This window comes from Esox lucius, chromosome 25, assembly GCF_011004845.1.
Source record: "Esox lucius isolate fEsoLuc1 chromosome 25, fEsoLuc1.pri, whole genome shotgun sequence".
Taxonomy (NCBI): domain Eukaryota; kingdom Metazoa; phylum Chordata; class Actinopteri; order Esociformes; family Esocidae; genus Esox; species Esox lucius.
The window spans coordinates 5,310,049-5,382,137 of record NC_047593.1 but is presented as its reverse complement, the minus strand read 5'-3'; the positions used below and the strand labels follow the sequence as shown (position 1 = coordinate 5,382,137).

Sequence of the window (72,089 nt, the reverse complement as noted above, 5' to 3'; positions counted from 1 at the left end):
ACCATCAGATAGCATACTCTCTAGCTCGACACCCTCAGAGTTCGGAGCTCTTAGAAATAACGGGTGCGAACAATACAAAATAATAAAGTAAGTCACAATGTAAACTCTTTCTTTACAGGATTCAAATGGATGAACATGATAAATAACTACTGTGTTTACACGTTTTACCGTTCCTCCGAAGATGCGTGAGCACCACATGTGAAGAGAGAGTACCAGGAAGTTTAGCATCACGAAAAACATCAGAAGAAAAACGGCGCCTTTCAAAATAAAAGCAGAACAGCCCACAAGGTGGCACTGTAGAACTACAATGTCTTGTTAACACATAAATATAATATTGAATCTAATAGTGGATTGTACAAGTATTAACAGCATTTTGCACATCCCACAAAAAATTGTGGTTTAAAAATGAGGCCTGATCTGCTGGTTTCCCAGGATGATTGAATCGCCCTGAGAATTTTTCAAATGATTTGTTTGATATATAAGTATTATTTTGGACACAGATACAAAAATAGAAATCATAACATACTTCCAAATGTGCAATTTGAGAGTATTAGATCAGTAGTAATAAGACACAGATCGTTCTGTAATTTGTCTGTATATTTTTAGCCTGCATCATTTACAGACAACACATTCAACATTGTATAAATAGATCACAGTGAACAAAAAAAATACTGTAATGTGAGAAATGTGTAGATATGGGCTGTAGCATCATCTTCAGTACTGCAAATATATGTACAAACATATTTCACAACCTTTGATCAGTCTGATGATCACAGGCTTAATCGTGACTGCCATCTAGTGGTGAAAAGGGCAAAAAACACTACAGTCTGAAACTCAAGGAGCAGGGATCTTTAGGGATTGCAGGGACATAAGGCAGTGATCCAAGACAAAGTCCCTGAATCCTGCATAATTCCAACACAGACTTTTTGCTAAATGTCTTGAATATTATTATTTTTTATTTGTTCTATATATAGTAACTGGAAATACCCACATTTTAAACACATACATTTTAATGTTTAGTTTGGGCTGTACTCGCTGACCTGAGTTAATGGATCTAACGGCCCTGTTCGGTTTATAATTTGAGTCAATAAGAACAATAAGATTATGCACTTAGTCCCTGTTTTTTAGGGCCCAAGAATCCAGCGCTTTACTAATACTAGTTCTTATTTTTGTTGCCAAACACAACAATCTCTGTTTTATCTTGGTTTAATTGAAGACAATTTTGGTTCATCCAGGTATTTATGTGCTCTATACAGTGACACAGTGAGTATATTGAGCTGTGTCAATGCTCAATGGCCATATACAGCTCTGGAAAAAATTAAGAGACCACTGCACCTTTTTCTTTCCTTTCCAAAAAAGTTGAAAAGGAAGGTTTTGAGTGAGAAACAGAAGGGTTAAAATTAAGAGACCACTGCAAATTAAAAGCTTCTGTTCCTTCCCTCAAAACTTTCCTTTTTTCAAATTTTTTGGAAAGGAAAGAAAAAGATGCAATGGTCTCTGAATTTTTTCTGGAGCTGTATATTTGAGTATCATCTGAATAGTTATGATAGTTAATGTTCATAAAACATTTTAGCATAGCAAAATTTTTGATGTAAACATATTCAGTAAGGTTATCCAAAGTGTTAAAGTCTGCAGCTGGCTATTGATCATCCTGATAGACTATTATTACACTTACAAATTATGAAATTTTGGCATTGATTTTGAAAATATGTTTTATTTAAGGATAGTGATCATATGAAGCCATTTATTATCACATAGTTGTTTGGCTCCTTTTTAAATCGTAATGATAACAGAAATCACCCAAATGGCCTTGATTAAAGGTTTACATACTGTTGAATTTGTGGCCTGTTTACAGAAACACAAGGTGACACACAGATGAACATGGCTATATATATATATATAAATATATATATATATATATATATATATAAATATATATGATACAATGTATATTTGTGTAAGAAAAGGGTTTGCAGGAAACGTTTGTGTTGGAAAAACGATTTGCCACAGTTGTGTTGTGTTCAGAATTCAATGATATATAGAAAATATCTGAATTTGCTTATGAAATTATTAGTTTATTGTGCATAATCACTCAAATACTACCTTTATAAGTACATTTTCATGCATGTTTATATTAGTTGAGGTTATTTAGCATGATTTGATGGTCCACAAACATTACACATAAATTCATGATGGTCCATAAACATTACATATTGTTTATCGACCAAATGTAAATTTCCCACACCTGGGTCTTTTTAAATTGCAATTAGTGTCTGTGTATAAACAGTCAATGAGTTTGTTAACTCTCACGTGGATGCACTGAGCAGGCTAGATACTGAGCCATGGGGAGCAGAATAGAACTGTCAAAAGATCTGCGTAACAAGATAATGGAACTTCATAAAGATGAAAAGGGATTTAGAAAAGATATCAAAAGCCTTGTAAATGCCAGTTAGTACTGTTCAATCGCTTATTAAGAGGAGGAAAATTCAGGGATCTCTTGATATCAAGCCAAGGTAAGGTAGACCAAGAAAGATTTCAGCCAAAACTGCCAGAAGAATTGTTCAGGATACAAAGAAAAGTTCACAGGTAACCTCAGGAGAAATACAGGCTGATCTGGAAAAAGAAGGTGTGGTTGTTCCAAGGAGCACAATACGATGATACTTGAACAAAAATGAGCTGCTTGGTCGGGTTGCCTGAAATAAGCCTTTCTTCTTGCACCAATGTCACAAAAAAACCTGTTTACAATATGCCCGATAACACCTTGACATGGCTTATTGCTTCTGGCACACTGTAAGTTAGAGTGACAAGACCAAAATGGTCACAACCATTGTCACAACCATGTTTGGAGAGGGGTCAACAAGGCCTATAGTGAACAGAATACCATCCCCACTGTGAAGCATGGTGGTGGCTCATTGATGTTTTGGGGGGGTGTGAGCTCTAAAGACACAGGGAATCTTGTGAAAATTGATGGCAAGATGAATGCAACATGATATCAGAAAATACTGGCAGACAATTTGCATTCTTCTGCACGAAAGCTGCACATGGGACACTTTTGGACTTTCCAGCACAACTATGACCCTAAGCACAAGGCCAAGTTGAAAGGAAAGAAAAAGGTGCAGTGGTCTCTTAAATATTTTTCAGAGCTTTATATTACCAATTATCCAAGTGTATGCAAACTTTTGAGCAACTGTTTATAGTAGTTGAAAAAAAAATAATCTCTGGCCAGTGTCTAATCATTCTAGAACATTCTCTGAGCTGGGGGTTTTGTTTTAATTAGAGGTGCCTCTAAACATATACAGTGGGGAGAACAAGTATTTGATACACTACCGATTTTCAGGTTTTCCTACTTACAAAGCATGTAGAGGTCTGTAATTGTTATCATAGATACTCTTCCACTGTGAGTGACAGAATCTAAAACAAAAATCCAGAAAATCATACTGTATGATTTTTAAGTAATTAATTGGCATTTTATTGCATGACATGAGTATTTGATACATCAGAAAAGCAGAACTTAATATTTGGTATAGAAACCTTTGTTTGCAATTACAGAGATCATACGTTTCCTGTAGTTCTTGACCAGGTTTGCACACACTGCAGCAGGGATTTTGGCCCACTCCTCCATACAGACCTTCTCCAGATCCTTCAGGTTTCGGGGCTGTCGCTGGTCAATACAGACTTTCAGCTCCCTCCAAAAATATTCTATTAGGTTCAGGTCTGGAGACTGGCTAGGCCACTCCAGGACCTTGAGATGCTTCTTACGGAGCCACTCCTTAGTTGCCCTGGCTTTGTGTTTTGGGTCGTTGTCATGCTGGAAGACCCAGCCACGACCCATCTTCAATGCTCTTACTGAGGGAAGGAGGTTGTTGGCCAAGATCTCGCGATACATGGCCCCATCCATCCTCCCCTCAATACGGTGCAGTTGTCCTGTCCCCTTTGCAGAAAAGCATCCCTAAAGAATGATTTTTCCACCTCCATGGTTCACGGTTGGGATGGTGTTCTTGGGGTTGTACTCATCCTTCTTCTTCCTCCGAACACGGCGAGTGGAGTTCAGACCAAAAGGCTCTTTTTGTCTCATCAGACCACATGACCTTCTCCCATTCCACTTCTGGATCATCCAGGTTGTCATTGGCAAACTTCAGACGGGCCTGGACATGCGCTGGCTTGAGCAGGGGGAACTTGCGTGCGCTGCAGGATTTTAATCCATGACAGCATAGTGTTTTACTAATGGTTTTCTTTGAGACTGTGGTCGCAGCTCTCTGGGTTATTGACCAGGTCCTGCCGTGTAGTTCTGGGCTGATCCCTCACCTTCCTTATGATCATTGATGCCCCACGAGGTGAGATCTTGCATGGAGCCCCAGAATGAGGGAGATTGACCGTCATCTTGAACTTCTTCCATTTTCTAATAATTGCGCTGACAGTTATTGCCTTCTCACCAAGCTGCTTGCCTATTGTCCTGTAGCCCATCCCAGCCTTGTGCAGGGATGGAACATTATCCCTGATGATCTTACACAGCTCTCTGGTCTTGGCCTTTGTGGATAGGTTGGAGTCTGTTTGATTGAGTGTGTGGACAGGTGTCTTTTATACAGGTAACAAGTTCAAACAGGTGCAGTTAATACAGGTAATGAGTGGAGAACAGGAGGGCTTCTTAAAGAAAAACTAACAGGTCTGTGAGAGCCGGAATTCTTACTGGTTGGTAGGTCATCAAATATTTATGTCATGCAATAAAATGCAAACTAATTATAAAAAAATCATTCAATGTGATTTTCTGGATTTTTGTTTTAGATTCCGTCTCTCACAGTTGAAGTGTACCTATGATAAAAATTAATGACCTCTACATGCTTTGTAAGTAGGAAAAGCTGCAAAATTGGCAGTGTATAAAATACTTGTTCTCCCCACTGTACAAGACTGAATTTTAAACAATGACAGCACTTGTCTCCTCCTCCACTTCCCCCATTATTCAAGGAGAATAGTATCATTTGTTAATCCAGGATGGTTCAGAGTATTATTTTCTGTGTAATCCACAACAACTTCCTGATTAGTGATAATCACAAAAAACCCATAATTAAATACATTTTTCTTTCATGTTTTCACATAATACCATTTAAAAATGGGGCAAATACTTTGGGAGCCACTGTATTGGTTATCAATTCTGGTCCTGATTATCCAAATTGATGCATATTTTGGATCTTGCCTAAGACTACATGTAAATGAGTTCATCAAAAGATTATATAAAAACCCTGAAAGAAATCGTTTTTTTTGTGTTTCACTGAAATGTAAAAATACTCGACAGCATAATTGGGAGTCCATAACTGGCATTCTAGGCTTCTCTCTCTTCTCTTTCTCTCCAGTCCATCCTCCCCCATCACCTTCATCATGGTTCTCTCATTCTCTGTTCTTCCTGTTAACCCCCCACCCCTGTTTCTCCCCTCTTTGAACAAAATGTGGCTCTGTTGTTTTCCACGGCACAGCTGACTGATGACTCAGAAGTCTCGACACCTCCTCGTCAAAACGAACAGCATGAGTGTTTTCTAATTTACTGTGTTGCTCCAGAAATATTACTGAGTGAGAGTGTGTTGGGAACAAACAGTGTGTGTGTGTGTGTGTGTAAGCTTTTAAACAAGCAAAGCACGAGTGTCTTAAATTAGAGTAAACAAAAGACGATTTCCAAACAGGCATTACTTTTAATTTCGTGTTGTGGGCGATTCAAGTCTGTCTCATGTTTAGAAATACTTTAGTGTGGAACAGCTTAGAGAACTAATGCACCAGTATGTGGGAGTCTTGCTACATAATACTTAAAGATGGGATTCAAATTCACAAGTGCAGTGTGAAAAGGTCTCTAGGGGCCTCAAAAGACTCAGTATAGTTATTCATGATAGTCAATTGTTCATTAACATAATGTTTAGTTACTTAGTAGAAGTTAATAAGTAGCCAAAGAACATACTAAGAAGGGTCTATGTTTGTAAAGTACAAACCCGATTCCAAAAAAGTTGGGACACTGTACAAATTGTGAGTAAAAAAGGAATGGAATAATTTACAAATCTCATAAACTTATATTTAATTCACAATAGAATATAGATAACATATCGAATGTTGAAAGTGAGACATTTTGTAATGTCATGCCATTTTTTGGCTCATTTTGGATTTCATGAGAGCTACACATTCCAAAAAAGTTGGGACAAGTAGCAATAAGAGGCCGGAAAAGTTAAATGTACAGACAAGGAACAGCTGGAGGACCAATTTGCATCTTATTATGTCAATTGGCAACATGATTGGGTATAAAAAGAACCTCTCAGAGTGGCAATGTCTCTCAGAAGTCAAGATGGGCAGAGGATCACCAATTCCCCCAATGCTGTGGTGAAAAATAGTGGAGCAATATCAGAAATGAGTTTCTCTGAGAAAAATTGCAAAGAGTTTGAAGTTATCATCATCTATAGTGCATAATATCATCCAAAGATTCAGAGAATCTGGAACAATCTCTGTGCGTAAGGGTCAAGTCCGGAAAACCATACTGGATGCCCGTGATCTTCGGGCCCTCAGACAGCACTGCATCACATACAGGAATGATACTGTAATGGAAATCACAACATGGGCTCAGGAATACTTCCAGAAAACATTGTCGGTGAACACAATCCACCGTTCGCCATTGCCGGCTAAAACTCTATAGGTCAAAAAAGAAGCCGTATCTAAACAGGATCCAGAAACGCAGGCGTTTTCTCTGAGCCAAGAATCATTTAAAATGGACTGTGGCAAAGTGGAAAAGTGTTCTGTGGTCAGACGAATCAAAAAAAGTTCATTTTGGAAAACTGGGATGCCATGTCATCCGGACTAAAGAGGACAAGGACAACCCAAGTTGTTATCAGCGCTCAGTTCAGAAGCCTGCATCTCTGATGGTATGGGGTTGCATGAATGCGTGTGGCATGGGCAGCCTACACATCTGGAAAGGCACCATCAATGCTGACAGTAATATCAAAGTTCTAGAACAACATATACTCCCATCCAGACGTCGTCTCTTTCAGGGAAGACCTTGCATTTTCCAACATGACAATGCCAGACCATATACTGCATCAATTACAATGTCATGGCTGCATAGAAGAAGGATCTGGGTACTGAAATGGCCAGCCTGCTGTCTTTCACCCATAGAAAACATTTGGCGCATCATAGAGAGGAAGGTGCGACAAAGAAGACTTAAGACAGTTGAGCAACTAGAAGGCTTTATTAGACAAGAATGGGACAACATTCCTATTCATAAACTTGAGCAACTTGTCTCCTCAGTCCCCAGATGTTTGCACTCTGTTATAAAAAGAAGAGGGGATGCCACACAATGGTAAACATGATCTTGTCCCAACTTTTTTGAGATGTGTTGGTGCCATGAAATTTAAAATCAACTTATTTTTCCCTTAAAGTGATACATTTTCTCAGTTTAAACATTTGATAGGTCATCTATGTTGTATTCTGAATAAAATACTGAAATTTGAAACTTCCACACCATTGCATTCTGTTTTTATTCACAATTGTACAGTGTCCCAACTTTTTTGGAATGGGGTTTGTATCTGAGAGCAATGTTTCTGATCTGCAATTTTAATCCTAAACTCAAATGTAATAAAAGGTATTCACATGGGGTTCTTAATTGAAAATGAATGTGACGTGTCCAGTGATGTAAATTCATTAGGGTGAGAGGTTATGGTTTACCAGGATGTTTTGATTTAAAATAAGGCAGCAGATAGTAGTTCCTGTGCCATAGACATGCAATTGCGTTGAAATGATTGACAGAATAAAGCATAGGCTGTATTTTACAATGTATGCCTAAATTAGTGCTCTGAAATGATACAATTAATTAATTGGGATTAATTGCATAATCTTCTGTTGTTAATGGCAACCACTCACTACATTGGCCCAAAATAAACACTTATCTGTTTAAAGCAGTGCATAGTGTTTGAACTGAAATGAATACAGTTATTAGCTGTGTCTATTTGAAACCCATATAGAAGCCCTGAATAAAAGGTTGCTAGTCTTTAATTACATAGCTCAACCATCTCATTTCATTGTGCTTTTGATCAAGGCACATAGGAGAATAACTGCTATGTTAGGCTACTGTATAAAACACACTCTATTTGGATTACTGCTGGGTGTGCAGACATTTCAAACCCTGAATCATACTGAAGCTTTTCAAGGTGTTGTCCTGTAGCGGATATTTAACCTACAATGTGATTTGAGTGGGGTTTGGAGTGGGGGGCAACACACAGTAGCTGTTCTGACGAAATGTTGGCCACCTTTGATAGATGCATCAGTAATACTATTGTCTTCATAAAATGATTGACAAATGTGTAAGCTAGGCTGCTCAAATAATAGGCAAATGAAAATGGTAGGCAAGTTGGATAGACTTTTTTACCCAAAACACTGAAATATCAGTGGAGATGTATAATAGATCCACAGCAAGTTGTTTGTTAATTTGTTTATCAGAACAGGTTTTGATGGAAACATGGTCTTTGTCTTTTTTATAGCAGTGCCCAAAACAATGAAACAATGTAAATCGCAAATATAAACGCAAAAAGGTAAGATAGAATTATGTTGAAGTGTTAAATGCATGTTTAAATAGGTTGCATCTTACCTGTCCTAATAATTAAATCACCTTTTGTTGTTTTTTCCTGACATTCCCCTGGTTGAAAAATACAGGTGGAACTATTTATTGTTTCTTCAGTGCGGATATGCAATCTTTAGTGAATTAAAGTATAACTTATCTGTGATAAATAGATAACACTAACTGGTGATGCCAGTGACTGGCCTGGAGTCCTCCCCCCAAAAATTTTTGCGGAGGGGCAATGGGGCCCTCCAAGTGAGCCCCACCACCATCAGACTGGTTTGGTGGGGGGGGCCCCGCTTCCCACCCACACCGGACTGGTTCGATGGGGGGCCCCCAGCTGGAGGGGTGTCACAACGAGCCCTAGCTGCTGATGTCTCCTCTTCTTGCTCCCGAGGCGGGGCCATTGCCTCTTCCTGCACCTTGTTTTTGCATTGTAATGAAGGGTGCCAATACCTCTTGTGTTGACTGCATGTACATATTGTATGTACTTAACTGCATTTCTAATGGAAGATGTCTGTTAACTACTAGTCAGATATAAGTGGCGCATCACGGCACACTTAGTTTGCTCCATTACCATGTCAGTACCTGTGGTATGCCACTGCCATATGCCACTGCCTTCAGGGATTCATCATCAAACAACCCACTTTATAATGATGAAGATCAAACTATCCCTTTATGGCAAAATACTTGAAAATTAACAACGACTGAAGAAGGCAGCAGTACAGGCCTGATTGAGGATCACCAGATAAGATAACCAGCGCTTGGTGGGATCTGTGGTTCACAGACTTTGAACAGGTATTGCATGCAAGGGATTGGGAAACAAATAGTAAATATGTGCTTGATATGGACATTACGTGCTTAATTTGGACATTACAATTCTTTCCCAATACATTTGGTGTAGTGAAAGAGACTTTGTACAAAATGTGGTGTCATTTTAAATGGCACACAATGTACACGAATTTCCTCAAATAAAAGCTGGGAATCTAAACTTTAACCATGTAATGTTTGATTTTAAACATTTTGATGAAATGTTTAACTATCCCAATATTTACTGTATTTCACTAGGCTAATAAACAATTAATGTTATTTTGATTATGTCATTAAATGTGTTATTTGCAACAATATCAAATAGCATTGTCTCATCTTTGGACATCAAACTGTTATGATTGCCAGCTAAGATAATCTTTTATCTCCTGATAATCTTTTTACTCCTGACCCAAACTTTGTCTAGTCCTAAAACTTACTCTGACCTTTGTTGTTCTAGTCTAAAAACTGTTTTAACAATTCTATAGGACCTTTTCTGAGATTCCTTGTGCGTATAGGCCAGGGCCCTGTCATACAGGTGCTGGTCATAAAATTAGAATATCATCAAAAAGTTGATTTATTTCAGTAATTCCATTCAAAAAGTGAAACTTGTATATTATATTCATTCATTACACACAGACTGATATATTTCAAATGTTTATTTCTTTTAATTGTGATGATTATAACTGACAACTAATGAAAATCCCAAATTCAGTATCTCCAAAAATTTGAATATTACTTAAGACCAATACAAAAAAAGATTTTTAGAAATGTTGGCCAACTGAAAAGTATGAACATGAAAAGTATGAGCATGTACAGCACTCAATAGTTGGGGCTTCTTTTGCCTGAATTACTGCAGCAATGCGGCGTGGCATGGAGTCGATCAGTCTGTGGCACTGCTCAGGTGTTATGAGAGCCCAGGTTGCTCTGATAGTAGCCTTCAGCTCTTCTGCATTGTTGGGTCTTGCATATCGCATCTTCCTCTTCACAATACCCCATAGATTTTCTATAGGGTTAAGGTCAGTCGAGTTTGCTGGCCAATTAAGAACAGGGATACCATTGTATTTAAACCAGGTACTGGTAGCTTTGGCACTGTGTGCATAAAGTTGGTCAGCAGCAGGAAGCATGAAGTGCTCTTAAACATCCTGGTAGACGGCTGCATTGACCTTGGACCTCAGAAAACACAGTGGACCAACACCAGCAGATGACATGGCACCCCAAACCATCAGTGACTGTGGAAACTTTACACTGGACTTCAAGCAACGTGGATTATGTGCCTCTCCTCTCTTCCTCCAGACTCTGGGACCTTGATTTCTAAAGGAAATGCAAAATGTACTTTCATCAGAGAACATAACTCAGCAGCAGTCCAGTCCTTTTTGTCTTTAGCACAGGCGAGACGCATCTGGCGCTGTGTCTTGTTCAAGAGTGGCTTGACACAAAGAATGAGACAGCTGAATCCCATGTCTTGCATACGTCTGTGCGTGGTGGTTCTTGAAGCACTGACTCCAGCTGCAATCCACTCTTTGTGAATCTCCACCACATTTTTGAATGGGTTTTGTTTCACAATCCTCTCCAGGGTGTGGTTATCCCTATTGCTTGTACACTTTTTTCTAGCACATCTTTTCCTTCCCTTCGCCTCTCTATTAATGTGCTTGGACACAGAGCTCTGTGAACAGCCAGCCTCTTTAGCTATGACCTTTTGTGTCTTGTCCTCCTTGAGCAAGGTGTCAATGGTCGTCTTTTGGACAGCTGTCAAGTCAGCAGTCTTCCCCATGATTGTGTTTCCTACAGAACTAGACTGAGAGACCATTTAAAGGCCTTTGCAGGTGTTGCGGGTTAATTAGCTGATTAGAGTGTGGCACCAGGTGTCTTCAATATTGAACCTTTTCACAATATTCAAATTTTCTGAGATACTTAATTTGGGGTTTTCCTTAGTTGTCAGTTATAATCATCAAAATGAAAAGAAATAAACACTTGAAATATATCAGTCTGTGTGGAATGAATGTATACATTATACAAGTTTCACTTTTTGAATGGAATTACTGAAATAAATCAACTTTTTGATGATATTTTAATTTTATGACCAGCACCTGTAGATACTCAGAATAGAAACACTTTACACCTACTCTTACAAGTAAAAACAAAAGCTATGTTTGAAGCATTTTTAGTCAAGAGTTCCACCTAGCTGAAATGGGGCTATGTTATCAGCGGTGCCTTTTCTGTTATGATAACAGAAAAGGTTAGGGAGTTGTACAATATGCATGTAAAATTGCTTTGAGGTTGCTGAAAGAATTGTTTGGTATTTTTAAAGGATCAATCCATAATATAGACGTGCAACAGGATGCAATCTCTTTTGTCTTTGACAATGATATCACCTTAACCCATGAGGCCTAAATACTGTAGTGATTAACTGCTGAGAAAAACTGTTAAGAATGTATTTTACTGCTGTTTTAGAGTTCGTTTGACAAGTAGCTGAACATCTCCTTTTAAAACCTTTCTAACCTAAGATTTTATTATTTTACAAGTAAAGTTCTTAAATCATCACTCCTAAACTGGAAGCTCGTACTCAACTGTTTAAAAATAGCTGTATTTAGTAATTAGACTTTTACATAGAATTTTACTCTCATTCAAAGCAATGACCAGGGAACAATGCGGGTTAATCACTGTGCTCGGGAACAGAATGACAGATTGTTCCCTGTGCCGGCTTATTTTTCCATCTAGCAACCTTTCAGTTAAAGGTCAGATGCCCTAAACGCTGGGCTTGAATACAACAGCCCCTGCCAGTAATTCAAACTTATTAAGTCACTTTGAACCCAGAGGTCTGTCTGTTTTTTTTTTTTTTTAACCAGCTTTGGACTGAAGCTGGACAACAGATAGGAACACTAAAAACCAGTGTAAACACTGGCAGATTTTGTCCTATTTCCAATAAAAAATCTCTTTCAATTGCATGACACCCTGTAGATGTTTAATCCTGTAGTCAAACTTTAATCCAAAACAAAAGCCAATTGCATGTTGAGAGGTAACATCACAGTCCGTCTGATGGATGAAGGTGTCCCATTTATCTCAGTTGATAGATGGTGCTTGCGACGTCAAAGGTTGCAGGTTCTATTCCTGTGGGGGACAAGCTGGGAATTATGTGCACTCATTACTGTAAGTCGCTCTGGGTAAGGGCCTCAGCTAAATGACAAAGACTGTAGAATGTGTTATTGCTGTGGATCCCAGAGGAAATATTAGTATGATTTTGGTCTTGGTTAATCATGATACAACCTTCAGTACATTTTGCTCAAAATCTTTTCAAAGGATTGGGATACCTTTGATGCAAAAAATCTGGATTTACCTGATCCCAGTAAAAGGGTGAATTCAGGGTGAACTGGGCCCTGGCAATCGTTCTGCCGATAACTCAACTAAACATCCCTTATTTTAATGTCTACTACACAGCTGCATTGTGAATGAAACTGAAGATTGAGTACCAGTGTATGCACACGTTGGAATTTCACTCACTCCTCACATTGTATTTGCTTGCCAAGTTTGGCACAACAAGCCCTAGCTGCTGATGTCTCCTCTTCTTGCTCCCGAGGCGGGGCCATTGCCTCTTCCTGCACCTTGTTTTTGCATTGTAATGAAGGATGCCAATACCTCTTGTGTTGACTGTATGTACATATTGTATGTACTTAACTGCATTTCTAATGGAAAATGTCTGTTAACTACTAGTCAGATATAAGTGGCGCATCAGGGCACACTTAGTTTGCTCCATTACCATGTCATTACCTGTGGTATGCCACTGCCATATGCCACTGCCTTCAGGGATTCATCATCAAACAACCCAGTTTATAATGATGAAGATCAAACTATCCCTTTATGGCAAAATACTTGAAAAATAACAACGACTGAAGAAGGCAGCAGTACAGGCCTGATTGAGGATCACCAGACAAGATAACCAGCGCTTGGTGGGATCTGTGGTTCACAGACTTTGAACAGGTATTGCATGCAAGGGATTGGGAAACAAATAGTAAATATGTGCTTGCTATGGACATTACATGCTTAATTTGGACATTAAAATTCTTTCCCAATACATTTGGTGTAGTGAAAGAGACTTTGTACAAAATGTGGTGTCATTTTAAATGGCACACAATGTACACGAATTTCCTCAAATAAAAGCTGGGAATCTAGCGTTTTGAATGGAATTACTGAAATACATCAACTTCTGATGATATTAAAATGTTATGACCAGCACCTGTATATGGGCCAGGTCTGCATCTGTGACTTGACTTTATGCAATTGATGAAGTGGGCAATGTGAGCCAAGAATCAAAGCAACAGGCAGTTATTTCCAAAATGTGGTAATTTTATTTACAGTTCAAGTCAGTCACATGCAACAGTTGTTTTAAAATGAATAAAACATGAAATTAGCACAGAAAAAAATTCTTCTTATTTTTCCCTCAAAATAGCAATTAAATATACAAAAATAGAGCTTACAAATACTGTACAGCTAATGTCTCCAAAAATATTCTGCTGCAGAATTCTTAGTTTTAGAAACAATGTCTGTGAAAGATCCACAAACGTCAGTGTTATCATGAGGCTGGGTGTGTAGGGGGATGGTTTGAATTGAGGTGACCGATGGGCAAAAAGGGATGTACAGTGCCTTTGGAAAGAATTCAGACACTTTCACCACACTTTGCTGTGTTATCAAATTGATTTAGAATTGATTACAAAAAATCCAAGAATCTACACAGTAACCAGAAAAAAATAAAAACAACTCAAAAGGTGAGCCAAAGTACATAATTATTCCGGTCCTTTGACATGACACTCCTACTTGAGCTCAATGTCCTGTGCCCTTTCATCCTTGAGATGTCTCTAGAACTTGACTGGTGTCCACTTGTGGCAACTGATTGGACATGATTCAGAAAGGAAAACGTGTGTCTATATAAGGACCTACACTTCACAGTGCATGGCAGAGCAAAAAGAAACAACACATGCTATGAGGTCTAAGCAAATATCCATAGACATCAGATATAGATGTGTGTTGAGGCATAGACCTGGGGAAGGTTAGAAAATTGCTAAAGGATTGAACTGAGCTGAACAAGAACCCAGCGACTAAGGAACCTGCCAGAAAGAAAACCATCTCTGCAGCACTCCATCAATCAGGCCTTTATGGTAGATGGCCTAATGGCTAGATTAAAGCCATTCATATATAAAACACATAGGACATGCTACCCAAAAAACTCTGGTAAAATATACTCTGGTTGGCTGAGACCAAAATCGAATAATTAACTTGAATGCCAAACGCCTTGGCAAAAACAAGGTATTGCTCATAACCTGGCTAATACTACCCCTACAGCGAAGGTCAGTGAGAGCATCATGCTATGGGGATGGTTCTCTGCTGCTGTGAAAGGGATACTGGTCAGGACTGAAGGGAAGGAATAATGGAGCCAAATACAGAGTGGTTCTTGGAAAAAACCTGAGCGCATTAGACCTCAGACTGAAGTGATGATTTCATTTTCAGCACAACAATGATCCAAGCACACTACCAAGAAAAAGCTGGAGTGGCTTTGAGACAAATCTGTGAATTTCCTTGAGTGGCTCAGCCAAAGCCCAGATTTGAACCCCATTGAGCATCTGCATGGAGACCTGAAAATTCCAGTTCAAATATGCTCCCCATTTAATCTGACAGAGTTAGACATATCTACACAGAAGAATTGGAGAAAGTGCCCAAATTCAGCTGGTAGTCTCATACTCAAGAACACTTGATGCTGTAATCACTGCCAAAAGCACTTCTACAAAGTGCTGAACGAAGGATCCGAATACTGGGCACACATTTAGAAAAATGTGTTTTGTCTTAGAAATTATCGTTTGTAGTGATGGGAAAAAATGTATTGAATCAATTATAAATCCAGTCTATAACCAAATGTGGAAAAATGTAATGCCTCTGAAAACTTTCCGATGCCACTGTACTTGGAGGAATGAGAGAAGGGCGAGGGGCTTAACACAGACTAAATACACACAACCTTGAGTTTCCCGTGAGGGAGTGACCCGACAAGCTACTAGGGCCTGTGCAGCCAGGTCAGTAAAACTAAATGGCCCTTATTATTAATATCATCATCATCATCCCCATTGCAGTTGTTGTGTTCTCCCATACCATTGGAGATACCCTTAGAGAAAGGACGCACAGTCGATATAAAGGAGCCCGCTTTGACGTCATTTGGTTGATGTGACCACAAAAAACAAACGACAATACCTGTGATCCATGCTATGAAGCAAGTGCATCATCGTAGTACAGGTGTCTTTGTACAGCCCAATAGCCTAGCCTTTTCTGTTACTAATACTCCACAACATTGCGGACATCAGTGGATAATACGTGGGGATGTGGGTGGGGTGGGGAGGGTGCTGTCGCCAGTAAATTAATTAACTGTCCCAAGTTTTTTTCCATTCAAAATTGGCCTGGTACCTAGCGCAGTAATAATAACTAGTACATGATGGGTGATTATTCACTATGAATATACACATTCTTCCTCTTACGGAAGGGACTGTCTGCCTGCTGTCATGGCACTTGATCTCAGAGAGCACCGGTCACAATGGCGTCTTGGTCCGAGTGGATAAGGGTGTTATGCAGGAAGAAAGGATTGGATATAACAGGTAAGGGCTTTCTTCCAAACTTCATCTCTCATTTGAAGGAAAAATACAAAATGGCTGGCATTATTATAATTCTTGGATGGACACTTGGCAGTAACGAGTGCTCGGAAAGTAGTAATGATCCTCCATTGTTCGGTGCACAAAAAAACGCACACCCATTTGCAGTACAGTGCAGCGTTTCCAACCTCGCCTACCAATATTACGACTCTATGTACAGTTAAAATGGAGAACAATGGCTAGTGCAGTTGCAATTTTGGGCTTTCACATTATCGGTCTCCTTTCTCAGACCCATCTCCCTAAAAACACTACATTCAGGGACAAAATCACACCAAGCACAGGACAAACATTTAAGACCAGCTGTTTTCTTGTTGGCTACGTATAGCAGTATGGGAGTATTGCAAGAGCAAAGTGGTGGTGAAATTTGGGAGTACCCAACCAAGTTGATGTTTTCTGTTTGTACAAAGAGGTGTGTTATATACTTTTTCGGAGTACAGTTTGTTAATGTACTCAAATGGTTCCATGAGACACACCGAAGAACCAGTAGGAGGCCAATGGCGATTCAGTGTCCCAGGGCTAAAAACAATGTTAGACGCCAACATTTCTTTGTCATTACACATTCAACCACTGATAGTAGTGATTCTTCACAAATGGACAAAAAGAACACACAAACAATGTTAGTGAAGAGCAAGGTTTAAAAAAAAAAAGACACAATTGTCACCAATACCCACATCTAACAATTGATGAAACACTGTTTCAGACAACGTGTTCAAATCATTATACTCACCACCCACAGTGATGGAAAAAAGTATTTGTTCCACTGCTGATTTTGTGCATTTGCCCAAAGACAAAGAAATTATCAGTCTATCACTTTAATGGTAGGTTTATTTAAACAGTGAGAGACAGAATAACCAAACAAATTAAAGTCAGTTTGTTACCTAATTACAGCTCGTTACCTGTATAAAAGACACCTGGGAGCCAGAAATCTTTTTGATTGAGAGGGGATCAAATACTTATTTCACTCATTAAAATGCAAATCAATTTATAAATTTTTTGACATGCGCTTTTCTGGATTTTTTTCTGTCTCTCACTGTTCAAATAAACCTACCATAAAAATTATAGACTGATAATTTCTTTGTCAGTGGGCAAACGTACAAAAACAGCAGGGGATCAAATACTTATCCCCCTCACTGAATATACATTGGTTGACACAGTCTCCTTTTATTTTTGTTGTTCGAGAGCTAAGCCGGTGGATATATTTTAACGACTTGATGCTGTTTTGAACCCTTCAAACATAAATCAGTTCACAGAATTTATTAGATTGACTATAATTATTAGAATAGCATTGCCATAAGACTGCCTTAAGACTGAACTGAAAGAGCTGGGGGTCATAAAGCACACCAAAAACCTAGAGTGAAGAACCAAACTGACCCCATTAAGACCAGGCTCCTCTTATAATGCTGGGATCAAATTGAACGGCAGTGTTATGACCTAGAACTAGTCTTTGACCTTTGACACAGTGGTATGAGCTCACCCCTGACCTATGGGAGACAGTTTCTCTCCGTGCGGCCGTGAACAAAAACAGCAGCGTAGGAAATGAGAGGGATGGAGAGTGAAATAATGAGAGAGAGGGACAGATAGGGAGAGGAAAAAGCTAGAATGAGGCTGCTATTCTCAACAACTGCTGACCAGGCCCAATGCCAGCCCAACTGCAGTAGGGTATGTAATGGTGATGTGTGGGTTGACTGATATGCTGAGTGCTGCATGAATTTGCAACAGCTTTTGTTATCCATGGCCTTAAAATAGCTAGATTATAACAATGCTAAGCTAAAACTTAATAGCTGTTCATTCATTACTACTCACAGAAGTAGCTGCTATTCATTGACAATTGAGAATGGTCCTGATCGTTCAGTGCAACAAACCAAGCGTTTTTCTGCAAAGAAATTAGACACTTCGGCAGTAACGACCAGCAAGCAAGGCAGTGTTCCGTTTTCTGTGGTTTCAACTTGAGAACGGTTTTCATCTTGAGAAATTTTACCCTATTTTGCACACTCAGTCAGTAGGATTCAACACCATCATTTGGTGTCCAACTTTTGATGAAATTAAAATGAAAACATTCAAGCAAGTGTGTCCGTTTTCATACATTACTTCATAGCAGTGTAAATGCAACAAGGGTGGACCAATGTTTGATCTATAATTCAAAATAACCGTTGAGAATTGGGGCATGACATGAAGTACTACTTTTGGCATGATGTGAAGTACTACTATGTCTAGAATTAGTTTTGTGTTTTTTTTTTGTTCAGCACATCATGCTTAGATGTAATTTCCATAAAATAAAATGTATTTAACTGTATGAAACCAAAAGGGGAACTTTCTAACTGACAGCAACCCGTTGCCAAAGGCTGAATGACTAATGGTTATGAAGCACTGGCGGCTTGGAAATGGGGGGCGGGGGGGGGGTGGCTGGGTCTCATCTTATGTAACAACAGAGGGATCTTATTGGTTGTCAGCTGTAGTGGTGCCATGGGCTTTAGGTGTCGGGTTTCTCTTACTTCCTGCTCACCCGTTCATAGTATTGACTTGGGCCAGTATGACTCGACTATGTAGTGTCAGATGTGTGTGGCACTGCTGTTGCTGTACACAGCTTATATGGTGGACTACAGTTCATATATCCCCATGTCTGTGACAGTGGGCGCTTTCAAATTGCCATTTGGAATCACAGACACGCGCAGCAAATTAGACCGCTGTATACAAGAGGGGCGGAGACTTGGCACGCTGACAAATTGTCTCCAGGTGAAAACTCTACATTCGACACCATCCTCTCTTAATTCACATTTAGTTATTTTGGAAACAAAGTTCAGAGGTTGGGTGACCCAGTTCCATAGTCACAAACACTCTCCTCATATCCACTATTGTGTGTGTACATGAGAGAGATGGAGGATCTTGCCACGAAATGCTACTGTTCCTTCAGCAGCGCACGTGTATCCTGAAATCTATTATTTTGGAGGCTACTGTCCCTTTCAGATATGTCGTCTTAAAAAACTAAAAGAAAGTCCACTCAACTAAAAAATATAAACCCCCTGTTGGCTGTCTGTAAAAAAGTTAATAATAATAATAATAATAAAATATAAAATATGACCTTGTTGCTACTATAAGCTCTTCGCAAGCAATGAAAGTTTGAGTACATTTTTAAAGTGCTTGTAAAAAAAGGGTTTGTCGTTAAAAGCGAAAATGAAACAATGCAGTCATATCCATTTTAACGAGTTGTAGTTGTCGGTTTTCCTGTCTCATAAGTCGCGCTGGTGTCCCCAGAAAAGTGCTTTGGTTGTGAAACGGTCAAAATAGTGGCCGTGACTGTTTGGCCACAACTGTTTGGCCGCGGGTAGGCAAACACTTTTTCATCGTCCCCCAAAAAAAGGAAAAAAAAGGAAAGAACCATTATTATAAAAAAAAAAAAATCCTTATGTGAATCCACCAAGGCAGAGATGAACGGGACTTGGATGTTGTGAGTCTGAGTGCAGTAACACCACCGTGTTCCTCCATTGGCAGTCCTGTTGTCATATACATGTGTGCCTGTACAGGTGAGTGTGTGAGTGTGTGCCTTCGTGTGCGCGATGAGATCGAGATGCCTGTCCGCGCTACACCAGGTTTTCCACTCCTGGAAGGGGCTGCTGTACGGGCACGGCGACGTCGATGGTTATGCCCGCCTGTTGGGCGAGCTGCAGGACGGGCATGTTGCACAGCGGGCACACCTTCCTCACCTCCAACCACTTAATGAGGCACCTGGCAGAGATGGAGAGAGAGAGATCGGACATTTGAACAGCAAAGACAATACCGACAAATCTGTCTTGGTGAGTGTCGCCACCTCTTTCTCAGCACTGCCGCGACTGACTTACCCAAACGACTAGCACTACAGGAGCAGACAGAAATAGCTTGGGAATTGTATTAATAGAACGAACCGGCTCACTGCTTAATGCGTTGAGTGAGCTCCATTTTTATCTGCAGTCCAAGAAAGTCGGACCCGTCTGACTGAGGCCGCTAACCCTAGTCAAAAGTAGGGGCCCTTTATAGGGAATAGCGTGCCAGTTAGGACGCACGGCAGTAAGCCTGACTGAACCGATGAGGAGGCTGCAGTGTGAGAGACGGCGCAGCCGGTGTCGAGTCCTAACTGGCACGCTATTCCCTATAAAGGGCCCTACTTTTGACTAGAGTTCTCCCCTGGTCAATCGCGGTGCACTGAAGAGGGTGCCAAAAATGCGTGTGCAAAACGAACGCACTAAAGAAGGAATTGGTTGGGAAAACAAGAACTGTGAATGGGGAAGGTTGGGCAGAAGTTAACGCACTACATAGGGAATATGGTGTAATTTGGGACGCTATGCTCGAGGCAAGCGAGCGGGGACGGCGTCGCGTGTTCGATGCCACTGAATTATTTATGACAGAGGCCGAGCGGTACTATTTTGGTACTCTGGTCCCACACGGTACAGATGAATAGGGATGAAGGGGCGAGCGATTGTGCTACTGCAGAACAGTGTGTAGGAGGGCGTCCTGGAGCCTACACAAAGAGCTCCACTAAACCTTGATCAATAAATCACCTGCTCTGTGCTGGCCTCAACATGAGCACACACACATTAACACACACAAACACAGTAATACACACCACGTATACGCAAAAGAATTGCAACTAAGAGTGCCCAAAAACGAAGAGTGCCTTCATAGTTGGTAATCACACAAACAACTACTAATCCCATAATGCATCCGTCCGCTAGTTCAAGTAGCATTATCACCGTTGTTGTGTTTTCATGTTGGTAATTCATGTAGCGTGGCTGCCATATGGTGTTTTCATGTGTTGTTCACATGTAATGGAGTGGGGAGGGTTGTTTGGGGAGTGTTGAACCTACTCCTGAAATGTAGAGCTGTAGCAAGAAGTAGGCCAAGACAGGGAACTCTAGACACAAACAGGCCAGTTTAAAATGTCAGGCTACGGGGGAGGGAAAGGACAAAGTTGTCCCCTGACCACTGGAGACTTCCAATCCATTCCTCCCACCCTCTCCCTCCCTCTCTCCCCCCTCCCTCCCTCTCCCTCCCTCCCAGTCAAAGCACACACTCTGTCTAACGGCTTCTCTCTCTCCGTCAGTGGCTCTTGTTCCGACTGTCTGAATGCGCACATGATTCGAGTTAGAGGTAGCCGTAATAATTCCATATAATCAAATGTGTAATTTTAATAATAAATATGAAAGCAGCATCTTGTTCACATCCCATGCACAGAGACGCAGCCCACCTCAATTACAGTGGGTCTCTTGTCCATCGTTTTAGTACACAAATTAAAATGCTAACTTAGATAAATGACTCCCGTCATCAAGCAAACCAGTTAATGTTATGGACTCACAGCGAAAATGGGCCTGGCTTTGCCCTCAGACTCTGTTTACAGTGTTTGGGTTTTAGACGAGGTTGTGTAACGCCGGTCAACAGCTCCACGCTACTGTTATTGTGACACTCGGGATGAGCCAGTCATTAACCACGGCAGAGGCCGAGACGGTCCTGGCCCCGTTCGTGTACAGCGTGCCGGCGTTAGACGGCGGACTCTGGGGTACTTACTTCCTGTGAAAGGCGTGTTTGCACGGGCAAATCCCCAGCTCGTCTTTCTGTTTGAACTCCTCCAAGCACACAGCGCATATCTGGGGAGGCAGACAGGGAGAGAGAACGGGGAGGGGGTTAACGAGGCAGCACAACAATCAGTGTGGTAGAAACACCCCGAGAGGCGGATGAAGACAGTGAGAGACAGAAAGAGAGAGACAGAGGAAGTGACAAACAGATAAAAAGTGAGATAAAGATGGGAAAAACATGTCTGTTAGCAGTAGCCGAGCTGAATAACAGAATAACTTCGAGTCATTCAGCTACTGGCCTGTAGTACAGGGTTTGCGAAAATATAAAGGCTACTTCCCAAATGGCACATTCACTAGTGTACCATCTACAGGAACCATGTTAAAACAAGCACACTACGTAGGGAACAGGATGTTGATTGGGATGCATTATGGCTTCATCAATATTATCTGTTGTTCTGTGTTACAAATAGACAAAGAAAAGTGATTAAGAGATACTGTTGTTCAGCATTACAAACGGGCTATACGAACACAGACTCAGGCGAGTCTGTTCATTGCGCTGTAGAAGTGTCATTCTCTAGCACACATTAACATCGGTTCGAGGCTGGCCTCTAGTTTCACAGGTTGACTCTAAACATCAACGCAGACCCAATGGTTGCATCAAACGGTTTTAAGCACAAAGGTCACCAATCACTGTACCTGTCGTCTGTGTCCTGGTCAACAACACTGCGCCCTTTGGGTAGATAATCGGTCACTGGCTGAGCTCTAGCTGACAACTCAAACGCTAACTGAACACTGACCTAAAACAAACAACCTTGGGCCCACTGAAGAGATATGTTCCTAGGCCCTTCTTAAAGCATGTGTTGTGTTTAGTCAAAACAGTAGACAATAACACCATTCCTCCAATCGACAGACTTGCCACACATAAATACAAAGCTCACCAGATGCGGAACGTAGCTCAGAGTGGGGGAAGGTTTCTAGGAGTCAAGAATGTCAGACTCAAAACATGTCTGTGCATTTCCGGACGAGGAGCACTGACACCTCGATTTAGGACTTCTATTCCTGGCCTATACACAGGACGTGTAACAGAGTATGACAGCTGATCTAGGGTAAAGTCAGTTATGACTTCTTATATCATACCGGAAACACGTTGGCTCGGAAATATTTAGGAATAACTTGAAAGGCTTTCATACATGCTCACTGATCTCTGTACACTTTTTGGAGAAAGGACATGGAGCCCAAGACTGACAATAATATAAGCAATCTCTAGGCTAAGGGGATCCATACAGCAACTTATCTGGATAGTGTCTTGAACAACTGTTACAACTGTTATCCTTCGGAAAAAATATATTGTAATATACTTTTTAGCATTCGTTGGCAGTACGTGTGCTATAACTCACAGGTTTTCCATTTATCACCACTCCCTGCTTTTTCGTTAAACAGGGAATTAACTGGTTGTCAGCACTCATCAAAGCAGAAAAAAAACAATGTTCCTAACATCAAATTGAAATAAATCGCCACCGCATTAAACAGCGAAACAACATAAATGGGGAGGTTTCTGGACATCCCTAGTCCCAGAAATCCCCATGATACCACCATGATACCATCATGATACCATGCCCAGAACACCCCCCAAACAGGTGTAGAAGGGTACGGCGGCACACCTTAACAGAAAACTCCTCCGACTACAAACCGAAGCCTCACCCCGAAAAACGTGTTTCCTTCAACGGCTTAACAGCAGGCCGGATACACCTTTCTCCCGTCGGATTATCAAACGCTGTGTCACGCAAGGACAAGTACACCCTTCATCACAGTCCCTCTAACTGAGTCCAGACATTACAGAGCACACACGGTTACTAACATTGCACATACAGTAGCTTACTCAAGAGACTCACGAAACCACCAACGGCGTTGGCTGTTCCCTCGCCTTAAGACTAACGCCTAAGCTATTAAACACCAGTTAAAAGCAGATCACCTCAGTCCAATCCAGTCTGGTCCTGCCCGGTTGCCTTGGTGTCTGAGCGCCTGTACACCTTCCCTGTTGGAGTGTGCCAGACACAGCTAGACTTACTGGACACAATGGAAGACAGTTAAAGTTGGTTTACAGGCCTAGCTTGCTCATGACGTCCAGACATTTCACAGAGCAGTAAGACAAGAGAACGTCACTCCAGGAGAAGGTGAGAAATGCAATTTGGAATTAGTTCTAATTGACTTATCCGGTGCATCTATTAATCACGCCCCACAAACACAAACGCTGTGTGCAAGTGTGTGATGACAGGCTGGCAGATAGCCTAGCGGGTTTCTACCCACATACATACATAAACATTCAAATAAATCAATAAGAATGAACGAATGCAGAAATTGTTTTAAAAGCAGACTCAACGCAGTTCACAAGGGAAGTGCAGGGTTGGCAGTGGCCTGCAATGTGCTGACAGGCAGCGGTCGATGTGTGTTGACATTGTCTGTCAGAGGCAGACTGCGACGTAGTGTCGGGCCGCGCTGTCACAACAGGACTCTGTGTGGGCCGGGAGACGGAGTGTGCGCCGCTGACAATGGAGTAGGTAGCGACAAGACAACCCGGCTGACTGCTGCAGTCTGGAGACAGGCAAACTGGATAGAGCTCATTCTCTAACTGACTTGTCATCGTTGCTCAGCGTCTCTGTGTGTGTGTGTGTGTGTGTGTCTCTCCCCGCTCCTCCCATTCACTGGCCTAACGGTGCCATTGTGTGCGCGAGTGTGTAGCGCCACAATGTGAAGAACTGTACCACGATGAAGAATCGCCCGGTGCTACCCGGACAAAGCAAGTCATTTTGTGCAGCACTGGAAACGGGACAAGGCCACGATTATCATTAACAGCCGGGGTAGTTTATATCCGAGGGGACACTGAACTCACGTCTGGCACGGGACATCGTCTTAGGACTGCAGTCTCAGGTAGCCTAGCAGTCTGAATATTGGAAATAACCGGAAGGTTGCAGAATCGTTCAGTTCCTGAGCAAGGCCGTTTTCAAGGCTAAATCCGCCCATTATTGTCAGTGGCCCCTTTCTGGGTAGGGAGATGTGTGCTGATCTCAGATCGGGGGTGTCTTTTCTTTTGCGATCATGCGCCATTTGGCTTCCTTCACCCAGACAGAGTGGTGTACGTAAAACAAGGGGGACTCATTGTAACCCCTTTAATCATCCCTCCCCACCTGTGAGTCAAGAAATGTCACAAACCGAAAAGTATTTAGCCTCACAATCACAGCGCATTCCCTCCAAACTATAAAACAGTGAATTGTACGATTCACAACGAGAACCTGACCCCAGATAAGCACTGTTCATGAATAAGGCCCTGTGGGGGAGTTTTCGGTCATTTTCCTTGTGACGATGTCTCACAACGACACGCATTAGGAGTTCACAAGAAAGGGGCAGGAGATTTTCCCTGCATTACTAGGAAATGTGTCAAAATGTCAAAGCCTGTGTGTTTTGCGTGTGTGAGAGAGTGAGTGTGTGTGTGTGTGTGTGTGTGTGTGAGAGAGAGTGAGTGAGTGAAAGAGTGTGAATATACAGTGGGGGGAACAAGTATTTGATAAACTGCCGAATTTGCAGGTTTTCCTACTTACAAAGCATGTAGAGGTCTGTAATTTTTATCAACTGTGAGAGACGGAATCTAAAACAAAAATTCAGAAAATCTCATTGTATGATTTTTAAATAATTAATCTGGATTTTATTGCATGACATAAGTATTTATTCACCTACCAACCAGTAAGAATTCCGGCTTTCACAGACCTGTTAGCTTTTCTTTAAGAAGCCCTCCTGTTCTCCACTCATTACCTGTATTAACTGCACCTGTTTGAACTAGTTACCTGTATAAAAGACACTTGTCCACACACTCAATCAAACAGACTCCAACCTCTCCACAATGGCCAAGACCAGAGAGCTGTGTAAGGACGGGCTACAGGACAATAGGCAAGCAGCTTGGTGAGAAGGCAACAACTGTTGGCACAATTATTAGAAAATGGAAGAAGTTCAAGATGATAGTCAATCTCCCGCGGTCTGGGGCTTCTGGGGCTCCATACAAGATCTCACCTCGTGGTGCATCAATGATCATGAGGAAGGTGAGGGATCAGCCCAGAACTACACGGCAGGACCTGGTCAATGACCTGAAGAGAGCTGGGACCAGAGCCTCAAAGAAAACCATTAGTAACACACTACGCCGTCATGGATTAAAATCCTGCAGCGCACGCAAGGTCCCCCTGCTCAAGCCAGCGCATGTCCATGCCTGTCTGAAGTTTGCCAACGACCACCTGGATGATCCAGAGGAGGAATGGGAGAAGGTCATGTGATCTGATGAGACAAAAATAAAGATTTTTGGTCTAAACTCCACTCGCCGTGTTTGGAGGAAGAAGAAGGATGAGTAGCCAAGTAACCCCAAGAACACCATCCCAACCGTGAAACATGGAGGTGGAAACATCATTCTTTGGGGATGATTTTCTGCAAAGGGGACAGGACGACTACACCGTATTGAGGGGAGGATGGATGGGGCCATGTATTGCGAGATCTTGGCCAACAATCTCCTTCCCTCAGTAAGAGCATTGAAGATGGGTCATGGCTTCCAGCATGACAACGACCCGAAACACACAGCCAGGGCAACTAAGGCGTGGCTCCGTAAGAAGCATCTCAAGGTCCTGGAGTGGCCTGGCCAGTCTCCAGACTTGAACCCATTAGAAAATCTTTGGAGGGAGCTGAAAGACCGTATTGCCCAGCGACAGCCCCGAAACCTGAAGGATCTGGAGAAGGTCTGTATGGAGGAGTGGGCCAAAATCCCTGCTGATGCGTGTGCAAACCTGGTCAAGAACTACAGGAAACATATGCTCTCTGTAATTGAAAACAAATGTTTCTGTACCAAATATTAAGTTCTGCTTCTCTGATGTATCAAATACATATGTCATGCAATAAAATGCTAATTAATTACTTAAAAATCATACAATGTGATTTTCTGGAATTTTGTTTTAGATTATGTCACTCACAGTGGAAGAGTACCTATGATAAAAAGTACAGACTTCTACATGCTTTGTAAGTAGGAAAACCTGCAAAATGGGCAGTGTATCAAATTCTTGTTCCCCCCACTGTAGGTAGATAGATATGGGCCAAACTGCACGTCCCAGCACCACCGCCTCCTGTGTGAGTAAGTGTGTGTGCGTGTCTCTGGGTGAGTAAGTGCTACGCGCAATACTGGTCGAACCTAACAAGCTAAGGTCTCACAGCGTGTGTGCTTGTCTACGTGTACAGACACATATGGCAATCCCTCGCTCAACTCTGGAAAGCACTGTCTTTGGGCGGAGAGAGGGTTACAATAGCATTTCTGGGGAAAGAAGTGAGAAAAAAACCTTCACTGACAATAGGCTGCAGTCCTACTGGCAGTGAAAGGGACAGATCAATTGTTTTCAATTCCTTAAGGATACCAACTATACGCTACCATATTCAATCTGAAGGAAGTTACTAATGAGCATTAACGCAGTCAACTACCAGACTAACAAAGGTCACTGAGCATTTGTTTTCCTGGTTGACAAGAAGTAGTTTGTATCATTTTCAGTGGGTGGCGTTAGTGCAATGACAGAGTCTATGGACCCGCTGGTATGTTGTTCCCCCCCTCATGTTACAAGGTAATTATGCTAAGATCATATTCCCATTTACAGCAACAACCTTGAGAAATTTGGGGATTGAAACCAGAAAAAGTTGGTTTACTGACCAGACACTCTTGACCATATGGCTTCCCATGCTGGATAGATAAAAAAAAGGGAGGGGGAAGGTACTAACAAGGATATAGGTAGATCTGTTACAGTCTGGCACGCTTTACTAAAAGAAACTGACTTACCGCATTAAAAGGTCTACCCTTTGGATACAATCATTTACAATGGAAGTTACTACACCAATTCATTTTGACTTGACCTTGGCCACCCATTGCTCATCGTGGTCCACATCACAACACACGTAAGACTTGTGGAGGTACAAACACAGAACAACCCAAAAGATTAACTTGTCCACAAAAATGGCATTTAAACAAAACCAGGATGCCTGTGTCTGATTGCAAAACCAAATTCAGCCAAAACTCTGTATTAACACTCTAACAGTGCCACTCCAGTATAAGGTGGCTTTACATTAGCCAAAAACAATCAAGTTCTCCTTGTACTGTTCTGCATAGTTCTAATCCCACGTAGCCACTTAAAACGCTGTAAACCCTGTAAAAATCCCTTGGCTTAATAAGCAGCCTTTCAAGTGGCTATTATTTCTGAGGTGTGCATATGATTTTTTGTATCAATCCACATGCAAATGTTTTTTGTCCAGGATAAGCTATGGGTTAGAGTGGGCAAATAGCTAAGCCATTTTGGAATATAACAGATCACAACTCAACCAGGCAAAAACTAGTAAAAATAACTAAAGACCTCAGTGAAAGTTATTTTGTAAGATATGACTGAAAAGCATTAGTGATTTGTATTTTCCATCAACTCTTGGAATAAGAAATGCAGGAGTGCGCCTATTTCTGTGTGTGTGGCTGTTTGTGTCAATGTGTCTCTGTGTATGTAAGTTTGCCTACCTATGTTTGCAGTTACAGCAGTGAGATAAGTGTCTTCTGGCAGATGAAGGCTTTCTCAAAAACCTTCTCAATGAAATGTTATTGAACAAAAACCTATGCCTACGATCACGATCCTCAGTCAAGCACTGACTTATTTAACAAACATTGCAATTCTGAGTGCTACGTGAACACAAATCCCTTGCTAGTTTGCACTTGAAATAAAGGATATGTACATGCAAGACTCCTTTCTTTTTCCCAGACCCCAAAAATTGTCTCCTGATTTCTTAAGAACTTTGAACATGCAATGTTGTTGTTAAAAAAGTGCGCATATGAGACTAAATCACATGGGAACTAGGGAAAATAAAATATACTGAATTAAACACTCCCATGACACTCTAAAGCAACTTATATTATCTCATAAGTTCCACATGAAATTCCAGAAAAGAAAATATTTTGTATATGATGTACAGCTCACATCATCATCTGGTAGAAAATGTTATACATTGTGATATTATTTCACAAGAGTGGCAGTCGTTCAAATTGTAAAAATAAAAGCCCTACCTTAATCAATCAGCAATTATTACCAAACAGGGAGAATTGCTGCTTCTTCCTCACTACACACTGCTAATTATATAATTAGTGGCACTATGAACAGGGCCCTAGGCTGTGTGCCAAATGGCCAATTACCAGAATAACATAATCAAACAGTAGGATTAGCCTATGTTCAATGTTCTTTCAGTGGAATACATTGTCCAGAACACATGGCGCCTATCTCTTACCGAGCTGTGCGCACATTGTGCGTACGTTGTCGCTCACTGTGATGGACGGCCCGGCGCGTTTAACAGACAGAGACCCACTGACCGAGCACCGGATAAAAGCTGCAACGGCAATCTTTTAAAGGCACCTGCGTCCCGGTTATAACGCAACGCCCTCAAGCTAGTACTCTATCTTATAGTGCTGTAATGGCCGCTGTCATACCAAACAACAGAAAAGTCCCCTGACTACTAAGTCAGCCAATTCTTTGTAAAAATGCAATGATTTTAATGGATGCTTAAGGTTGTGTATGGACTGTGCACATTCCTAGTGTAATTTGGGGTTGTATGTCACAATTTCTGCATTACTCACAGCTGACGCAGACATACTTTGGGTCAAATGGAGGTAAGACATATAGAGCTGCACATGAGCTCAATCAGTACCGTTTAACCTTGAACATTCCAGCCTCCACGACGTTGGTGAGTGTTACTATGTTCAGCAACTAATAACAAACGATACTGTTCTGTCAACAGCGCTAAACACATTGTGCCCAACCGTCGCACTCGCGTGGCACATACTGTGGTTCGCTCCCACTTTCAATTACACAGAATGACGCCCCCCCCCCAGAGTACAGTGTCCTGTGAAATTCCTGACGTTACGTAAGTTTGTCGGTAAGCAATGTGGCACTTTCCCTCCTCACACACGGGTGGCCTTTTCATTAGCGCGGGCATGCTAAAAAGAATGACGGGTGCTAGCGCGAGGCTAGCCGGGGGGTCAGTGGGACCCAGGTTTAACGGGGGCCAGGGTCGAGGCCGCTGAAAGGAATCTGTGCATGGTGGCAAATGTCGCTAGCCTGATTTAAAGCCAGGCTGATGTGACTGCTAAAGGATCTTCCCAAATGACTCAGCACTAGATGGGCAAGAACACGGCGTAGAGTAACAGACACGCATAAGGGTAGAGGACTCAAGCCCACAGATGCTGATTCTGATAGGAGAATATGGCCTAATGTTCAACAAGGACTTCAGCTTAACTGACTCCTCCGCTTTGAGTAACATGGTTCATCTATCTCTTCTCAACATACACTGGATCTTACGGGTAGGGAACAATCAGTTGACTTTTGAAGAGAGATTTGCTTCATCGATACCACATGGTTCGAAATAACCATCATGAATGGTGTGTAATGGGAATAATTAGTAATTAACCTTAAACAATTTTATAAAGACAAAATTACTTGAATAACTGCAGAACCGAGGGGAAAAAAGCTATGTCCCGCAGAGTTGTCCCAATATTCAGTAAGACAGGTTACAATGAAGTACAGCACGGAGTGTGCTTAGCTCGTCTGTCTTATTACCGAATGTCCCTGATAAATATATTTTCAAAACTGTCACAACCCTAAAGAAGAAATATAACTCATTGCAGGTACAATCATGAGACATGCAAATAGGAATGCAGAACACGACAAATTGCTTCCTTACCTCATGCAAGTTTAGCTCTTTGACTTTCTCCTTCTGTATAACCTGAGGGCAAAAAAAAAAAAAAGCATACAATTACAACCGGGAACAAATGCAATTGAATTATGTTCTCACTTCAAGGAACCAGCAGGAAAATACAATACTGGTGATGGTGATATGATTTAGGTCAGGGATATCTGGTCCTGTGGGGCTTGGTTGGCATGGCATTTGCCACACCAAAGGTCTGCTCACTGGCAGTGACGATCCTTCATTATATGGGCCTGTGTTATTAGTGGTAATGCCTTCCTTGAAGCGGAGTGCCACAATTTCTGGTCACTGTGGCATTTTATGCAACGGTGCAGCAGAATTTAAACGCCAGATCTCTTATTCAGAGGGAGTACAGACGCATCAGCTCCATCAATGCGAGTCAGTGCTTTCTGCTGCCATTTCTCACACAGCACTAAACCAGCTGAGAAGCTCCCATTACCACACCGACAGTGTCGCCACGCGAACTAGGCTGGCCAGAAAAGCCCTGCAAAAAACCTCCACAGCTGTTGTGGTACTGCTTGCGTGTGAAGTATTGTCGGAGTATATCGACCTATATAACGTGTACGTTCAAAGTCTAATGATTTACAGAATACAACGACGTCAATTGACCAACACCTTGAGCAGGACATTGCGTGTGTGTGCGCACGTGAGTGTGGATGATAGTCCTCTTACTTGTTTGTATGCATACAGCTCCTTGTGCGCCTGGTGCCGTAACCTGTGGGAAAATGTAGAGAAACACAACATTGCTTCATTTAGTAAATGAACTGCCATGGCTTGTCAGTTGCACTCACAGTACATTCAGATACAGTCCCTGAAAGAAGTCAGCAGCTGCATATAGACGTGAGTGTTTAGGTCACAGAAACATAGCTGATTAAACAGTGCCCATTAAAAGTCCCCAGACGGAAAATAGAAGCAAGTTAAATTCAACTGTTTGGACACTCCAGAAAGAGACATCGATGAAAGTTCAAGTGCTGCACCTTAGAAGCAATAGCCTACCCAACATGGTCTGTGTTGAATTCAAAATCATCCTAGTTTTCCTAATCTTAAGCATATTGCGATTACGGCAGTTTGAATTCTTAATATTCACTATTTCTATAAGGATTTGAAGTCACATATTAATCCAGATGAGTTTAGGCCTACCTGCTAAAATGGGAAAGCTACTGAGGTGTGACTGTAATATTGTTTTTGGTGATTGACTGTTGATCACATTTTTGTTTACTGAATTTTCTTGTTTTCTTCTTCCACTCTTACGCGTTTTCTCTGTTTTGTTTCTCAATTTGTGTGTTGGTGCTTTCTGCTATTTTTAATCCTTAAAGAAATGTTTTATTCTTAATGTATGGTTTCTACAAGGAACAAGACCGTAACTATTATGTTGTTAGTACATTGTTTCAGCAGAGATGAACTGACCATTGACACAAAAACAAATACAATTATTACTTTTTTTTTTACAGTACTGACAGTTATTTTGTTCTCATGGCAACTGTTGGTTGCATTAACGATACTGTCCTCCTAATAACAATTCTATTAAATCCAGGCCTTTCCCTGTAAAGTTTAAATTCTTTATACACACAGGAAACACTGTTTGTCATGTCTTAGTCATTTCATCTTCTTTCTCTTATGGTCTATGAAATGTAATGGCCTGAGGCTGGAAGGTCAACCCGTTCTACCTGTGGACCCAATTTTATTTTACAATATGATTTCACAACAGTCCCTCAGCTGAGACCCGTGACACCGAATGCCAGTGAGCCCAAGTTTGGCTGCTTCAAGCTCTGATGCCGCTGCTATTCACTCCGGCCCATCTGAAACATAACCCCGTTCTCATCCGTTTCACAGTACCAAATGCAAAAGTCACTCAAACCTCGCCCGGATGACCTTTTGGGCAGTCTGACATACACTGGTCAGTGGGCATGCTGTTGTACAGCTCCACCGCCACAACTAGACCATTTAAATGTCAGGTCAAGAAAATAACTGTACCCAGTCAAGGAGGGCGATTCAGCGGTCTCAGCCACTGCCAGTACCGCTATGGAATGGCTTCAATGCCGGCTCAACATTCAGCAAATGTTGAATTTTTTTTACCCAGGTCTTTATCCGGTAAAGCATAAAAAAAATTACAAAAAAGAGTACAAATATGATTCATTTTCATCCAACTGTCAGTTTGGCCCGGTTACAGCCTTGAAAACAAATCATCCCTGTTATGTGGTCAGTCTCGGCTCCTCGGTGGACATTTTCTGCTGCCTCGTCAGAATTTGGTTTTTCATCATCTCCCCTCGAATGAGAGCAGCGGGCTGTTATTCACGTGAGAGTTCCCAAATAACTATAGCTCCTGTCCGGACTGTCATAATGGCCTCGGTTATTGCTGACTAGTTAGGAAGGACTGACGGGCCATTTGCGTGAGGGAAGAGCTATGTTTTTCTACACGGTACATGCCTGAAAAACTGTCCAGCTTCCGTAATTATGTATCTCTGACATTCGCAAGGGGGGGGGGATGGGCTTGAATTTGGTGTCACTTTTAAATCATCTAAGAACAGTGATCAAGGGAAAGGGAATGATTGGGAACATTAAAACGTTTTCTAGTGAGGCAGGGCCTGATCATTCTAATGACTGGGTGGGGAGCTTTAAGATCAACAGAGAGAGGAAGCCAAGCAGCGGAGGAAAAGTTGCAGTTCACATTCTTGAGATGAAAAACCCTTTAATTTGTATTTTATTTTGTATTGTTAAATTTAAAAAAAAATGAATCACACTTAACCATTGCTTGAAGAATGCCAGGCACGAGATTGCTGACCCAAGCGCAAAACAAACAAAAATGAACAAAAACCACGAGCATCACAGTGTTAAAATGTTAACTATGAACAGTTAAAATACGGTACCAGTCAAAAGTTTAAACACACCCAATGGGTAAATAGTGCATTAACATTACTCTCATCATTACACTCCTATTCATTCAGACACTCAAACAAATGGCTGGTTTTGGTAACCCAGTGCGCATATTATAGCAGATTAGTTAAAAGGACAGTAGAATCATAGTTACAGACATTTGAGGTACGTTGGTGATGTCACACACTGACCATGCTCTAAAGCACAAATCAACAAAAAGCAACAAAAAAAAGAAAACTGTTGAAAAAAGGTATATTTAAACAGCAGAAGGAAGGAACAGATGTACTTAGAAAGAGAGAGACAGGTAATTATATTGAGAGACATGTGTTGAAGATTTACCTCAGTGACTAGTAACCTTAACCTCTCGGAGCAGAGCGAGAGGCTGAGGGATCTGTAACACACAGCAGCACAGTTCTAGGAGAGAGACTGACACCTTCTGAAAGAGAGCAGCAGGTAAAGACGCACAGTCTCCCATTGGCCAAGGGGCAGATGTCAGGGTGTCAAAGGTGGGGGGGGTGATGTGATGAGTTGATTTGTTAGCATGGTAGTGGGGGTGGCAAGGTTAAAGTACCGGTAACATTTATTAAAGGAGCCGGAGGAGTGCCTGAGAATGTGGTCATTCCACGGACTAACAGAACTGCGGAAAAGACAAAATCCTTCATCGGTGCGTGTGTGTATGCATGTCTGTCTGTCACAGACTCATTTCACGCCAATGTGTGGGGAATCAGGACTGGCAGAGAAAAGGGATTCGAGTCTAGCTGTGAAGACCCGCCTCACGTCAAGCTCTCAGGGCTTTGTTTGCTCGAGCCAAACCACGAGTTCTTATGCCGTATTGGTCCAGCTTTTAGAGCCTCAACTGTGGACTGGTGTGTCAAAAGTGGGCTGTGTCAGTATAAAGTTATGATTGGGCCGGGAGACCTGATCCTAGATCTGTACCTGGGGACGTAGCCTAAGTCTATACAATGCCACTTCATGGATCAGTGGTGTGTTTGGTTGGTAGGCGGTTATTGAGACTTGGGGAACCATTAGATGGGGAGACTGTATCGTTCACCTTGCCAAGTACAAACGTATTGTCTTGGTCCAAAATGGCCAGTAGTGCCCTATTCTTATAGTGCACTACACAGAAAAGAAGGTGCTATTTGGGACAATATGTTTTGTTCTGTTTTTTGCTCTTCTAGCAACGACTTGGTAATCTGCCCACCTGTTTTGTCTTTTTCTTCCCAGAATGGAATCATGACATTTCTTTTTGTCTTGACAGAGGAGGGGTTGGCAAAAAATAAAATAAAAGCAGAATCAGACTTACCATGCTCAAGGTGAATTTGGGTTGAGAGATGCAGCTTCACGCTCCTTTGGGCAAGACATGCTAAAGTGTTGCAACGTTATTGGTCATTGCCATGCCAACCATACTCCGGATTATCATAATTGGACCAGGGCGGGTAGTGTGGCCAATAAGATATCCAGTGGCTAATATATCCAAGATTTCCAGTAAAGCAGAACATAACTTTACTCTTCTATTGCAATATAATATGGGCCTGGAACTCTAAAATGCACTGAAGGGGCTGTTCTGAAAGGAGATAAAACTAATTGAGTTGACTCCGTCATGTTGAGTGCTAGGAAGCCACTCACTGCTAAGAGCTCTATGGACACTGTTCAAAAGAAGTGCAGTGTATAGTGAATAGGGAGCAATTTAGAACGTATGCATTTAAAGAGAAGGACAGAAAGAAATGTGAATAAAGTGGTGGTTGCTATAATTATGCAGCTAAGCAGCTTTAATAAAGGTCTCTATAAAATGTTTAAGCCAGGGAAAACTAGAAGGTATGACAGACTGTATATTTATTTTCTTTGTTCTAGTTGGATTACTACTTTTCTGTTAAGATTATCAAGTCAGCAGTAGTATTGCCTTCCCAAACCTGTGCTGTTGAATATGTTTTGAATCCTTTGTGAAACAAGAAACCAGGCAAGCCTAGTTCAGCCGGCCCGCAACAAAATGTGTTCATTGTGGATGCACTCTCGAGAATCAAACCCGGGTCGCCCACCTGAAAGGCATTATCGTTAACCAGTACGCCACCGAAATGCACACATGACGGGAATTAGTATAGCCTCTTCATATTATATTATTTTCACTCATTAACATCACGCCAAGTTTGAATATTTTGTTAGACACCATTAACTTGCGTTAAACTGAGTAACGTTTCTTATTAGGTTCCCTCCACCACAAATAGAATGACATAGATACAGTATCTATCAAAATAGGTGACAATAACTAGTGATGGCCATTCGAGGATTCATTAGCGTTATTTTAGTAGAAGGGTATTTTCTTTATCACAATAAAAGCCATAATTGAAATGTATACGGCAATATTGTTCACAATCTAGTCTGTGAAAAAGAACAGACAAGCATAACATTGGAACAGACATTAAACATAAAATGTACAGACAAAATTGTTTACTATATTAACTTATATATTTCAATGATGGCTTTGATTTTGAAAAAGAAATAGAGTTAGCACTGCTATCATAATATCCTGCAGCTAAAAGAATGGTAATGAAGCCTTTAATGGCCATCACTAATGATAACTAACTTTTTTGTCAAGTGAAAAGACGAGAGAATCGTAAGGCCAGCGAAGTGTTTGTCTATCCTGAACAAATCCTAATATCCACCAGAACCATTTTATATTAAGCTTCCTATTACGTAGCTACGTAAAGTATTTGTCTGTCCTGAACGTCAAAAAGCTTTGGGTCTAATAGTAGCAAATAATACTGTCCTGTCTTTTACAACATGCAATGGACGTTCCTTTGTAAAAGAGAAAAATAATTAGCCTCCAATAATTAGAACTTTTAACTAATTGTTGGAGTTACATTAGCCTCACTTCAGTTACGTAGGCCATTTTGTTAAGAGCACAAGCCTGGCTTCAGTCAATTAGGTCATTTCAAGACAAGCCCGGCAATTCTGTCCATCTGTGCACTCAAATACTTAAACGATAAAAAGCTGCAGTTTATTGGAGCATAAAATCCCACTGGTTAGCTGGAGCACCTTGGAAACTTTGGAGTCACAAGGGTCAGGCTAGGTCACGTTGTTGTTGGCTAGCGGAACTGAACATGTTTACAATTTTTTTTTAATTATTATGGAGTTGATTGCCTAACACTCCCACTGAGTGGTGCACAATGGGAGTTTGTAAGCACAATGATTGCAGTCTCGTCACATCTAAGGTTAGCAGGACGGCAACACATAAGCGACTAAACATTTTGCTTGTCTTTTATGCTAGCCTAAATATTGTTTGTTTCAGCGAAGTGAATTTCTATCACGTTTTCAAAGTAAGCTAGTGTCTCAAATAATAAAATACCTCTATATCCCCCTAAATTGTGTTCTTCTTTTGACAAGTACCCATAGAGCTCTGGTCAAATGGGAGTACACCATTTAGGGAGTCATTTGGAATGCATAGTCGCCCGGCCTTGTGGTGAAAAGGGATGATGGATAAGTTTCCATCTCTAAGGAGCTGTACCATCAGTCTCTGTTCCATTCCATTCTTCCAGTGCAGTTTATTCTTCAAGTTCTAATGTAAAACTGGTAAAACCATATTAAAAGAATCCCCCTCTTTGATATTGGAACTGTTACCTCTACCCCAGTATAAGAAGCGACAGCGTAGAGAAATGTGCCACGCTTGGAGACTGCAGTACAGAAATAGGCCTTGGGGTACACAGAATTATCTTTAAAAAGCGCGGCTACTTGTGTTTGGGAGAATGCCAGAGCCATCTTCAAATCAGGTTCAGACCACAAATTTTCTTTTGATTTTCTCTAGCACGTTTTTCATGGATACGGTAAAACTCTCATGGATAACGGCACCCAAAATGGCATCTTATTCCCATGCACATTGTGCACTGCGGAGGAAATAGGAAGCCATTAAGGACATGCTGTTGTTGTAAACAGAGTAGACTGTCACATGGTGGAACATGCCACCCGGGAGGGTGAGATGAGGGGCCTTGAGTACGATGCTGAGATGGCATCCAACTTCAGAAGGGAGCCAAAGTACTGGTAGAGAAATGATTCATGAGCAATGACTTTTTAACCTAGTAGTGTTATTGACGTGTAACTGATGTGGTTACATAAAAAAAATGCTTCATCTAATTTTGGATGATAAAAATAAGTAATTCACAAGACCACTGGGGTTAAATACTTCAAAATGCTAATTGGAGACGGTAAGACAATTGAGAAAAGGGATTTGGCCTACTTTAATCAGCTCAGACGTATCAGGGGTTCATTACATTTCCGGTGTGATAGTTTAACATAATGGCCACTACATGTACACATTGAAGCAAGGCTCTTTCAATATCAAGAACAGAGAGAACATTTTAAACCTTTAACTTTTATTTGAAATTTGACAGAAAAATCTGGTACCCAAACATGTAAAAATGCAGACTTTATGCTGTATGGCGTCCGTTGGGGAAATCTGAATGCTTAATCGACTGACCCCACACTTCAAGAATTTCAAAGGAGACTATTCAAAGTAGGACATGGCAGTGTGGATCATACCTTATCAAGTAGCAGCAGAAGAGAAGGCTGAGGATAAAGACGAAGATGGCAGTCCCAAATACCACAATGTAGATATTGAGGGGAAGGTTCTGGAACCCGATATTCGGCATCCTGAAACTGTAATGCTGGAAATCGGAGCTCATGGATATCCTGCAGTGGGACAGAGAGAAAATAATGTCAGAAGAGATTGAAAGAAAATAGGTTTGAGAGGAAAATCATCAAAAGGGAAAATTAGGGAATGTGATGAAGTAACAGACTGACCTAGGGCTGAGGGAGTTAGAAAGTGGACTTTAATGGAGTAATCCATCAAGAGGACAATTCCTCATAGCCAGCAAAAAGCGTTCATACGGCTACCAGCATACTGCACAAAAACTGGCAAGAAACAGGACAAATGGACAACAATAGGTCTCCATGATCATATCAACTTGATAGTCTGATTAACTGGTTGTTCGCATGACCAAACTCCATGCGCTGTGTTGTACCAATGGTACAATAATGAATAGTCTGGGAACATCGATCCTCTAGGGAAACAGTTCTGTTTTATTGTGTCTGTTCCTACGTGGCTAGACTCAAGGATGAAGGCCTAGATTTTTATAGTAGATTTTTAGGTTACCCTTGGGATCCAGCTGCAACATCACTTTGTTCTTAAACTAGGCCAAACATGCAATTATTTAAACCGACTTGACATCACAAATACATTTTTGTCATTAAGGGGATGCTCTTATTCAGAGCAACATACAATTAGTGCATTCTTTTGAAGGTAGCTAGGTAACCTAGGTAAGACAACGACAACTCAATAGTAGTACATTCCTCAGAGAAGTAGAGTACCTGTCAATCATTAGAACACATTTATTAATTCAAGGATATTTCTTTAGTTTTATTATTTTCCATATTGCAGAATAATACCATCATAAATATGACAAAACAATAGTAACTGGACACTGTATCACAAGCAGCTACCAGGACACACAGTACATATCGAAATCTCAAAAAAATATTGCAGAAGTTGTATTAATAATAATAATACATTTTATTTATATAGCGCTTTTCTTAGACTCAAAGTCCCTTTACAATGCAGGTAGATTATAAAAACAGAAAAAACAAAACAAGACAAGATTCAGACACGGGTGAGAAGGGAGGGGGGCGTAGGGCTACGGGTAGGCAGAGGTGAAGAGATGGGTTTTGAGGTGGGACAGGAAGATGGTGAGGGACTCAGAGGTGCGGATCTCTTGGGGGAGGGAGTTCCAGAGCCTGGGAGCTGCCCTGGAGAAGGCTCTGTCTCCAGACAGATTATTGCAACAGCAAAATAACTGACTTAAGTCACCAGTAAAACTTAGCTATAAGGTTTGACTTAAACTCTGTATAGACACACAAAACAACAAACACTGTTCCAGTTCAAGAACAAACGTGTATTCCTAGAGTCGTAACCAGAATATCAGCATCATAAAACAACAACCCCTCAAGGGATTTCCCACAATCGCCCCTATGGCAAGTCTAACAAAACACCAGAATACCTCTACAAATAAAGTCGGTCACACCAGTACCACAGAGCAGGAGAGATGATGTGTTCAAAAGTAGGCTTGTTTATGCAAAACACGCACAAATGGCCATAGTTTTGTATGCCAAGCTGGCGACACACATTGGCAGCTAGGGTGAAAAGGTAAGCAAGCGACCTTGAAGCACGCTAGCTTTACTCTGAGGCATGAGCTGGGTAGGTTAACAACACCATATATATATACACATCTCAATGACTAGGTTAGTGTGGGATTATTACAGAATACACAACTAGTTGGTGAAAAAAACCTTATTTCATCCAATTTACAAAAGGAATAGATAAGGGAGAGTGGTCAAAGCATTGGAAGCAAATTCAAATTAAGCCTGGCAAGTAGTAGGCAGCATTGATGAGAGTTTACGCTATTGGGAGTGCTGTACAGTCTCAAGAGCATGGAGGAGATACCAGGAGATGAGCCGTTACACGAGGAGAGCTGGATAGGGCCGTAGAAGGGCATCAACCCTGCAGCAGGACCGGTATCTGCTCTTTCATGCAAAGAGGAACTGGAGAAGCACTGCCAGAGCCCTACAAAATTACCTCCAGCGGGCCACTGGTGTGCATGTTTCCGACCAAATAGTCAGAAACAGACTCCATGAGGGTAGTATGAAGGCCCGACGTCCTCTAGTGGGACCTGTGCTCACAGCCCTGCACTGTGCAGTTCGATTGGCATTTGCCAGAGAACACCAGAATTGGCCGGTCCGCTACTGGCACCCTCATTCACAGATAAGAGCAGATTCACACTGAGCACATGTGACAGACGTGAAAGGATCCGGAGGCGCCGTGGTGAATGTTATGCTGCCAGAAACATCATCCAGCATGACTGGTTTAGCAGTGTGTCCGTGATGGTCTGGGAAGGCATATCCTTGTAGGGTGACAGACCTCCACGTGCTAGCCAACAGTACCCAATTGATGCCACTGACTGGCCCTCACGTTCCCCAGACCTAAATCCAACTGAGAACCTCTGGGACATTATGAATTGTTACATGCGACACCGCCAAGTAGCGCCACAGACATTCCAGGAGCTCCCTGATGCCCTGATCCAGGTTAGGGAGGAGATCCCCCAGGACCACATCCGCCATCTCATCAGGAGCATGCCCAGACCTTGTCATACACTACAGAGTCACTTTATGAGTTGCCGTGATAAAATTCACGTAAGTTGGAACAGCCTTTGATTTAAATTGTTTCCTTTGATTTTCGGTGCGAATTTGAATCCAGCCCTAAATCGTTTGGTGATTTTGGTTTCCATTGACCATTGTTACATCATCTTGTTCTCAACGAATTAAACAATGTACAGTAAAGATTTTTAATTATAATATATTTTGTTCATCGAGACCCAATGTTTGATTTAAGTGTTCCCTTAATTTTTTTGAACAGTGTAGATCATTTTTGTCAAATCTTCCTGACATTCTGAAGCAAAACTCTCCCAGATTCCAGAGGGCCAGATTCCATACACACACGCACACAAAAAAATTATCTAACTTGACCCTAATTTTAATCCCATTTGAAATTTGTACCCTCAATTAGGGCTGCACAATTATTCGAAATATAGCCTAATCGAAATTGCGATATTGACATAACAACAACAAAATCTGCACCTTACGTGATTTTCAGCTGTAGTTATTTTTGTAGATTACTTAAATACCCTGGACACATTTTGTTTAAATAAATGATGGTTTTTCAATGTTAGTTTGAGTTAACACTGCAACTGCTAGCGAAGATGTCTATTGTCCCACCTACACAACAGCTCGGTCATTAACTTTCTACGTCAATGTCGGTGCCTACAAACAAACGTCATGTGGGAGAAAATAAGGGTTGGAAGATTCTGCCTAATCAGCTATGGTAACGGCAAAATATGGCGAACACCATTGCATTCAATGAGCAGTTAAACAAATAGTGTAAAATAGAAAACACTGACCATTAACTTGGTTTTTATTCAGTTTAATAGCACATTATGTAGGCTATTTTCTCTATTTTTAAGTGAGTTAATCTAAGCCGTTTACACCCTTGTTTGAAAATCACAAATCAGAACCGTAATTGCAGTATTTGCCAAAGAAAATCGCTATTCAATATTTTATTCCACCTAAGCCAAAAATCTAAATGCTCTAATGGGTATCAGAGAAATGACCCCACAATAGGGCTGTCCCCAACAAAAACATATTCAAATCATGCAGTATAATAAGTACACACACCCTATGTAATAAAAGGCCATGGTCTGGATAAAGACAATTTGTCTGGGTAAGAGTTCACAAAAGATACTTTCTTTTACACTAATTTCTATGAGAAGTTGTTGCATTTTTGTCTTGCTCCTGCGCCAGTTTTTTTTTACGGACAAGAAAAAGTCTCAAATCACTCTTGGATAAACGTTGAATTCCAAAGTCCATTTGTGAGAGCTTGTTGGGCTCACAACATGTACCCTCCCAACACTGTTTTTGTATGGACAGAGCGAGTGGGTGGTTTGGAGAATTGCTGTTTTGGGTAATTACAGCTAGTCTGCTTTAATAAACAAATATGGAACTCGAAAAGGAATGCTATAGTCCTAGGCCTAGCATATTAGTTTTTTTTACTTTTTCAAGCGAAGCATTAGTTATGACAAATCCACTGAACAGTTGACTAAATTTGATCAGGCCTACCCCACAATGTAAACATTTCTTTGATTTATAATGCAGGGATTTTTATGGTCCTCATCAGTATAGTCAGTCAATCAAAATCTAATTTATTTATAAAGCCCTTTTTAAATCAGCAGTTGTCACTAAGTACTTTTACAAAACCACCCAGCCTTAATATATAGCAAATCTCTCTCATACACACATACACACACACAACCCGCCCAATATAGCCAACTCAATGACAAACCACCTCTCCGCGATACTCGCCTCTTACATTGACACAGTTTGCATCAAGGACACGCGCAGAAACCCAAACACACACTCACCCGCGTGGTGCCTTCATAGTGACGAGCGAGCGGAAAGCAATCTAAAACAATATATAGTTGGACTGCCTGTGGTGTATATTCCAAGGACAGAGGAGCTGTGGAGAGCCAGTGGTTGAAGAATGGGCTCCGTCTGTTTGTGTTCCTCTTCCTTTAACCCTTGTCTCACGCAGACTATAATAATAACAATTACAATAACAGCCTGCATTCTCCCTAAGCTGGTGAGTATGAAGTCCTAAAGAGTACCACCCTCTCTCATAGGTTGGGCCGGAATCTGCCCCACCTGCTCAGCGAGGTTGCAGTGGCTCCTCCTACTCGCCAGTCTCTCTCCGGATTTTTGAAACACAAAAAGCCCGGATATCTGGGAAAACCATGCATAATCCTTTGACACCCACATTCCAGGGAGACGCACAAAATGTAGGTTACACATACATTTGAAGTGTTCAATCTCTAAGGTTTCCACTGGATCATACACACAGCGAGATGTGTGAACACGTTGGCTTCGTTTCATCCCAGCCCTTCTCTACCTCTGGGGGGGAATTCAGCATTCTGACAGCTTAACAGGTACTTAACATAATACGTGTAAAAAATTAAATAAACACCTGAACACAGTCGCCACATCGGGTTTCAGGGTAGAAGGAAGTTCGACCTTGACAAAGAGGAGCTGCTCTTCAGCTGGTGGGAAGTATCTCAGCTCCAAAACCTCCATCGCTATTGAGAATTCCAGTGTCCCCCTCTAAGGTGCAAAGAGCTGTGACTCTGCACAATACCATACCTAATTCCATATCCTTCAGCGCAAACATCAAATTAGTGACTAGTTCCCACAGGTTAAACCGCTAGAAAATTGGGTATCAGGCGATTTTCTGCTCATGCATTCTCAAAACAACGACTGGCGTGCATGACCAAATCACTGGTTCCAATCAAAGAGCCACTGCTGTTTAGCAAATTGGTCTCTTTCGCCAAGCACAACAGTGGTCCTTCTGGTGGGGAAAATATCCCCAGAAGCCTACCTATTGTAAAACATATAGGTCATTGTCATTGAGCTTCTACTGGTCCAACGGCAATTGATAAGGTAAATGTAATTATGAATCTTTCCAAGGTTTTGACAAAACCTGGAATGTCTTGGCCAGGAGGATGAACCTGGTACACAAGTGGATGTTTCAGTCAATAAGCCCAATTCCATATCCAAAAAGAAATGGTTAACTGACCAAAAAAAATCTCTCTCAATCTCCGGACTCTAATCCCATTGAAGACACCCGGTTCGAATATTATCATTGGATTGAATGGGCGTTATCAATGGTTATCAGCCTCATATATATGGGTCAGAAGGGGCCTGCTACGCCTACTGGTAGGCTCAGAAGGCTGTTATCATCCATTCGCATGGTAAATCACAGATAAATACACGAGAACACTCCAGATCCAATCCCAGACGAATTCAGGTCGCTGCTACAGGTAAGACCATTAAAATGGGTTAAGGTTAGGATTAGGGTAAGTCTACAGGTAAGACCATTAAAATGGGTTAAGGTTAGGGTAAGTCTACAGGTAAGATCATTAAAATGGGTTAAGGTTAGGGTAAGTCTACAGGTATGACCATTAAAAGGGGTTAAGGTTAGGATTAGGGTAAATCTACAGGAAAGACCATTAAAATGAGAGCCTTTAAACTCTGATGATTTCGTCAATACTAAATTATCTAAATACTAAATTAACCATGCGAATGGATGATAACAGCCTTCTGAGCCTACCAGTAGGCTAGCAGGCCCCTTCTGACCCATATCTATGAGGCTGATAACCACTGATAACGCCCATTCAATCCAATGATAACATTCAAACCGCCTGTTGAAGACTAGTGGTTTGAATTGAAGGCAGTACTTAAGCACAGACAAAAGGATCTTAAAATATTTAATAGAAATTCTCTTCATAGAGCAACCTCAAAAAATTATAAAAAAGTCAGTGTGACCGTCATTGCAAGGGGAAGAACAAAGAATTGAAAGCAAGTCCGCTAATCATTTTGAGACTTCATTTTTGCTAAAAATAAATGTATCATTTAAGTTGTTGGATACCCGGAATCATTAATGAAGTACAATATATTCCAATGTTGGAAAATTGCAATACAATTCATCTAGGTTTACTATAAATCGCTCAAGGTCAGCAATAATGAGGTGAATGCATATTAGGAGACCAAAAACAGAGAAACTATGCCGGAGCTGGGAAATGCTTTCAATGGTACGGTCTAACTCCTAGACAACAGTACAGTGATTTTTTAGGTTGTACTTTTTTTTTTAGGTTGTACAATTGTCATTTTCAGACAATTGTGTACTTAGTAACCATGTCCAGTCAATTATTTTGAATGAACATTCCAACAGGGAAACATTAAACAGCTAGCCTACATCTTGTGAGGCCAACTGTTCATGTTAACTGCAATAATTAAACAGCTAATTACTTTGTTTTTCCTATGACAGATTACAGGCCCTTCAGAGAATATCAATCCAAAACAATTAGGCGTATACTGGCATGTTGTCCACTATATGACCAATGCTAAATAACCTACTAAATGGGTTACCCTTATTGGCACAATGCTTATAGTAATCGCTTGCCACTCCAGTGACCTGGCTTCTATTCCTCCCTTAAAAATCTCTAACTAAGGCTATTTTGTGATTTGAAAAATATGTTTAGGCTAGTAGTTTTCCTTTATCTTTTTTAAAAGCATTGTTATACTAGTTTTTCACTTAACATAAATAAATAATATACATAATTATATTAATATACAGATATATTATAATAAATAATACATCTATACACCTTAAGGGTGGCACAATACAAATCTGCCCTCTGATCCAGGATAGGTTTTACATATGACCTTCAGCATTTATAGCCACATAAGTTACCTAATTCGCTCTGAATCGAACAGAAACCAATTTGCCTCAGTAAGGCCCCACTTGTCTAACTAGCTTGATAGCTCCATAGCTAAGTGAGGCTTTAATATTCCACTAACAAATGTAGGATGCCTGAGGGGATCGGGGTAGTCTGGCAGTCCTTAAAGGTCCCATGACATGCTACTTTTTGTAGGCTTTAATATAGGCCATAGTGGTCCCTAGTACTGTATCTGAAATCTTTTTTAAAAAATTCAGCCTTGCTGCAGAATTATAGCCACTACAATACAGTCACAGAATGAGCTTCCTTCAAACGGCCCGTATTGGTGTCTGTGACTTTAAATTTTAATGAGGATGAAAAAGGCGGGGCAAGGTGGTGGGTGGGCGTGGCCTTTACTATCTTGCGGCAAAGGTAACGTGCATGTTTACCGGTATGTCTGGATCATATTGCAATGGCACGAAGACACATTGAAGCATTTCAGTTTGACCCAGAATCCGATCCAGATGGAGAAGCAACGGATGAAGAAGTTGCAACTCAGCGCCTCCAGAAGGATGTTTCCGAATGGTTAGTTAAAAATATTATGTCTATATGATACTTTGTTAGGATGTCTGATTATCATGTAAGTTAAAGCTAAAGCTAATCTGCTTTTGCCTTTTCATGTTTCTCTGATTTGTGATGATTTTAAAGCTGTGTTAGCATCTATATCAGTAAATATTCTAGTTTAGAGAAGAGGGTTTTTTTAAATGTAAAAATTCTCCCTTCATATCATGAAGTCACGTTACACAAGATATATAAAGCCTATATATTTATGTGCGCGCAGGAGTAAATAATTTTGTTGTGTAACATTATGTACATAGTTGTCGGTGAAATGTTTGCCACAGGCATGCAAAACTTTGGGAAGCTGTGTCGGCGCTTTTCCGGAGAAAATGAAATCATTCCACTGGTTCTTCTGTGGCATGTACGAAGGAAGTAAAAAAAGGCTTCGTTGCTCATCTCTACATCCTATTACTGAGCAATTATTGTGTTTCCTTCGCTCAAAAGCCATGATGCCCCTCCTCGTCGCGTAGACAAATTGAAGTCGCGCTCACACACATGTGTGCCTCACACCTGGCTCTATTTAAATTATTTCTCTGGGCGGGCAAAGCAGAAAAAGGGGAGTTACCATGGGAGTTAACAATTTCTCCTTGAGACGTCACAAAGAGACGGGTCCAGATCAGCCTGTTTGATTCTCCGTTTTCACCAAGTCAGAGAAAGATAGAAAATGCTCAATTTACACCGAATGGAATTTTTAGAAAATTTGGGACCATATATAGGCTAGGTGAACTCATATTAATGTTAAAAAACCTCACAAAATGAAAATTTCATGTCAGGGGACCTTTAAAGCCTAAATACTAGCTGCATTAACAAGAGTCATTGGGTACACTTTTCGATTCCAGTTTGCGAAAGGAACGGATCGGGCCAACAGAGCTAGGCAGCTGAAGGTTAGATTCTATTAAAAATGTATTACTTATCTTGCAGAAACTGTTGGAAAACAGCAGTGAAACTCTCAAAGTCTAGGCCTTAGGCGAAATTCTTTAATTCAGCCTAGGAACTCCTCAGCATTCTTCATTAGTCACTGGGAGTATTTCTCCTCCACCATGAAGAGATACTCTCTAATCTCCAAACCTAAACTTGGTGTTTCGAAGCCATGATGCATAAGCCCAGCTTTTGGAAGCCATGCACAGAAAACATCATATATACAGCTCCAGAAAAATATTGAGACTATTGCAACTTTTTGGAACAGAAAGAAAAAGCAGTGGTCTCTTAATTGTTTCCGGGAACTGTACACACACACACACACACACACACACACACACACACAAACACACTTTTAAGTTATGCAACAGGGTTTAGACTTCTGAAACACTAGCTCAACCTCTGAACTATGCCAGTCTGAGGACAAGTCGCCACTGATCTTGTAACCTAGGGTGGTCCATCGGTCTAAACCCATGGCGCCGGTGAACATATCAATTGCACAAATCAACTACTATTTCAGCACACACTCTCCACCATCTCGCCCACCTTCTGTTCTGTGTCAATAATGCATGAAATCCCTCAAAATATAAATTTTAAATGAGTACAGTAACAAAAAGCAGTGAATAACACTGAATTACAACACAAACAGTTCAGTGCCAGTGAAATGTCAATTTATAATATTTGGAGCCTGCTACTTTCCAGACAATTCTGGTCCAGCCAATCGCATTCTGTGAGGCAGGCTTTCCTCCTTGGCTTTTTCACGAACGCATATTTTACCTGGATGATAAATAACATAAGTTGGCTTACTCTAAGAATCTATAATGGCAGCCAGAGGATGTCAAACTGCCAATTCCTTCCTTGTCTACTACAAAGCAAACACTATAAAACTGTAAATAAGCAAAAGAAGACAGACTAGCTCTCAATATCTAGCAACCAGTAGCCCTAAGCTAACATTAGCAAGGATAACAATTACATTCAACTCTGCGTTGGTCCTTTTTTTGGAACAGGTAAATTAATTTTCCATATCATTATTCAGAACTTAATTTTATATTGGGTATTGGTGCGGAAGCACTTTCTGACCGGTGAGTAATTGCAAAATGCTGTAATAGTTTTTTTACTAAAAGAAATCACACCTTGTACAGCTTTAACTACAGTGGCAATAAATAAGCAAGGCCTTCCCTGAAAACAATGTAATCTGGCAATATTTTTTTGCTCCAAAACCTGTATATATTGCTCAGCATTAATGGTGCCTTCACAGATATGCAAGACAACTATGAACAACTGGGCACAAATGCACCCCCATACCATCACAGACAGGGTCCAATGCTAAAAAAAAATTCTGCCAATTGGTCTGAAATCAACGGAACCGGATTATATTTTTACTGGCCAACTGAATTAAATAATAATAATAATATAAAACTTTTTTACAGATATATAGTATGTATATAAAAATCATCTGAATATTGATCTTTAGTCCAGAGGAAGCACCGTCCATAATTCCTAAAATTAATTTCAAATGTTGATTTGAAATTAATTGATTTGTCAGACCACAGTTTTTCCATTTTGCCTCAGTCCATCTTAAAGGAGCTCAGTTCACAGACAGTGGTTTTCGGGAAGTGTTTCTGAGCCCATGCAGTGATGTCCACCACAGAATCGTGTGTATTTGTTATGCAGTGCCATCTGAGGGCCCGAAGATCCAATAGTGGTTTACGGCCTTGTCCCTTGCATAGAGATTTCTCCAGACTTTCTTTTAATTATATTATGTACCATAGATGATGAGATCCCCAAACAATTTGCATTTTGAATCACAATTCTTTTTTTTATATTGTTACACTATTTGCCTGCGCAGTCTTTCACATATTGTTGAAGCCCTCCCCCTCTTTATTTCTGAAAGACTCATCCTCTCTGGGATGCTCTTTTTATACCCAGTCATGTTCCTGACCTGTTGCCAATTAACTTAATTCGTTTTGTGATGTTTATTAATTTTTTTGCATAACATACATTTTCCAGTCTTTTGTTGTTATTTTAAAACGTGTTGCTGGCATGAAATTCGAAGTGGGCATATATTTTTCAAGAAACAATTTTTCTCAGCTTCAATATTTTATATGTTGTCAATGTACAATTTTTTATTGAATATAGGGTTTCAATGATTTGCACATAATTGCATTCTGTTTGTATTTACATTTTACGCACTGTCCCAACTCCTTTGGAAACAGGGTTGTACTTAAAATACTTTTGTCCTGGAAAATCCCCTTTATGATTGTAATTTGGTGCAACCAACATAAAATTACTATTTTTGCTTACATCACATGATGACAGCCATGGGCCAGGATATGACATCAAGGAGACACGCGAGAGGTCCTCTGTTTAAGAAAAATGGTTAGCAAGTATCTATTGAAATGTACACTGTACTAAAAGTCACTTTAGATAAGAGTCTGTTAAATGACTACAGTGTACAAGTGTAGGCCACTTGGACCCGGTGTAGAAACACAAAACAACGATTTTGACCGGACAGCCAACAATAACATCATGTTTAAACCAGACTTGGTCTAGTTCTGCTGAGGCTTTAGCAAATGCAAACACACGCAAGCGCACATGACACGCGCACATACCAGAGTCAATTTTGAGACACACATACACACGAGCCTGTGTAGGCTCCCTGATACAAAGGCTGTTTCTGTCCTGGTTGGCAGGGACACGCGTCATTACGCAACCCCCGCCGGGTTAATGCTCCTGGGTGGGTGCCAAAGCCTTGGGCAAGCAGGGCTCCGATATGATCACTCACTTCTTTATGAATGCACTGTTACAACTTATTGGGGCTGAGGATTGACTGCATGGGAGGGCTGCCATCAGCAGCAGTGTGTGTGTGTGTGTGTGTGTGTGTGTGGTTTCTTCTTAAGAATTGTTCTGCTGGTTATATACTGTGATAGATGGCTGATAATTGGGCAGTTTGCAATTTGTCTGTCCGGCTTTAACACTGATTATAAAGAAGCGATAACACGCCAGCTACAACAACACTCCAATTCTGCCCAACACTTCGGTCCAATACAAATTTCCCTTGCCCAAATATGAACTCAAAATGGTGGATTTCATACCACTATAACCACCCATATATTACTCAGGCTAGACATATGATTGAGGATAGGTTGATTCAAAATGGCTCACATATGCTTTGAAGCTGGAGACATTCAGGACAGGGCTTTGATGTCATTGATTTAAGTCCTTAGGGTGATGTTTAAATGTCAACAGAGCAGTTAAGTAGCCTAGCTGCTGTTGAGGTAGGATGGGTAGGAGTGAGATGGGTGATGGATTTTAAAAGGTTTCTCATGGGGATCTCATTGAAGGTATCACACCCTTCCAAGAATCCCAATCCCCCATTTCGCATCGCATGAGGCTGTCGACGCCCCCGCCCCCTCCGCTAATGGACAGTATCAGGATTCGCTTAGCTAGACGATCCCGGTCGTCTCAGTAACCTCACCCCCTGTGGCCATACACAAGTGCCATTCAAAAATGTGTTTATGGAGGAGTATACTAAGACTGAATAGGAAATACAAAAAAGACTCAAATATACTCTTGGGAGTTTATTTTATTTTATACTGACTGACTGACTCAAAAGTCTTCCTTGAATAGCTTCTTTTCTATCGCTGCAGTTTCTATTGAGGTCTATACAACAGGATGTCTTGCTGTCTCTAAGCACGTTGTAGGAGGTTGAGGAAGCAAAGACACAGATCCTAAGCCGGTGCCTCTCAGCGCTGACAGGCAAGGTAATTCACTGAAGGAGCTTGGAGAAGGCGCCCATTCACTCTCAAATGGGCGCTAAACCCAATGTACTGCTCATTCACTCTAACACAAACTCACTCACTCCAGTTGGTCTCGACCTCACAGCGTAGTCCTTTATTCAGATTTCCCTTATTTAAACTGAATCTGTCTAAATTGAGGGAGAATGGCCTAATCCAAAGTTCTCTTCAATATCATTGCGGCCTGAAAACATTGCGGGAAACAAAGCCAAGTGAGCTGACAGCCAGAGAAACCAAGTACATTTCAGAACTAACATCATACTGACCCTTGTACTGAAAAGGAAAACACCTAAAAGTTTAGATCCCTCTACAGAAAAGTACCTAAACTTTACAAAGAATAACACAATAGTAAAAACTGCAGTGGTTAAAAGAAAAGGACCTACAGAAAAGGATCTAAAAAGGCCTACCTGAAAATGTCCTAAATCCTAGTTCTTCTCCGCACTCGTTTACTCAAAGCTACCTACTCCTCAGACTGGTTCCATTTCAAAATGGCCCCTTATTAGAGCATCTAAAAATATCTCCCAACTAGCCTGTCCTTCCTTCAAACTGAAGTGCCTACTCAGCCTGTCCAGGACACAACAAACCCACAGTGCATGTATGGTTGACTGGAGACAGTTTTGTGGAGAAGGAACTGGGAACTTCCTTAGATTAGAGGGGCAACTTAATCTTATCTAATTGCAGGATGCGCCATTACAGTACCATCAATACAACAGAGAAGCTAAGTCTCTACATTCTGTGCTCGAGCTATACAGAGAACGTTTTGTAATATTATTTGTAATACTCCGAAACAAATGTCCACAGGGATTTGGAATCACTCCTGAGATGTACCCTCAATCTGTCCTTAGTCCCTCTCGTTTGGCACAGCAAGCTGCAGACACCAGGCAGATGTTATTGTGCCGTCCTACCTCACTTTGCCCCTCCCCACATCCATCCCTCCCTCCATTACATAACAGACTGCGGGGCTGCGACGCCACACATTCCTGGGAAATGAGATGGGGTCTGAGCGAGGCACTCGTGTTATGGGGGGCAGAGCCCATTGTTGGGTCTCGCCTACTTAGCCAGATTGTAAACAAAGACTGGAAAGGTGTTACGGAGAGGAAGAGGCTTGCTGAGAAGTGTTAGCCGCTTTCCATCCGGCCTTATTGAAAATGACTCTGTAGGAAAACCGGGTAAATACATAAGCTATCTGTGGGGGGGTGCAGGGAAACTGATTAATATATACCTACGCTGTGTATTCTAGCTAGCTAATCTACCCACATTTCAGTCCAGTATACAGCATTTTAAGGGATGGAAAAACAACACAGGGCTTTGCCTTCAGATCACTCTATAAAGTAAGAAATCCATCCATACAGTAGATCTACTGTAACCATACTGGTTTGCTAGCCTTGGGGTTGTTCGCGAGCTCGTCTTTCTCTCTCCCTCTCTCGCTCTCTGAGGAGATTTATATAAGGCTCACAGAGGGTAATAATGCAGTAAAAATAGACACGGAAAGCAGGCAGCAAGAGAATACGAGTCATTCTGCCATTTAAGAGGCAGAAAACTGATACTCAACTTGATTTGGCAGGGGGCTAATAGCTAGTATGTGTAAACGCCATCAAGCAGTATTTTCATAATCTCACATTGTGAGAATGGCAAGGGGTAATGGCTTTCAGTTGACTCTGTGTTTGGAGGGCTAGGCTAATCTTTTGTAACCTAAGAGGAGGCTATACATTTTCCTTGGGCAAGGTTCCCAACATTTGTCACCAAAAGAAACAACCTGAGACAGATATTTTCAGTCTTCATGGTTTGCAGTGTTTTTCATTGTTCATGGCATCTTAAATTAAATACATTTGCATTTCCCCTTTGCGTCTTCATAAAAACTAGCAGACACTGTATTCTTTGATAACAGGAACCCTGATGTAGACGGTTGGCTAGAGAAAGTTTCAGTTAAGGCATTTACTGTTGTTTTCCTAAACAATCTTTGAGTATAGCCACCGACCGTAATGGACAGTCATTATGACCGAGTGAAACAAAAAATATATTTTTGCTCAAAAAATTGCTCAATAGACTACCACGAAAGGGGCAACCTTGTTTTCCCTCTCATGTGATCCTGACTATAAGCGAGTGTTATTTATCATTAATCATGCTATGACCTAACATTTTTAAAACAAACGGTAATGAGTTGTGTTTATTCATGTGATTTGTTCTGCAATTAATGTATTTGGTACAACAACACTGTCTGAACTAAAGTAGTGACCAAACGTATATGGAAAAGCATCATACTACCAACCATGCTATACTGAGTTGAAGTGAGCACGGTTGAACTGGAATTGAAGCATGTCTTATACACACAAGGGCCTCTCAGCCATTGCCCAGCAGCCAAAGACCAGCAACCACTCCACAGAGCTGTTCACCAATCAGCCAAAAGGGAAACAGATGAGGTCCAACCACTTCTGCACTCTTAATGCAAACAATGTCTAGCTAATGCCGACACATACAGTAGCCTAAGCCGAGCTGATGCCAAATTGGTATTAAAAGAAAAATATGACCTTAGTTGATTTTATTTAGTTGGGCAAAACACTGGAGGATGTGACTATTATGACTGACATAAATAGCAGACAGATACACAGCCAAAGACTTTGTCACTGGCTGGTGAGGGAAATCCTGGTCAGAATCAATTCAGTCGCCCATCCGGCCACCCTCTGCCAGACTACCTGTATGCACTATAAGCTCAAACAAGGCTGGTAGTGAAACATAAGTGCAGCAAACGGTGGTGATGAGGGGTGAAAGGCTAAACCGCAAAACTATCAAGCTAACATACCAGCCATTTATCACAGGCATTTTGCTGATATCACTGACCATAGGTAGTTGGGAATAATGTGAAGTGTGTGAAGGCTGATGACTGATTTACAGGAGAACTGATGCATGCAGCCAACTGCAGTGATATTCAAATGTTTTCTATCAATTGTTATTGGATTGATTCAGGTAATTTATTACAGATTGGATTTTTGTCTGTGTTGCTGACCTCAATGGGTGACCCAGTCATACCTTTGCTTAGGGAAAGCACAGTACAGTTTATCAAAAATGTCTGTTGGAGCTATAAGACTGTCCCACATTCAATCTGTTCTGGTCGGCTTACACACCTAATCCAACTATATTGAACCTTTTAGACATTTAGCAAACGACTTCGGCAACATGAGCAACTAGGGTTACGCACCTTGTTCAAGCACACAATCATAAATATTTCTCCTTGTGGGAACTAGGACTCTAAACATGGATCTTTCAGCTATTGGCAATACACTCTAGCCACTAGGTTTTCTGAAACAAAGGGCCTTGGTGGTGAGGAATTGTTGACCAGATGAATGAGGTATCTCGTACTAGAATAGACTGAACATGGGAAACACCTGTGGTTCCCAAGATAAGAGCTGGCGCAAGGAACCATGGAGTCTGCCCAGGGATATGATTACCCTGGCGCAGATTGGGTGACCCCACAGTCAGGCGTCAATGCCTCCATGAGTCCGTCACATGGCTTGCTGGTTCCTGGACTGCACTGGCGTGGGCAGGCTGGGGGATTCTGGGAAAATGTAGTTCCCTTTTTCTGTGCCGGTAGTGGTGTTAAAGGCTAAACAGGGTTTACTGGCAAGCTGCACTAATTCATTGGTTTGTTACATCCACACTGCAGGTATTCTATTCCATAAAGGAGCTATCGAATGTATTCCTAGCTGCCGATCATCCTTCCCAGCCATGAGGGTAATTTAATTATTGAAATTGACTTGCGATAAAAAAGCTTGTTGTTGACCATAGTGCCATCAGACTCAAATCTATCCAGATACTCGGCAACCCAAGACACCCATTCAAAGACTCTGACCTAATGACCCTCCTGTTTTGCCCTTGCAGAACTTTTATCTCATATGAGCCAGCATGAGGGCGCAATCCTAGATTTGTCTGGAAGTACCTCCCACTAGACAGTCGGCCAAGAAGATAGTCAGAAGAAAAGTGAAAATGCAAAATAATTGTGTGTTATTTCCAGAAATTGAAGAGCCACTGACTAATTTAACCTACAGGCTTAATCATAAGAACAGCTGTGAACCTCCACCCACAGAGCATGTTTTCAGGAAAACAGTACTGGCCAGGATTGCAACAGCACTGGACAGGATTTTAGAGAAACTAAATGTCCCTACATGATGACTACGAACTGTAAGATTAGGATGCATTAAGGCAGAGATTTACCTGCATTGAAAACTCAAAGGCCTTCCCAAAATCCTGCACTACCTCCGTGTGTTGTCATGGTAAAACAAGATTTTGCCCTCATACAGAAAATTCAGGTGAAATACTGCAGCAAATGTGACGGTATGAGGAAACCTTCTCCATATTTATTGGTAGTGTTGCCAGACGGGGAGGTATCTCTCAGAATGCAGAATTTTTTCATGGACTTGGATGGGTCGATGGGAGACATGTGGTTTACTGTCAATGAGATCTGGCAACCTTGTATACAGGACCACACTGGTCCTGACATCACAGAGATGAGTAACATCGGAAAAACAAGAGGATCCTAGTTTTCTATTATTCCCAAGTCAAAATATTTCAATAAAACGTAACCCCTAAACTACATTCAATCCGCATAACATTTTAACATTTCAGTTTCTAGTAACTAAAGAGAGATCGTAAGACAGGCGAAGATGACTAGTGAAAAGACGATCAGATAAGCGTATGTGCTGTCACCAAAAACACTATATATGCAATATACAGTGTTAAAAATATACAATTAACATATTCAAGTCACTAACAATATAAATATATGAACGTGAAGATGCTGGATCAGTGCAAGCAGTAGAGCCCAGTACAGCTGAAGGAAGTTGAGAGAGGGAGATAAACAATGTGGAGTCAAGGCAAGGATGGAGAAGAAACAACACTACAAGTAGGGCCGTCACAATTATTGTCACAAATAATTGAGATTAAGGATTAAACTGTCTATATTGTTAATTTTATTCCACTATTATAGTGTAAACATAATATTATTGTAAGAGTACAACGTGGTGGGTTCGGAGATGGTTCTTCAGATGTGTGGTATTTGCACATATGGAAAATACATGTATTTTTGCAATGGAAAATGTTTGTAGAATATATGTTGAATACATTTATCTTTATTCAAAATACATTTCAGGTATCAAAATGTATTTCAACTTTTAATGTATTTGAATATATTATATATATCCACACACATCACACCACACACACTATACACACACACACACACACACACACACATACATACACATTTCAGCACAAATGTATTTCACCGTCAAAAATGCTCACATTGCAATAGAAAATAATATAGAAAATACATTACAAAATGTATTTTGAAGCCCATATTAAAATGTATTTTTCAGATCCTGTGAAAGTAAAAAGATGAAATGTATTTACCGACATATTGATTATATCACATTTAGGAGTTGAAACTAATTTTACAGAAATGCGTTACCAAAATACATTTCATCTTATGGTCACAAATATATTCTAACGTACTATAGCAAACTTGCTAAGCCCACCACTTGCCCTTGAAACAAATTAATCCTTTTTGGAGGAGTGGTTAGTGTGCCTCACTGTGGAACATAAGGTTGCAGGTTCGAAACACAGCCTGCCCATTGCTACAGTATATTTAGACATGCATTATAAAAATGTATTATATACATTTTTTATAAATATACTTAAGCGGCCAATTTCAAACATTTTGACATATATTTACCAAATGTATTAAGGAATATATTTTCCAATGTCTTCAAAAATAGAAATGTATTTTCCATATGGTACAGCCTTTCTGTACCATATGGAAAATGGTACAGAAAGATTCCGACAATTCAGCTCCTTCAAATAAGTGCATCACTTGGCTTACAACCAAAAGGCACCCAGAGCGATACAGCTGTATTTGGCTACCACTAAACACATGTTGGTAACGTTTGCATCGCAAAGCAATGACAATAGTCCTGCGCATCGTGACATTTCACCTCTTGCTCTGCTGCATATATTTTTCTAGGCTAGTTATTTGAAATAGCTCATTCAAAAAATATTATGTAAGCCTTCCTAACATGGCAAAACATGTTTCAACGCTCAGTTGGTTAATTTGGTTAAACATGTACAAGGACGATTCATTTTATCTTCAAACGTAGACCTAAACATGCAATGGGACTACAGGTATTTTATATGCATTTGAATGTGCATTATGTAATTAGAAAATATGGATGGAAATGACCAAATATTTTACACATGCTTGTGTGTGGTTTTCTTTTGTCTAGTTTACACAACAAATAGGCAACTGAAACGCATTTGTCAATTAATTAATAATGTTGCAAAATTACATAACTTTGCATAGAAAAACAAATCTAAACAGGGTTCAAACATACTGAAATGTATTATGCAAATTAATTACAGTGAATTGTCTGTGTCTATAACTTTCCGCAGAGCAGGCAAATGCTCTGCTGCATCCTGGGCTAAACATCCTAACTGATTGAAAAAGACTGAATTCGCATGGTTTTTGTTGAGACATTTCTAACAACGGCGTAAAACTCTTCAGATTGGAAACATGATTTTGGAATCTAAATATTGTGCAAAAAGATTGTTGTCATAAAAATAATTGCGACACCCCTAGTCACAAGGAACATGGCATAACAAAAAAAGACAACAATAATACTGACAGTGATTAATTATAAAGCTGATGAGTGATTTCATATTTTTAGATCCTAAAATTAACAGAGAGTTAGTTTTGACAATAAATGTTGCTAAATGTTTTCGTGTGGCTCAGGCATAATGAGGAGGGAATGATATGCTCTGTATGCTAGCAGCATTGTACCGCCAATGTGATTGGGAGCTTAGTAAAACAGCTAAGGTGTTCGAGGGAGCATGGAGGTTGGGGTACCACCCTTGACTAATTTTGAGCCAGGAAAAACCCTGCATTAGGGTATCCAACATGTGAATTTTATTCAGTGGTTGAAATAAATTCAATGGAAAAAGAGATTCACAGAAGATCATACATAAGGCAGGTCTCACCAATAACCTTATAATCTTCAGAAATCAAAAGATTCTCACTCACCACAGTAATTCAACAACGACCATAGAAAGACAAATAAGATCATGCAAAAAAATTATAAAGTTCAAGGCTTTCCATCTTTGTTTATATTCCTTGAAAAATCTAAACTTCTTAGTTTAAAAAAAAGGCAGTTCTACAAACTCCAGTTTTATTGCTTTGGACCAGTAAACATGCCTATGTACAACATTCTTTTTCTCCTTTCCCTCTCTCTTTTGTACTCAAACAGCTGACTGTTTGCAGTGTTTCACAACACCACCACGGGTCCATTTACAGAGGGCCTTGTGGCGAGCCCCCCGCAACCGAAACAAAGGCTGCTGTGGGATTTTGAAGTGGAAATTTCCACTGGCAGCCACAGCGAGCCATGCAATTTGCACATTTGAAACGTTATATGCCAAAGAACAATACCAAATCAGAGAGCTGGACCTCAAGGCAGAGTCCTGTACACGCAGCAGAGAACCTTGAGGTTGTTCCAAAAACTGTCTTTCATGACTCACAACTACAGCTCTTACTAGAAAAGCTACTCCTAGTACTACTACCTATTTAGACTGCAAGTACCTATATGTAATTGTTCCCCAGTCACTGCGTCAAAAAGTGAACTAATCTGTAAACTGACCCGGTAAAGGCAGCCCTAATGCAGAACCATAACAAGGCGTAATACAGAATAGATTACTGTTCTTGTTACATGTCATAAAAGCCATTGATTTCATGTGGTTGTTTTAGTTTGGTTAAGCAAGGAGGAGTGACACTTGCAATGGCGTTAAATAGGCATCCCGGAGCTATAATGACAAAACGTAACAGCACCATTCCCTCAGTCTCTGAAATATGTATTGCGAAATAGTGATGTTTGTTTTTCTGCACAGTTGATGCCAAGTTCTGCAACAAACTAGGCCAGACTAACTTTAACTCCAGAGATGAAGATGTGACAACAGAGGATGCTTCTATATAGCCTAAGCAAATGAGGTCAAACTAAAGTTATCCCTCTTAAGAGTCCCACAGGTTGTACATCCCTGTGTCAACCCAACTCCACCGCCACTCGGCTCAACGCTATCAGGAGAATATCCACAAACACACTTAACGCCTATTGCACTGTATCTAAAGACATCATGGCCTTTTTCTGTTTTGAAAGGTCTGTATGCTCCGACAGACGGCATGGGTTTAACTAAACACTGACACATTGCCTCTGTTTTGCATCAGATTTCAGGGCACAGAAGACTGCCACGCTAATTCACAGAACTATTAACTAAAAACCAGGGAAACCTCAATAAGGGTCAAGTCAACAGACAGGGAATGCATGCTTAGAGGGACCAACAGTTAGTCGGTTGAAAAACATTGCTTGTGATCAGTGACTTTTGGTATACAAACATTGATTGCTGAATCGAGGCTGTGGTAAAAGACCACTGCAGTGTTGGCGAGAGTTTGGGACCAGCAGATTTGTGAAAATAAAGTTCTGAAAAAGCCTTGCACTGTTTGAATTTCAACCACTATTACTGTAAATTCAGGAAGTTCCAATATGGAATAGCACAACAGAGAGTGCTTCAACCTTTTTTCCAGGCCATGTGTTTAAGAGGGGCTTCGGAGTAAACAGAAGATGAACATCCAAGGCATGTGGACGTTCCCAATATTTCTTCTTAACAGGGCCTGTCTCAGACTCGAAAAGCAAAACAGACCCCAGATCAACAAGCCCTACTCAACATTCATTGATGAATATGAGGCCAGAACTGCATGGCAAGACTGTGTAAATTTCCCATGTGAGCCAGGGCACCGGGATTAATCTAACCCCTGATTCGGCGCAACGGTGTTGCTCCTGCAGCTAATTAATCCACTTCAGCCAAAGGACTGATCTCAGCTCTGAGACCTGCCTGTTAGACAAAGACTCATAATGAAAAGCTTTTCAGCAAGATGGGCAAAAGCCTGAGGCACATACTGAGGTGGGTCAGAGAAAATGACGAAACAACTGGCTGCATGACCCACAACCGCCTTGATTAGCGTTACCTCTAAAACTGTGACGCCACCCACCTTCATGACTGACATTGGTTGTAGTATTTGGCCAGTTGTTATTCACAAATGGAAAAAACATTTGCCATTCAGATCTTTCTAAAAAACTATTATTCCAAGTCAAACCGCGAGCCAAAAGGCTCATGTTTGTCTAATAGAAAACCAAACTAGATAGTTTTTTTCTGGTCGTTTTGCATTGGGTCTATAGGTCTACGCCCTTTCGGACTGTGAGTAGTAGTCCAATGCTTACCTCCACCTCTCTTCCTTCCATCCTCCCTCCCCTACATTATAGCTTTGGTGGGCTCGGACTGTAACACAAGCTGGCACAAACAACCAGGAGAACTGATACGCGCAGCTGTTGCATGTAATGCCCTCCACCTCCTCCCACTCAGCTCTAGGCCTACATCTTCAGAGAGGAATAGCTCCTCTTCAGAGAAGAACGTCTCTACGTTGGCTCCCCCCCCCGCATCAACTCGGAAACAGGCATTTTTGTTAACCGAACCATCTCCTTGGGGTGGTTTACCCTAGTTTTCACCTCACCATTCTTAATTAAGCCTACATGTCCTGTTGGAGCATCTGTTTATCGCATGCACATAATAATTACATTATATTTATTAATTTATTTTGTCTAGGGTATCACAATGATTCTAATATCATCTTTAATTGGTCACTCAGGCCACAACTCCACCATTAGGCTATTGGCTATTTGAAAATGTTTCATCCTAACTACTTACTATAACTCTGCATATTGTGGGTTTTAGTCCCACAATTTATGAGCAAACTGAACACAACGCCAGTCTAGTGTAGTAGGCTAGAATGCTAGAGTAAAAACAGTCTGACATGTTCTGCCAATGGTCTACTTTCTTTTAATATCATTGAGCTGACAGAAACAAGACCCAAGCCCTGTCGAAAACCAGGTCATTGCAGCTAAATAAAACCTGCGGTCATTTGAAGAAGCTGTGTCCAGACAACAAACCTGGCAAAGCCTAAAGAAACCAAGCAAAAATACAGCACTTACTACATAACACAGACGCATGTAGTGGCTCGACTTAACCTAATAGCCCAATTACAGCGATGTGAAGAGTCAAGCACCTACCATAACAAAAAACGAAAGAGTCAAGCACGGATTAACTTGCCGCAGATCTCCAAAACAATCTCTACAATACTTAGGGTAGTTGCACACGTGCCTGCGCGGATACACTAAGCACTAAACCCGTGGGAGGAAGATGCCTAATTCATTACCTGGGCTGGCCAGACGGGCCTGAATAGGACATGGTGATGTAGCACGCACATTCACTGAAGCCTAGTGAGGTAAATTGCTGCAGCAGAATTATCACAGGCGTTGCCGACTTTGGCATACACAGCTAGCCCTAACCTGGCACAAAAAGTGCAACAAAAAAAGCTGAAGTGGACACATAGAGCCAATGCATAAGAACCTTTCAAACCATTAATCAATTAGGATCAGGCTGCTATTGAACACTATGAGAAAAAGTGATTTGACATAAGCCAATAATCTTGCCATTGTGCCTGTGTGCCTGCGTGTCCAGAAAATTTATCTAGGATTCTATCCCTAAGGTGGAAATTCATCACCTCAAAACAAGCTCACCGAATGACCCAGGCAAGAAAATATAATACAGGCTGGGTTCACACAAGCAGACCAATTCTGATATTTTTCTTCACTAGCTATTATTAAGGAAAGAATATTTCATTTTCTAGGCACATTGTTACTCCTAATGGACATCTTGGGTCACATAGAAAAACAAGTCATGGGCACATTTGCTAATAAAATGGTTGCATTATCGAGGCATGAGAGGTTGATTTAATTGTCAGGCCGCTATACGAGGCCTACCAGAACAGCACAGTGCATCACTTGTACAATGAGAGATGGAATTGCTAATGGTTATGCATTATATTTTGTTCTTTAAAAAATGGAAAAAGGAGTGTCCAGAAGTCTAGGACCTTGAGTATTTTGTTTGTTCATTTCAAATAATTGCAAATTTGAGCTGTAGTCAAGCTCTCTCCAATATTATTTGTGAAATCAAGGTACCAAAGTCTGCCTGTTTAAAATGTAACTGAGGTAGCTTGCCAAAAATGTTTTGTTACATTTCAGTAATTTGGCAGATTCACTTATCCAGAGCGACTTATACTACATGCATGCATGCATGCCTTTTACATGGATTGGTTTGAAAGATAGAGAGGGATATAGATATCACCTGCTTGTTAACGCAAGTGGTCAAACAGCAAATCTTGTAGCTGCAACTCAATATATGAAGTATAAAGACATGGTCAATATGGTTAGTTGTCATTAGAACCAAACATTAGAATGTGGAAGACAAGTGGTAAAAGTGACTTTGAACAAAAGTGGTCCTACCAGACACTAGACAATGGTACCTAATAAAGTGTGTGTATAAATATATGTAATAGGGTGTAAATGTTAACTCCCTTTTCATTTTATGATAGTCAATTTGCAAAGAATTTGCCGGGTACATAAGTGCTTCAAGGAGAGCGCATTCTCCTGGCCAACAACCATGACGGAGGCAGCCAACGCACACCCTTCCATAAGGATTCGGCAGAACGCAACAAGACCCAGAACCCCTGACCGACATCCTAAGCCGCCCTCCGCGTGTCCCCCAGGCACAGTAGGAGCTGCCCTAACACAGGGTAGACTGATAGGGGAGAGGGGGCCCCAAAAGGAAATTTTGCTTAGGGCCCCCAAAAGGCTATAACCGGCACTGCTTGGGTGCCAACAGAGGGTGTGGAGGAACAGGCTGACATGGGGGAACTTGGGAAGGTTAAACACCCAATGGAATGCATCATTTGTTGGAGCAAAGAGGGAGCCAGAAACAAAAAGACAGCAGAAAGACTGATTACGCTGACACAGTGGTCTTCAACTTTCCCGATGAGGGTAACTGTGGGTCAAGGTAGAGCCAACACCAGTTCAAAACGAATCTTTACGTCGGCACTGCCTTGTCCCTATACACCAACGGGCAAAACCAGTTTGGTCAGCTGTATGGCACCACCACTGACAAGTCACTAATTTTATTGATTAACATTTTGCATGATATTTACATAAGTCGTTAGCCTACATGGCTGTAGTGTCATCACTCAGCATCTTCATAACAGTGTGAATTATCCCTTATCAACATATGCTGCTCCCATATGTATTTGAGATATATAGATCTCTATATTTATCTATCCATCCATATGCTGTAAAGGCCGTTTTTGCAGACAAAGATAAAGCCTTGTCTAGGATTAAATATCAAGATCAACAGAAAACTCCAATGAGCTTGGATTTTATTTAGTCCTAGACTAGGCTTAATTTGTGTCTTAAATCTATATTGTATATCTGTATATGTAGACAAACTCTGGAAAATATTTTACTCCAAACTTCACTATATTCACAATCAGTTATGTAGTCTATTGATGGGGCAATTAACCTTATTGAGACAGACATCCAGTAAATCCCCATGGTTTTATTTAATTTGCAATTACGGTCAAATTACTTATTGTTACTCAAAAACTGCAGAATTGCCTAATTTGGGATAAGCGAGCCCAGTGTGAGACCTGTCACTTTCCTATGGCTTTGAAATCTCTGGTCAAGTTCATTAAGTAAGTAGATGGAAGGACACAGAATGAAACACTGAATTGGAGTCGTCCACTGAGAAACACTACCACTACAATATGTTAAAAAAATAATAATAATAAACTCTCCACTGTGTGCCCTAACGAACACAACCCTTTTAATTTCATAATTAGGGTGAAGGGCTCCTTGAAAGAAATTACGCAGTTGACCCTCCACTCTGACTCTCCTAGGGTGGGTGTCCTTTTTCTTTTTAAGAGTCTGTCCCCCCACAGTGGGAAATGATTGTGTGTGCACGGCGAAAACACATTATTCACTTTGGTGGAATTGAGGTATGAAAAATAATAACAAATAACTGTGTTGCGTCGTGCCCCAAAACAGCGCTTAACCGTGGTACAGTATACTGGTCACACACCACACCCCCTTGCGCCGAATTGTTTAAATATAGCACGATTACAACACTTTCGTCTCGGTCGAGTCCAAGCACATAGCCGAGAAAAAATGCGCGGATCTAGAACCTTCTATTTAATTCTGCGACTTTACTTTTAAGTTTTGCGGAAGCAAGGGCCAAACAAACGGGTTAGCGAATGCACAATTTGCATTACACAACGTAGTGAAGTAGAACATGCACTATTTCTATATAGGACGTACGTACTGTAGTTACCTTTTACGTTTTATTAAACAGTGTAACCAAATGTGTTTTAAAATGTAGGCTACTATAGACTTGCTGTGATTCCACAGCACGAACTATTCTATGAAACTTGCTTGACTATCAACAACGTTGGTACATGGAAAAAATATTGACGTTAACTCACTTGTTATAAGTTTTACTAACTTGTTATACATTATTGTAGACATCAGGTACGAAAAACTGCCATAGATGACAATCAAAATGTAACAATTTAGATGAGTTATCAGCAGCCAAAGAGGTCGAACACAGAGAGACAATTGAGGGGGCACATATTTGCAAAAATCGATTAAACGATGGTTCCAATTCAATCCCTAGATAGTCAAGTTAACTAATTACAGTGATATCGCAGCACATACCACGCCTACACTCACATCCAAACCAGAGCCACGTTTGGTTTGGGGTGGAATTTTACAGCAAACAACGTTACCATACATTAGCAAAGCAAATAATAGGAAACTTACCAATCGATACCGTCCCCGATATATTCTCTGGTTTCGTCTTCACCAATACGAGGGAGATATCAAGCCAATTAATAAAAAATAAAAAAAAGTAATATGCAAGTAAGGTAGCGAACGTCAAACAAATATCTACACTGGATAACGTTACAGCCCAAGCAGTTCATTCAGCTTGCGATGTTGGTGGATGAATCGGGTATGCTCGATGATAGATAGCAATGTTAATATTTATCAACAGACTGTAACGGGAAAAAAACAACTGGCGGCAGACATCAAGACAATTCAATCAGTAAATAGGCAATTGCTCCCAAGACGACCGTCTATGTTGATTTCCAGATCAGAATATTATCGTGGACACATTTGAACCGCTCTTCTAGCACGTAGCTCAAGACGACGTCCCTCCTACCAGCACCGACGATGATGCGTTCAGTATGACAGAACGGTACCCAAAGTTTTATTAAAGGGAAATATTGTTTTAATGAGGTAATAGTTTATTTTAATTACAATTACTGATTATTGTGAATTAGTTTGCCTGCCTAGAAGCGTAAGTCAAACCTACCAAACAGGAGCAAACGAACGTATCTCTTGAATGCGTTGATAAACGGTTTTGGGGAAACGTATCGTTCAGGAAATTTCTGTCCATCAACGTAGCAAACGTTAAACGAACTGAACACAACCCAGTACAGTACGTAGCCTACCAGAGGAGATGAGCTCTGGAGGGAAGGGGGGTCGATAGGAGAACCATCCCCATTTCATTTGCCCAGCCGGCGCAAAATGTTGGACATAATGATGCTGCTGCTGATACAAGTGGAGTGGTTTATGCATGCATGCGATCACGCGCAGAATATTGTGTTATAATGATCACCATTTTATGCTTGCATGTATACACATCAAAGTTGATCCAATATACTTGGATACTTGGCTAGTCTTTCTAATACACTTAGCTACGCTATTTTATTACCCGTTTATCAACACATTTTCATTAGCCCTGACGTCACTACTATTTGAGAGCCACTGAGGATATATGACAGATAGTCAATGACGGAAATAAGATATTGGTTAATGAAGATGCAATTTGATGCTCTAGAATCTACATTAACATTTTAGTCATGACCCACTTATCCCGATCGACTTCCAGTAGTAATAAGTACACACACACACACCCACACCGGTGTATATATGTATGTGTATATTTGTGTGTGTGTGTGTGTGTGTGTGTGTGTCTTTCTGCAGGATATATATATGTGTGTGTATATATATACACTCACCTAAAGGATTATTAGGAACACCATACTAATACTGTGTTCAACCCCCTTTTGCCTTCAGAACTGCCTTAATTCTACGTGGCATTGATTCAACAAGGTGCTGAAAGCATTCTTTAGAAATGTTGGCCCATATTGATAGGATAGCATCTTGCAGTTGATGGAGATTTGTGGGATGCACATCCGGGAAACGAAGCTCCCGTTCCACCACATCCCAAAGGACATTTCAGTACAGTGAACTCATTGTCATGTTCAAGAAACCAATTTGAAATGATTCGAGTTTTGTGACATTGTGCATTATCCTGCTGGAAGTAGCCATCAGAGGATGGGTATATGGTGGTCATAAAGGGATGGACAGAAACAATGCTCAGGTAGGCCGTGGCATTTAAACAATGCCCAATTGGCACTAAGGGGTCTAAAGTGTGCCAAGAAAACATCCCCCACATCATTACACCACCACCAGCAGCCTCTATAGTGGTAACAAGGCATGATGGATCCATGTTCTCATTCTGTTTACGCCAAATTCTGACTCTACCATCTGAATGTCTCAACAGAAATCGAGACTCATCAGACCAGGCAACATTCTTCCAGTCTTCAACTGTCCAATTTTGGTGAGCTCATGCAAATTGTAGCCTCTTTTTCCTATTTGTAGTGGAGATGAGTGGTACCCGGTGGGGTCTTCTGCTGTTGTAGCCCATCCGCCTCAAGGTTGTGCGTGTTGTGGCTTCACAAATGCTTTGCTGCATACCTCGGTTGTAACGAGTGGCTATTTCAGTCAAAGTTGCTCTTCTATCAGCTTGAATCAGTCGGCCCATTCTCCTCTGACCTCTATCATCAACAAGGCATTTTCGCCCACAGGACTGCCGCATACTGGATGTTTTTCCCTTTTCACCCCATTCTTTGTAAACCCTAGAAATGGTTGTGCGTAAAAATCCCAGTAACTGAGCAGATTGTGAAATACTCAGACCGGCCCGTCTGGCACCAACAACCATGCCACGCTCAAAAATACTTAAATCACCTTTCTTTCCCATTCTGACATTCAGTTTGGAGTTCAGGAGATTGTCTTGACCAGGACCACACCCCTAAATGCATTGAAGCAACTGCCATGTGATTGGTTGATTAGATAATGGCATTCATGAGAAATTGAACAGATGTTCCTAATAATCCTTTAGGTGAGTGTATACACACCGATCAGCCATAACATTATGACCACTGACAGGTGAAGTAAATAACACTGATAATCCTGTTATCATGGCACCTGTCAGTGGGTGGGATATATTAGGCAGCAAATGAACATACTGTCCTCAAAGTTGATGTGTTAAAAGCAGGAAATATAGGCAAGCGTAAGGATCTGAGCCACTCTAACAAGGGTCAAATTGTGATGATAGATGACTGGGTCAGAGCATCTCCAAAACTACAGCCCTTGTGGGGTGTTCCCGGCCTGCAGTGGTCAGTACCTATTAAAAGTGGTCCAAGGAAAGAAAAGCGGTGAACTGGTGACAGGGGGGCCCCTCCTGTTACCAAGGCTCACTGATGCACGTGCGGAGCGAAGTCTGGCCTGTGCGCTGGCCTGTGCCCTGGCCCGTGCGCTGGCCTGTGCGCTGGCCTGTGTGGTCCGATCCAACAGACGAGTTACTGTAGCTCAAATTGCTGAAAAAGCTAATGCTGGTACTGAGAGAAAGGTGTCAGAACACACAATGCATCGCAGTTTGTTGTGTATGGGGCTGTGTAGTTGCATACTAGTCAGGGTGCCCATACTGACCCCTGCCGGAAGCACCTACAATGGGCACGTGAGCATTAGAACTGGACCACGGAGCAATGAAAGAAGGTGGCTTGGTCTGATGGATCACGTTTCCTTTTACATCAGGTCGATGGCCTTACCTGGAGAACACATGGCACCAGGATGCACTATGGGAGCAAGCTGGCAGAGGCAGTGTGATGCTTTGGGCAATGTTCTGCTGGGAAACCTTGGGTCCTGCCATTCATGTGGATGTTACTTTGACACGTACCACCTACCTAAGCATTGTTGCAGACCACGTGCACCCTTTCATGGCAACGGTATTCCCTGATGGCATTGGCCTCTTTCAGCAGGATAATGCACCCTGCTACAAAGCAAAAATGGTTCAGGAAAGGTTTGAGGAACACAACAACGAGTTCAAGGTGTTGACCTGTCCTCCAAATTACCCAGATCTCAATCCAATCGAGCATCTGTGTAATGTGCTGGACAAACAAGTCCGATCCATGGAGGCCCCACCTTGCAACTTACAGGACTTAAAGGACCTGCTGGTAACGTCTTGGTGCCAGATACCACAGCACACCTTCAGAGGTCTAGTGGAGTCCATGCCTCGACGGGTCTGGGCTGTTTTGGTGGCCAAAGGTGGACCTCCACAATATTCAGCAGGTGGTCATAATGTTATGGTACACCCCTCAAATTTTTGGAAATGTTTAGTATATCTTTTCATGTGACAACACTGAAGAAATGACACTTAGAATAAAGAGGGGAGGGGCCCTCAGAAACCGCTTATGTACAGGGTCCAGAATTTTGTGCTACACCCCTGCATGTAGGAAACACTGCCATTTTGACCTGATGTGCAGGAAACACTCAGCCTGTATTATATCAGCCAAAAGTCTTATCTTAGGAACGCTGCCATTACAGTTCACACTAATTTCTGGATAGTGAGAAATCCTCCCAGATCAGGGAAGAGTATTTGAATGAGTAATCAATGGATCCAGGAAACAGCCATAGCAACCCTATCACGAGTTTGCGCCCCTCGCCTCCCTTATCCTGTGAGAGGTGTCAAGGAGCGCACCCGTTCCAGACGAACACCACAGCTTGTGCATGTCAACGAGGGGCCAGTGACAGGGCCACATTGTGAGACGGGGCACGGCGGGCAAGGCATGGGCGTGCCATGTGACCATCCTGAATGGACAGCGGGGGTCGGTCAGGAGGGACGGGTGGCAGCGTCCACAAAAGGTCTATTGAAGGAGCCACACACTGAGGGCTAGACTGGCACCGGTCCCCGAGCCTCCCTGACATGCCCAGGCATGAGTGAGCAGGGAGGAAGCCTGCAGCCTGGTACAAGATGAGCTGAAGGATTCTTCCAGCTAGAATAGGAGAGGAGGTTGAAGTGCCACCACTGTTTTGCACCTCATCATTCGAGGCTTATGTTGACTATTATGTCCTTTACACAGAAGGGTGTTGTTGAAATCCATTTGGAGTATCCACTCAGCTCTATATTGGCTCCTAGGCAGGTGGTCTCTTTTATCAGACATACTTCTGAGATACTCTTTCTACAAGCTTCACCATTGGCAGTGCACAATTTATTTTGTCTCTGTTATTTTAGGAATATCATGGATAACATCAACACCCTGCAATAGTTTCCCAAATAGAAGACTGTGAATTCAAAAGTTGACTTCAAGACAGTAAGCTTTAAAGGTCCAAATCCTTGTTGGGGGTCTCAACAGACGGAAAAAAAATTAATACAGAGGTTATAGCCTACTAGAAACGATGACACACAGATGCAGAAACTATTTAAAAAAATGTGGCTTACACTTTATTTTGAAAGTCCCAGTTTACATCTATAGATGTTCTATATATACTATATATATAGTTCGCCTAATACTCACCCCTTAGAATGCTTGACCATAATATCTTTATTATACAAACTGATATTTTTTCACCCCCATTTGAGATTACTCGCTGCTCAAACATGTGTCTGGAAAGTCTTCTTTTCTTGGAATCTAGGATACACTGCTTGTGCACTACAATCTTGTCATCAGGCACACATTTTCTTGAAGGAGCAGTTTGAGGTTTTCTGCGTTTGGAAGTGTTACAAATACAGCTAAGACATTTGGGCAAAGCAGGTTAGTTTAGTCAAGATACTGGGCCAACAAACGAAAAGTTGTTGGTTCTAATACTAGTGACAACAAACGAAACTGTTGGTTCTAATCCTAGTGACAACAAATGAAACATTGTTGGTTCTAATCCTAGAATAATAATAATAATGATAATAATGTTCTGGCCGTGATCAAGATGGGTGACCAAAATTGCTCCCAGGTCATTGCTGTGAATGAGAACATATTCTTAGCAAACCTATCTTAAATAAGTTACCTAGAATAATGGTATAAAAACAGCACAGTTGAAAATATATGGGCAATGTGAATCAAAAGTATTTAAACTCACAACCAATTCACAAATGTTTTTAAACTACAAAAGGCACTTAGCAATTTTGTTTGTTTGATATTTTATCTTATAAAACTGATACTCAAAATCAATTATTGAAACGTGACATTTGTTTTATATTGGGAAATATTTGTAAGATCCAATAAAAAACATAAATTTCTTGCTTGCATAAGTCCTCACTCCCACCACATTAATATTTGGAAGAGCCACCTTTGGCTGCAATAATGTGCACCCGCTTTACACATGGTGTCTGTGTGATTTCGCCAATTCTTGGCATATTTGCTCCAGGTTGTACAGGTTGGTTGGACAAAGCTTGTGGTAATTTTCAAATAATGATGCAGCTATTCATTGGGATTGAGATCAGAACTTAGACTGGCTTACTGGAGGACACTCAACCTATTTTTTTTGGCTTTGCGCTTGGACTTATTGTCCTGCTGAAAAGTTAATTTCCTCCCAAGCTTCAGTTTATTTTGCAGTATTTGCCTGTATTGTACTACATAGATTCTTCCTTAAATTTGAACAAAATGCATGTCCCTGCTGATGAGAAGCATCCACAGTGTGATGCTTTCACCACTATACTTCACCATAGGGGTTGGGGACCTTAAGAGATGGGCGGTGTTAGGTTTGCATTTTATGGACAAAAAGCTAGTCTCATCTAACCACAGCATTTTTTTTCATATCACAGCTGCATCACTGGTTCTAATTTTTACAGACCTTTCTTACCAACCTCCAGTACAGGTAAGTTTTATGCTTCCTTAACAAGTCACCTTATTTGAGCATTGCATTTTGAGGGACAGCCTTTTCTTGGCAGTGCTTAGAGTGATTCAGCTTCCACTTTTTGATTATTCATCCAACTGTGCTCTGCTGGGATATCAAAACTTCTGTAGAATTGCTTCTGTAGAATGACATTTGGGCATCAGCCTTACCAATGATCCTTCCATCCAGATGTGATATCCAAATGTTACAGGAATTTCAGTGGTTCATAAGTATAGGGCAATGGTAAGGTAATTGTGTCCTCTTTAGTGCAATTTATTTCATATATGTTAACTGGGAGTGATTTAAAACACCTATTCAAGCAAAATATTTTATTTTATATTTCCTAAAATGAAACCAAAGTTACAATGCGATAATTGATTTTAAGTATTGGTGTATAAAAAATTACATTAAACAGGACAAAATATCCATGTTCCATTTTATATTCAGTAGAAGAGAATCTGTCAGGGATTTGAATGCTTTTCCAAGGCACTGTTTTCATGTTTTAGGTACTGAGGTTGAAAATGAATACCATGCATGCAAAATTTGCCTTGGAAAGGCCCTCTCATTTCCTCCAGTTTCTGTTTGTGTTTAAGACTGCTATGGGGAACTTTCAGCACAACAACAACCCAAAAGACAAAATAATGTTGGAGCTGCTTTAGGAAACGTCTGTGAAGGTCCTTCAGGGTCCAGGCCAAAGCCTGTGACCATTCTTGACCACCCCAGTGACCATTCTTGGGGAGACCTGAAGATCGCAGTTCGCACACACTCCTATTCTGTCTGACTACGTTTGAGAGGATCCACTAGAAATTATGGGAGAAACTGCCTGAATCCAGGTGTACAAAGCTGGTAGACACATACCCAAGCCAAACTGAAGCCGTAATCACATCTTATATACATAAATACATAAACTGGCACACATTTCTTAAGTGATTTTATTTTTCATTAGGGGGTATTTTGTGAAGAAAAAAATAATAACTAATATCTATAAAACAACAAAATGTAGAGAAATTGAAGGAGTCTGATTACTTTCCAAAGGCACTGTATAATTCTTTAAAAATAGCTGTAAAAAAATCTGTGTAAAACAAAGTTACTTTTGTCCATTGATTGGATGACTCAAAATTGGATGACGCAAAACCATTTCAATATATTCAAATTGAGGATAATCTGGGATTGTTACACCCATATATCAAGTGGAAAAGGGGCACATTTGTTGCTATTTTCGATTCCCAGACTGTTTTCATACAAAAAGGTCTCTACTTTCACGTCACAGCTTTCTAAATGCTTTGCTGCTTTGGTGTCGTGGACTGGCGGATGAATAGCTTTAGGTTTTATGGAAGCCGCTCAAGTCTCACACTCAGGTGCAATTGCCATGCATGAGAGCCTGTCAAAGGACCCAGAGACACTGAGATATGAGAGACCAACCTTGTTGGGTACATACTGTATGGCTCACGAATTACATAACATTGCCCTATTTTTAACAACAGAGTTTAGAGTATACATAATCTCTGTGACTGGACTTCCTGAAGCATCTTGTACTCTCTTTTTAATCGGGAGTATCAACAGACAACAAACTCTGTGATACTCATATGATAATTAGAAAACAGTGTCCAGTCCACATTG

At 41.1% G+C, this 72,089-nt stretch overlaps 1 protein-coding gene across 3 annotated transcripts; it reads right to left on the bottom strand.

Annotated features, from left to right (window-relative positions):
* Positions 1 to 17,120: 17,120 nt before the first annotated feature.
* Positions 17,121 to 64,659, bottom strand: rnf24 (ring finger protein 24). 3 transcript variants are annotated; one of them, XM_010888538.3, is made up of 6 exons: positions 64,275 to 64,659; positions 37,821 to 37,970; positions 31,089 to 31,131; positions 30,393 to 30,434; positions 21,607 to 21,686; positions 17,121 to 19,794 (listed from the first exon to the last, which is right to left on the bottom strand). In XM_010888538.3, the coding sequence occupies exons 2-6, from the start codon at positions 37,961 to 37,963 to the stop codon at positions 19,650 to 19,652; spliced, it is 453 nt and encodes a 150-aa protein (XP_010886840.1). In that variant the 5' UTR covers positions 37,964 to 37,970; positions 64,275 to 64,659; the 3' UTR covers positions 17,121 to 19,649. The 3 variants fall into 3 exon arrangements, with proteins under 3 accessions (XP_010886840.1, XP_019899345.1, XP_010886839.1); XM_020043786.2 differs by lacking the exon at positions 64,275 to 64,659 and adding an exon at positions 50,892 to 50,944; XM_010888537.5 differs by lacking the exon at positions 64,275 to 64,659 and adding an exon at positions 42,305 to 42,481.
* Between the last annotated feature and the right edge of the window lie 7,430 nt (positions 64,660 to 72,089).

What these genes read in the sequence shown, in the direction of transcription:
- rnf24 (XM_010888537.5), bottom strand. An exon ending in AAGAGCTAAACTTGCATGAG is followed by an intron (nt 21,687 to 30,392) that starts GTAAGGAAGCAA and finishes CTGCCTCCCCAG; the next exon opens with ATATGCGCTGTGTGCTTGGA. An exon ending in AAACACGCCTTTCACAGGAA is followed by an intron (nt 19,795 to 21,606) that starts GTAAGTACCCCA and finishes CATCTCTGCCAG; the next exon opens with GTGCCTCATTAAGTGGTTGG.